A 69699-nucleotide genomic window follows, 5' to 3' on the forward strand; every position below is an offset into this window, starting at 1 on the left:
ACTATATCCAAAATTGAACCAACAAAATGTTCGTTACAGGACAGAAAACAAATCGGATGTACCATCAAGAGCGATCCCAAAATTCGGGCTTAAAGTTATGGTAGCGGGTGGATTTTGTGCACGTTGCGTGACCCCTCTACATATCATACCAAAAGGCCAATCAGTCAATGCAAAGCATTATATGGAAAAAATATTACCTATCTATTTCGATAGCATGGGGAACAAGGAAATATTTCCGAATGAAAGAAAAATAGTTTTCATGCAGGATGGTGCTATAGCCCATACAGCAAAAGCGAGTTTGAGTCTCATCAAGACGCAAGTTTCAACGGTCTGGAGCAAGGGGGTGTGGGCCGCTAACGGCCCAGATTTGAATCCCCTGAAGAACCAGTGGTCCATACTTAAGGAAAATGTATACAAAGAGCCACAACCCCGGACGAGGGAAGAGCTAGTAAAAAAAAGTTCAAGATGTATGGAATTCGATTTCCAGAGGCACATTGGAAAAATTAGCACAGAGCCTTAAACAAAGAGTTGAGGGCATGGTTAAAGTAAATGGTAACAAGACCAAATACTAAGGTAAATATGTCGAACATTTTTTGTAAGTATCACGGGTAGTTTTTTTTTATACTAGCCTTCACTTTTTTACAGGAAAAATGGGATCGGACTTTATTAACACCCTGTAATATTGACTCAAAATCTTAGCAATTCAGCAAAAGAGGTACCTACTTAAAACCATTTCTTAATTGTCTAAAAAACTATTTTATTTAAAAACTTTATTTAAAATTCCAGAAAATGGAGCGCATTCAAAAGGACTTCGAAGAAATGCAAAGAGCTCCCCCGGCCCTGTGCAACGCAGGTCCGAACAAAGGAAACATGCGGGACTGGACGGCAACAGTATTCGGTCCTCCGGCCAGCCCTTATCAGGGGGGAATGTTTAAGCTTAATATCAAATTTCCCGCTGACTATCCTCAAAAACCCCCAGACGTTACGTTTGTAACTAAAATATTCCACATGAACGTGGCTGAGGATGGATACATTTGCTTGGATATCTTGAATCCTAGTAAAAGTTGGAAAAGTAACATTTCCGTGAAATAAATTCTGCTTGCTATTTGCGCTCTTTTGTCAGCCCCAAATCCGGATGACCCCAACAACTGGGAAAAGGCTCAACTGTACCTAAATGATAGGATCAAGTACAGTCAAACTGCACAAGAGTGGACGGAAAGATATGCAAAATAGTTTATTAATAGATAATAAAAAACCTCATTAAAACGCTCAACGCTGTTTTGTATTTATTTTATGCATATATATTACATTGTTGTTGTTGTTGTTGTTGTTAAGCCTTTATTCACGTGTCAACAGAGATCAATTCATAACAAATTGGTTTACACACCATGACACAAGTAGCAATATATATTTTTTAAAGCATCTAATCTAACTAAAATAAAAAAATAAAATAAAAAGACGGGTAATATATATAATCAAGTGATCATAATCATAAAACAAAATACAATTCCATGTTAAAAAGTCCGCATTGTGGCCAATATACAAACAGATAGGATATGCTCATGTTCTTATCCTACTCCATATTGTTTAAAATTACTTATACATAACTCGTAGTTATGGTTGAAACAATTAATTGTGTGAACTATTTCATTGTATTGACTGCATAAAGGATTCAAAATTTTCACTAATTTGCGCATTACTTTGCCATAATTAACAAAATTATTATCATTGCTATTTGTTACGATTAATTTGCTCTTGAAAATGGGAACACAGTTAGGACACGACCAGGTTTTAGACACAAATACGTTGCAAAAAGATTTGTCAGTAAGTTTAAAATTGCAGTTATTTCTGTGAAAGAAATTTAAACAGTATACACATTGCAATACTCCACTATTCGCACAAGATTCGGCAAGGTCATCTTGAAAAAGTACTGTGTAGTTTGTTCCATTGTGTTTAAAAGGAGTTGAGACGTCGATGATTTCCTGTCCGCAGAGGTGACAGTCTGGTCCCAAAGCTTGGTCGTCGTCCCAGTATACGAAATTAAGTAGGTCGTAGATTTCGCTGTTTTCCTTATCTGCCATCCCGCCTGTCAGGACTATTGCGTTGGTTGAGGGATGCGCGAGTATTACGGCTTCATCGACGGTCATCAGTTTTGTCATATTGTGATAGGGCCCGACAAAAAACCATACAATAATCAGTGAAAAGGTGAACCATAAATGAACAGATATCTAGAATAAAGGATCAGATCTCGCCTTAAGAAGGCACTTTACGTGCAACAGAGCGGCCAGCCCGCAGACAACCGCACGGTCTCAAACTCCGACCGAGCACTTGGGGGCGTAGAGGACACTCCGTGTATAAGCGGGAATCCCCTCAGAAGAAGTACGGTGGAATAGAGTGAGCAGAATTTTGCATCTGGAACAGTCCACTTCAGCAGGAACGGGGGGAGGTCGGCAGTTGGAAAATCCAAAAGTTGCACAGAACGGTCAAACACGGTCGAGGTCAAAAAATTCATCTACCACTATCTTGTTGGGGTCAATAGGGAGAGGATGACACTAATTACAGCGTTGGGGGTGTCGAAAAAACCCCAAATTTTTTAAAACAAAAAATAATAGAGAGAGAGCAGAAGAGAATGTGTTGCTCTCAAGTTCTGTGTGTGTGTTACATTATTTTTAATACTTCAGTAAACAGTAAACAGTAAACAGAAAACAATTAGGCCAAATCCAAGAATTAAATTGTTTTAGCCCGATCCAGGCCTTACATGGACGCGTTTTGTCTGTCTGCATGACGGAGTGACGTACGATGCCTCTCCTCTCGTAAAACTTATTCTATGGACTTGAAATTTGGAATAAAATTTGCATACAGGTAAAACATGAAAAATTAGGAAGAAAGTTCAAATTTTCAGAAATTAACTCCTGAAAAAGCTATAATTTTGCACAGACGTCACTCATGGGATCTAATGAAAGTATGTGAAGTTATCTAAATGTGCGCAAAATGGAGTGCTTATCTTAGTTTGCACCTCATTGACTACATTGAATACATACAGAACATCACAAATATGTAATTGATAACCCAAGCTCGCATGATTACTTCGTCCTTCATTTTAAAATTAATTATGAGCCAACATTTGTTGACAGCTCATAGACTTTGAGACCATTGCAGTACCGCTTTGCATAGCCCAAACCAGGATTATTACCACCAATTTGCCACTTATATAGTAGGGGTTGAAAACTTGAAACCCATTTTATGGGAATGTATGTGTAGTCAATAGTTGTTCCTCTGTCCGTCTGTATAATGAAAGTCTGAGTTTTGAGATGCGGTTTTCACCAACTTTTTTAACGTTAAAACCTCCTAGGTCACAAAATAGGTAATGACCTGTTAGACGACAAAAGCACATAGCAGGTTTGCATTGTTGGTCGTACCCGTCAAGGTCAAAAAGGTCACTTAAGGGTCATATGCATATGTATGTCGATTTATTAGGATATTTACTCCTGGATTCAATAGTAACCTCCATTTTGACCTCAAAGGTCACAAGAGGTGAGCGATCAATCAATACGCCCCACATAAAGGTGCATTTATGCTTCACGTCATCGTTACGTCCTCCTCCAAATCCGATTTTTTGATTGGTTAAAATTTATAATTGTCGTAGTGATAATTAGGTTCAGCCAATCAAAAAATCGGATTTGAAGGAGGACGTGACGATGACGTGAAGCATAAACACCACTTAACACCTATTCCGTGGGTTTCACGGTGAAACTTTCACCCCGTTGCAACGCGTTGTAGCATGCGTTTTCGGGTTTCATTTCTTCTGCAAACCAACTTGAAACCAATACCTGAAATAACGAAAAATGCGCAAGGTCAGATTTATTCCACGACGCCCATACCACAGCCCTGAACAGCTGCAACAAATTTGCAATTCAAGTATGCTCAGTAAATTTATTTGATGATACCATGGCTCACGTTGTTTGATGGACACATACATTCGTTATCAACTTTTTACTATCTGTGCATACCTTCATGTTTAATACGACCACATAGGGAACGTCCATATATTACGTCATAAAAAAGGTTGGTGGGTGGTTTTGGGTCGCCTGTCATATTCTTGTTAAGCTTAGCAGGAACAGAATAGGAAGGCGGTGGGTGGATTATCTTAAAATCTTAAAATCCCTGACGTAATACATGGACGTTCCCATAGATCGAATGCTCTTAACAAATATTTGCAACACACCGTTATATCATCACTGTATTCACCTTAACTTGAGAACGCACAATTCTTATTATTTATCGGTTTATTAGTGTTTATTGAAAAAATGGCATTTGACAGCCGCCTTTCAATTTTATTTTCCTTATTTCAGGGAAATAAGGTTTTCCGGGATGTTCTTGAAAGCAGAAGATCGACCACTTTTGAATATATTGTTGATTTAATAAAAATTGTTGAAGTTTTTGATCAGGGCTCCAATCAAATTGGAAAGTTGAAAGAGTTTGATCGTTTGAAAAAATTTTTGCTTGAGGGGGTTAGCGAAGGTGCAAGAAATTTTGGTAAGCATTGATAAAGAGGGTGCAAATTTAAGTCTTGAATAATTTAATTAGAATAAATAATTGAGATTTAATAAGAAACGACGATTTTTTAAATACGAATTTCAGATAAAGCAGTCTTCGTAAAGGAACTTCTTTCCAAGGTTTTGTACATGCCTGCTTGCATCCAATATTGCGAAAACTCCAGAATTCCCTTTGCGTATATCCATCACGTAAAATTAAATCCAGACCCCTTTAACATTCAATGCTAATGATTTCACACTGAGCGGGATCGAATCAATGCTGACCACGGTGTTTGGACAGGCTGTGACCGCAAGCCGTTTCAGACATGGAAATGTCTTCATCGCCAATGCAAATTCCGCCTCGTTCATCTCCACCCTGGAAAGATTTAATTTAATCATGGAATGAAATCGGAAAGTTTAATTTTATCCAGCTGTAAAAACTCGAGGTTTACACAGGAACTAAAAGCCGACACGCTCGACCAAGGAAGCACGCAGTACTTGAGCTTTATCGTGGTCAGTGTTTTCGCGAAATTTGGCAAGGTTTGATAAACGTGGAGAGCCCCGCGTCGTCCTGCGAGGCAAAGAAATACTTGGGCGTCTTCAAGTGATGGTTGATTGGTAGAATTTGGGGGTAGTTTCCAGGTTGATAAGGGGTCGCCCTTTTTCTTCGGTTGGTTCAACTTTGTGGTGGACGTGGTGGAGTTAAGTTGAACATTTTTAGGCTTCACCGGATTAACGTCGATGGGCTTGGTCTGAATTTTTCCAGTAAAGCAGGGGAGTAAATGCTCGTTCCGACATTGGCGGAGAAGTATGAGGAATATTTCCATCTCTATGTGCACCCTCTTGTCCAAAAGGGCAAGGTAGAGTGTACGCATTTTAGCGACGGGGTCACGTTCTTGTACCTGCAAGTGAGAAACTGCAAGTAAGAAGTGTGGTCAATACTTATCTTAAAAAAATGGAAATTTTAAATTTTATCTTTTACCAAATTTTCATAGTGAAGGTGGTCGCGGAGTATGCCATTTTCTACGAGTAGGTTAAAAAACCATTGGAAATTTTTTGTAGATTGAGACAAATAATCGATTTTCTTGAGGATTTGTTGTTTTAAAAAATCCATTTCGTTAAATCAGATTTAAAGTGGATGTTTTTAATTGTAATATGTCATCTTTATGCAGGAATATGTATGTATACTTTATTAAAGTAAGTGAAATTGTTTATGGTTAAGTTAATATTGGTTGCAATATTTCACTCGGGTAATAATCACTATTGATAAGATAACTAACAAAGGGGGCGCAAACCATGTTCAACCCAGATTATTTTTTGTCTATCGCTGTTTGAAAGAGAAATCCTTGAGAAACAACATTTAAGTAGTTCGACATTTGCTCAGATGCGCAAAATTCAGAATGTTAGCCTAACACTGTTAGGGACGCTGCAAGGCAGAGGTGCAATCGCGAGGTACAGATTCCATTTGAAACCCCATCGTCTTCGCAAACTTGCGGTGCCCGTAACGCGCTGAATTTTGCGCATCTGCACACGTGTCGCAGTAAATGTTTTTTCTAAATGGTTTTTCTTTCAAAAGAAGATAGTTAAAAAATAATCTGGGTTGAACATGGTTGAGCCCCCTTTGTAAGATAATAATTGACAAGTTTTGATATGCAGATACTTCCTACCGATAAAGGTTACTTGGCAAATAAAAACATAAATGGACAGTTTCGCATAGTTTGATAAATTCTTTGCAATCCTTGTCACCGGAAGTTCTCATTTTCTCCATTTCCCTTGAATTATACCCATTTTGCAAAAGTTTCTCCAATTTTGGCCACGGCTTCACGGACGAAGCTGTTCCGTTTCTTCGCATTTTCACCCAACAATGTTTCCCGGAAGAAGCGTTTAATTGATCCGCATTCCATTTTACATATGTCACGAAATCGCAGCTATCCGTATTACGCTCATCCCATCTGGCGCATATTATCGCGTACAGCTGCAGATGTACGGATTTTCCATCTGAAATGTAGCATTGCTGTTATTAAAGATGCAAAATTACTCTGAAAGTTTGTATTAAGGCGTAAAACCCCTTTATGGGAATGATTTGTCCGTCCGTCTGTCTGTTCGTTAATGGACCTTACTGTTCAGCAAATATAAATAACTCGTCTCAATTCCTTAAAAAATTCTGAGAGGTTATTTGGTTGTAAAATGTTAAGAAGAAATAATTTGCCAGGAAACCTTTCAGATTATTTTGAATTGTTAATATTGGCTGAACAGTAGGCCACACAAAATAAACGTGACCGTTTTGATGACAAAGACGTTGAGGTGGTTTCGCTCCTTTGTTATCCCGTTTGAACATCCCGTTTGAACATATTTAATATAAACACGCTAAATTTACCTTGATGAACCAATGCTAGATTAATAGCGATGCTAGGAACAATACAGCTCGGACCAATAATTTTGCCAGCTGGTTTTGATATTTGTATAATCAATTGAGGATTAGGAACTCCTACAATTCGCAAATTCTGACAAATCATTGATTCATGGAAAAGCTTATCCAAGGTCGCAACCCCATTAAAGGAAGATGATGAGGTCGCTGTCTGGACTATAAACAAGTGATGAATAAACGCTCCGCTGGTCACGTACTGGATAAATGGAACAGTTGCAAATACTTCCGCGAAAAGGAGAGACAATGTCTTATCCACGCCTGAAATTTGCGGATACACTCTCAATAATTGTGTGAAATGATTCTTACTGCCAGAAATTCTAACGCTTCAGTAATAATGTATCACCGCAGGGTAACATATATACTGAGGCTAAATCCTGGTCAGCCCCCAATGTCATAGCTCCGGTAATAAAAATATTACTTGCACCGGAAGCAATTTGTGAGGTGTTACCGAGCGGTAGAATTGCATAATGGCCGGTAACAATCGTATCACAAAATTATTGAGAGTGATGTAAAAATGATACATGTGAAATAGTGTATTCAGTTAATACCGATATTGTTTTCGCGAAATTTTGCACACTTTTCCCTCATCGCGGTCATTAAATTTGGCACAGCCCGCTTAGAACATAAGAAGGGAGGTGACCTCAGTTGATCCACAACTTCTTCCAACAATCGAGCACATGTTCGCGTTCTTGAATCTGCATACCGTGTTTGGACATAAACATCATCGTTGATCCGTGTATTCGAAAATATAGCAAAAAGTAGGGATTCTAGGGCAAAATTTGAACCATTTCCGGTTTTAAATCCCTTATTTTCACCGATCCCTAAACAAAGATAAGACAAAGATTTAAAATTATTAAGTAGTGTGAGCTGCTTATTGCGATCGTTTTGTCCGTCTGTAAGCAGGATGTTATATTTGTTTGCAATGGTTTATTTTAGAGTAAATGTATTTATGTAGAACTCACCAAAATCGTTTAAATGAGCACATTTGTAATCATTTCTCGCCTCTGGGAATTTATTTTAAAATTCTGGACTACATCTTTACAACAGGTCATTGTCAATTTAAAAAAATATACACTCCAAATTTCGACACTTTTTGAAGGAGATCTCAAGTTTAAGAAGGTTCAGAAGGTTATTGGGGGTATTATTGGATGAAGACCTTAAGTTCAATAATCAATGTGATAAGGTAATAAAAAGTTGTAACAGCTCTCTTTGGTCACTTGGTCCCCTAAAAAATGTCGTGGAACGCAAGAATAAGGTACTATTAATACATGCACTGGTATTCTCTAGTCTGTTATACGCATCTCCTGTATGGCTATTTGGTAAGAATAATTTAAAGTGTGTAAATAAGGTAATCAGAAAATGTGCAAGATATGTATGCAATAAAGGGAAATATGACCCTATATCCGATGACTTATCAGTCGACTTGGAATGGTTAGTAGCGGAAAATATGGTGCAGGCTGAGTTGTGTAAATGTGTGTCTAAAATGCTAAATGGCTGCTGTCCCAAATATTTTGCCAATTATGTACCAATAAGCACCGTTATATATAGAAATACTCGAAATAATACTTACTATAAGCCAGATATTTTAATTAGTAATAATATTGCCAAAAAGTCCTTTAAATATAGGGCAGCAATGTCATGGTCTAATCTACCATTAAATTTAAAAAATGAGCATGGAAAGATGAGTCTAATTATGTTTAAAAAAGAGGTGAAGAAGTACTTTTTAAATGTCCAGAATACAAAAAGAGTTATAGAATTATTCGAGTTATTCGATTCGGATGAGTATCAAGATTTTCTATGACGTAATCATCATTTGGTATATGTATGTACAAGCAAAATGAAAATTGTGTAATGTATGACTTTCTTTTTTATCCTTGAGGTGTAAAGTCCCATGCAGTGGGGTGCCTCATTGAAATAAATCAAATCAAATCAAATCAGAACAATTGGGACTCAAAAACCTAACGGCCATTCTATTGAGAAATCGATTTACTAAAAACTTGTCAAGAATTTTAAAATAAATTCCCATAGCTGAAAATTGGTTACAAATGTGTTGATTTTAACGATTTTGGTGATAAGTCATCAACTCGTTAAGCATCATATTTCATCATACGTTCAACTTGCGACATTCTATCGGGTTGAAGTCGGCGTAAATCTCCAATCTCGTCCATGCTGTTGTTCAAATCGTATGTGAATATGGTAATGGTAATGAAATGTGTCACATTTTCCATCATCTTGGTAGTTTGCACTGTCGTGATAACGTTACTAAATTAAGATTCAATTTTATGAAAATAATAATAGGAACCTGTGGGAACGCCCAAATATTACGTAATCAGAATCATCAGGTGGATGGTCTAAGAATGAGCATTTTTCTGATCATGTAAATTAGTGACGTAATATACTGACGTTCCCTGTACGCCTGTGTACCTCCTATTGATGTAAAGCCGCGTTCCACACCACGGAGAAAATTTGTAAGAAATTGTGCGGCCAAACTGTTACTCGATAGGAATGTTGATCTGGTTTGAATTTGAGATTGGGGAGAAGCGTGTGGCCGAATATTGGGTGGATTTCTAACATTCGGTCCAGGTTGCGCGATAGTTTGTCTCGGTTTAACAATGCTTGATGATCGGGGGGGAAGGATGACGGGATTTCTGTTTACAATTGTATTTGATGTCCCGGGAGGCCGTAGAAGTTGTTGAGTATTTGAAGAAACCTACGATAAAATGTTGTAAAGAACAGTGTTTCGTTTTTTGCACTGAAAAGCAAGAAACGCAAGGTGCAAGAAATTGTTAGAAAAATGCGCCATCTAGCCACGCACCGTAAAGCGGCGGGAAGGAGTTTCTTGCACTTTACGTTAATTCCAGGTCAAAATAGCTGCAAGAAACCACTTTCTTCCCGTTATTTCTTACAAGTGGTTACTTGCACCCGAAGCACTGGTAAATAGTTGTAAATATGTGTTTAATTTAAGCAGAGGGGAGCGCGTGCACGAATATTATTATATTTAAGCGGATTTCTAACATTCAGTTGTGGTTGCGGCATAGTTTGTGGCGTGTTAACAACGCCTCGTTGCAAAGGTTGCGGTGGAACGACCCTGGGATCTCGGTTCGGTCCTGGTTGCGCGATAGCTTGTCTCGGTTTAACAATACTTGATGATCGCGGGGGAACGGTGACGGGATTTCTGTTCACAATTGTATTTGGTGTCCCGTCATGCGTGGGGGGCCGTGGAAGTTGTTGAGTATTTGAAGAAACCTACGACAAAATGGCATAAACAATTGTACGTATAAAATTTTAACATAGGACTAGTTGACTCATCTCTTAAAATCGTCAAAATCAGCACATTCTTAATTATTTCTCCGCTCTGAGAATTTATTTTAAAACTGAACGACTAATTTGTAGGGAAGGTAGTTGGCAAGTTAAAAAAACAAAGGTGCACTCCAGACGTTGACAATTTTTGACGGAGGAGATCTCAAGTTTAAAAGCCTTCATAAAATTTCAACTCGTCGAGACTAGCTCAGAAAAACTCACCGCCATTCTATTAATTACTTACTGACTGCAAATGTGTCATCCAGAATTTTAAAATAAATTCCCAGAACCGAGAATAGATTAAAAATATGGTGATTTTGGCTACTTATGAGTCATCAAGCCCTAATTGAAGGACTTTTTTTTGCAACTAACGTTAGGATTAATAAACCCGTATTCTTTTCCGTCCTGAGAATTGGCATAGATGCAAAAGTGAATATCCGGTAAGAGGCGGGTTACCAGCATTTTCCGACTTTTTGAGTCGTTACCAGTTATTGCAAACAGCGTCGGATCATCGGCATTCATTCTATTGATGGCATCAACCTCTTGTTCCATATCGTTTAGAAAAACTACCTACATAAATTTATTTCCAGGATCTTAATTAGCATAAATTTGGACATGATAATAATTGGGGCCAAAATACTTTGTAAAATTTTGAGCTCCTTTTTCCAAGCGTTTGAATTCAATTTTCAGGGCAGTTACACTCGCAAAAAAGAAGAGACTCCACTTGGAGGGGACAGCAGTCATTCGGAAATATAGGTTTTGTGAAGAAATTAACTTTTTATCGGGGTCACGATTTAAAAAAATAAAGTATTTTGACAGCGATAAAACCCCACAGTTAGTGCAGCATTACTTAGCCCGAGTCAGGTCGTTATTAATAATTGAGTTGGGAATAATGCGACCGCTACAACGTTTTTATTTTCAACAGATTTTGCCTATTCTAATTTCCTAATTTAGCGTATTCTACGTGTGTACAAAATTTCAAGTCGGTTGGACAAGTTTTACCAGCGTAATCAATAGACAGACATATAACCTGACGGGTACATAAGATCTGACCCTGCCAAAAGTTAATTTTTTGAAAAAACCTGTATGTTCATATGAACTCACTTAAATTCTCGTCTTTTTGTGGGTGAAATAGCCCTGGAAATCCAAACCCTTTTAAGAAGAACAGAGGTCAAAACAAAAGTCAACGCAGGCCGATTTGACAGCCCACGCCAATTTTTTCAGTGGCGTCGCCGATGCGGCACGGCGCCACAATGTTGTAGGAATGGTAAATCCAAACATATCGCCGTCGCGCCACGTAAAATGCTACTAGCGGCGCGGCGGCATTGGCCTCTGGCTTAAAATACTATATATTTTGACAAAATGTTCTGGGTACAGACAATAAAAACTTTACGCACTTCCGGCTGCCCACCAGGTGCCATCGAGTCAAAATACACCCATTCTTTTTTAGACCGGATAAAACAAGTGTAGTGACAGTATCGAAGGGTAATCACGGCTTGAAGGTGGAAATCCTGGTGCTTGTGGCCCCCACTTCCAATGGGGACACGTAGGCTGAGAGGTGGAATTATGCCCCGGTATCCAATCAGTTTTCCATTAGCTCGTGGCATTTTTACCAAAAATAACGAAACCGGAACGCTCTCAATGGTTAAGGATTGAGCTCTTAAGCTAATTTCTAAAAGGGACTGCAGTTTTCCAACAGGTGGCGAGAGCGATGGTGGTTGGCCCAGTATAAGTTGGTGGTAGTAGTTAGAACTTCCTCCAAGATAGTGGATAAATGGGGGGAGGTTCATCCCCTTCTTGCAAAGTGTGGTAACAAATTCTTCAACGTCTTCAAAAATAAAATAAAATTCAGAAAGATGTCAAAGAGGATAAAATCAAAAATTGTCATCAAATGAGAAAGTTGAAAATGAGTGTACATATCTGCCCTCTGCTAATAGCTCACCTACCCATCATTTCTCCAATCATTTTAGAGTTTACAGAATATAAAACTCGTCTCAAATTTTGTATGAGTTCGGATCCTGCTCGAGTCGTGTTTCGAAGGTTGGCAACAATCACGCTTAAACTGGTTATGGTAGCACTAACAATTGTGGGCTCAATGTCTTGATTTACTTGGTAGATATGAAAAGTTCGGTGGTGGGTGGACCCTCCATAAAACAAGGCCATCAATGTGGTGTCCAAGTAGCACGAGTTATCTCGTCCCTGAATCCCTTTACCATAGCCATACCCTGAAAAGTGACCAATACTTTAAACCAGGGTTTCCAGTGTAGGTAATCATAATGACGGCAACAAACTGGTTGTTTGAAGCTATTTTGACCTACAAGAAAGGCAAGGTGCAAGAAACTACACCCCGCCGATGTTCATACGACGCATATTTCATGCACTTTCTCCCAGTTTATTGCACCTTGCATTTCTTGCATTTCTTGATTTGCAGTGCAAGAAATATAGCAAACCCGCAGGAAATAAATGAAACTATGAAACACCGCGTTTTGTCTCCATCACCGTCGTTTTTAAAACGGTGCCACGAATTATGAATCACACCTTAGAATTTTTTTACTCACTTTCTATTGGAGATCCCATTACGAAAACGGCACAAATATATTAAGCTTGAAAATTAAAAAAGTTATTGATAGCAGGATCAAACCATTCATGGGAAATAAATGAGCTCTGGCGTGTCATATCATCACAATAAAACAGATGATGATCTCATTTAGCTAGTCTTATCACAGAATGCGCAGAATATTATCACAATTAATGTGAAGAGTTGAGCACAACTTCATTGGACTTTATGTAGCTAGATAGATTCGCAAACATTTTGGTCGGTCATAATGGTTCAGTTGGAATTTTGAGCAAACAAGCTTGTTTCTAAAAAGAATAAATAAACCGAACATAAAAAAGTGGCATTAATTGAAATTTCCTTTAAAATGACACCACATATGACAATTACGCATTTTTGACCTTTGACCTCATCCTCACGGACATATGTCCAACATATGAACCACAATTTTGATTTTTACATTAGCAATCTAAAATTTTCATCATTTTCTCAAAATAATTTTGTGATATAGTCAAAAACTGATGCGCAAAGTATGTATCACATGTCTTTCAGCTCCTAACCAAACAACAATATTTTCGATTTTTGCATATGAGAACAATTCAGGGGTCAAGCATGTTTTTTTAGCTAATCTAGTGTACAAATATGTTTTATTGAATCTGTGCATTCAAAACTTCTGTAGTTTTTTCTTCCCACAGCCGTAAATTCTTCCCCTCTAATAAAACTCATCCATCAAAAATGGAAGCACTAGTGGCGAGTTATAAATATGTACTTAATTATTACTTTATTTATAATCATGAAGTTGCTTGATAATTTTCTCTAACTATTGACATTTTAAAATTCAATTTTAAAATTAACATCATTTTAAAATTCTCAAAAACATTTTAAAAACTTTTTTTGTAAAAGAAAAGTATATGTGCTATTGTAATCTGGATGATTATAAAAATAATGTGCAAACATAAATATATATTACTGCATAAATGTGCTAAAAATCTATCTATCTAGTGTTGTTACAGAGCCTCTGTATATAGTTTCAGAAGTTTGATAATTTCAGCTTGGCTATCTCACTTTTTGAATGGAACCCCACTTTGTGGTCGCTGTGGACGTCTCATATCCTTGCATCTGAAATTATCGTAAAATCATTTGTAAAATAGTACTCATTGACATTTTAAGTTAATTAAGTGCAATGTTTGGAGACACTTAATTGCACAGTATAGGGACTCACTGAAGGAATGTTTATCACGCTCTGGGGAGATAAATTTTCTCGGTTGCGATTGCTGTTCTGAGGGGGAGTTTATAGAATTGTGCGGCCTAATTATGAGAGGAAACATTTCGTCTGACCCTTCTAACTTAGGATTAGTTAGTAGTTCGTGACGAGCTTCACAACGTTCTAAACATTTTTTAAAGTGGTCCCACATATATTGAACATCGGTAGGAAATGTTGGAATGTCAAATATGTCAAACACCCAGGATTTGCCAGTTTTTAAAGTTATGGTGCAGCAGGACTCTGACTTGAAAATTTTACCTGCTCCTGTATTACAAATTACAAAATGTTAATATTTATATAGAAAATTTACAAATTATAATTAAAAACGAACGCATTCTAGTTACAGCGTACCTTGATAAAAACAAGCTTGGAAGTCATTGATGGGATCATTCTCCATGAGATAGCATTTGGCAAGTGGGGTATAATATATCATTTTTGGGGTTCTTTTTTTTACAAGTTCCACAAATTTGTAAGCATAGGAATATTTTTTCCAGTATTTTTGAGGTATATTGGTATAACTATACATCGTATCAGCTCCAGCGGTAGGTAGTGGGGGTGGGTTATCCGAGACCTTAACACCCCGTCCCTTCTTTGGGTGGTATATAATTATCTGTAGACCCATAAATTTGCATCATTAGCCATTCATACTCTTTACTCATCATCAATTAATAGTAAAAGCTGGGAAGTAGATAAGAGATCTCGTACCCGCATCCCGTCAGAAGAAATCTTCATTACTTCCCAGACTCGTTCTTGCCCTTCGATTTGTCTTGTGAATTCAAGACAGACGTCACTCGTTTCAAGAATGTTACAAACCACATTTTTTGCTTTTTGTCTAATCGGTCGCAGACGTATCGCACATACAGGAGCTACTGGAATTTTTTTAGTATTGTCATCGAAAATACTACCACAAAGACCACCTAATTTATTTTTTTCAACATTCGATGATCCGATTTTCTCTGAAGCAGGAGGAGCACAAGCAACATCTTCAGTCTTACTACTTCTACGATTGTCTTTATACTTTGGTGTTGTGGAACAGCAACTACTTTTTGCAGTTGTTAGACAGATCTCGCTATGAGGGCAGGTTTGCTGTGTTTGTCGCCATGCGTAGATGCAATTATTTCCCTGACATATTCCAGAATGTTGGAGGTGACAGTATTGAACTGGAGCACATTGGAAAGAGCAAGACGTTTCTGCAGGTAGAAATCTATTTGGCGTTGAATGTGTACAAGATCCTTCACAGAATTCCTCTCCTCCTCCAAGCTGGCGATTTACGGGTGGTAGTGGGTGCGAGTGCGTTTCCTGGTTTAGACAGAGATGTCCACTTCTGGAACAACCATCGGATCCAATATGAGAGGCGCAAGTTGGGTATACATACCCTCTCGAGTTAATATTAATTGGCGACGTGTATGACGCAGTAGTAAGTCCACTGTCATATAACATTGAGCGTCCGTTGACAGAATTTTTGGCCTGAAACTTCAAGATGAACGAGTGATCCAAAATATTTTTGAGATTAATCCGATCTATTGGATTTTTTTGCAGGAGGGCTCTTATCAAATCTTTCGCTTCAAGTGAAACAAATGCTGGAAACTTGATATCGGACATGACCACCCTCGTCAGGGTAGATTTGAGTCCATTTTCAGTTTCAAAGGGAGGCTTCCCAACGAGACAGGTGTACAGCAGGATTCCAAGTCCCCAGACATCTGTCGAGAGACCGTGAGGTTCATGGGTGGCAACTTCTGGCGACATATAGTTTGGAGTCCCACATATAGTCATTTGCTTTTGATCGGCTCGCTCCAATTGGATAGCTAATCCGAAATCTGATATTTTCTGTGCATACAAAAATAATGACATTGAAATAGTAACAATGGAGGTCACCCAGCGTATGCTCTCCAATTTTAACCAAGTTAATGTCAATCGATCACAAGTTTAATTAATTTGAAATTTGAAAAAGTATGATCTCCCAATGGGCACGTTTCCAGAGATGTTTGCATCCGAAGAGGATAAAATTAGCAGTAAGTTTGGAAAGTGTAAAATTTGTCAACTTTAGGGCCCGTTTTCTCTAAATTGAATGCAAATCTCTCTGCAAAACCTGTGCATTGGGAGATCATATCTTTTGAAGATGTCATATTAACTAAATTTGCGATCGATTGACACTAATTTGGTAAAAATCGGAGAGCCTACGCTGAGAGACCTCCATTGTAAGCACATAACCAAATAACCACTCATTTTCTTCGATTTAAAAATAAAAATATCCAACTTACAATATTCATATCTTTGGTAAGTAAAATATTGGCAAGCGTAATATCCCGGTGTATAATTCGATGCGAGTGGAGATACAGCAATCCTTCGACAAGTTGTTTCATAATCGTATAAGCTGAAATATAAATTAAATTCGTCACTACAAGAATGACAATTGAAAGCAAGGTACCAATATCAACAAACCTTCCTGCTCTGACATAATCCGACTGTGATTCCTAAGATATCTTTGAAAGTCTCCATTAAAACAATATTCCAGTACCAGGTAGACATAAGATTCGTCTTCAAAAAAGGTGAATAGTTTGAGAATTGAGGAGTGTTTAAGTCGAGAGTGAATCGTGACCTCTTGATTTACACGACCGGCCATTTTAGCTGTCTTGATTCGCACTCGGTCAATCTAATAAAAACGTAATTAATTATTAATTTCCATAAAATTGTTACTCTTATTACTATCTTGATGGCAACTTCCACACCGGATTTCCTGCATATTGCTCTGTAAACAACTGCAAACCCCCCTCGACCCAATTCCTCGTAAACATGGTATTGCTATATCAAAAAAAATGTTATCAATTCATTCAGGTGTTTGAATTGAATCCTTAATTATTAATTACCACTTATTTATTTACACATACATTGATCGAGTTTCCAAACGTTTCCATTTTAATTATTTCTTTGAAGAAATAATTTAGAACTGAACAGTTCTAAATAGATGATTAAGATTATTCAAGACGATCCCATAATTTTCGAAACGTCCAGCCAGGTCCCCGTGTTCATTTTATTTAGTAGCAGCTGTAAAAATATTGATACACTATAGCAAAAAATTGTCACTATCCATGTCCCATGTGCAACCAAACACATAACTAAACACAAAATTAGTGTATTCTAGAAATTCTTGTTAAATTTTGAAATATATTTAAAAACTGGAAATATTATTATTTTCTTGACCTGACGAGAGAAACCGGAGTCAACAAAATTTTTTAAACAAAAAATTGCGCTTTATTAGACTCTCGGAAACATAAATGAAAAATCACGCATATTCAGCGAAATGGCGTCCAAATCCCACTTTTGTGATCTCTGCAAGTTGCTCCAGAAGATCAACGCAAGCCTGCAGAGCGACGAGTGATGATAAATAAAAAAATAAATGTGTCTCAGAAAATTTTTTATATTTTTTAAAACTTTTTTATTTATTGTTCGTATTCACTCGTCATCATCATCATCATCAAAGTTCATTCACAAGCAGGATGCACGCTAAATAAGTAAGAAATGAATGATGCCTTCTTTATAAACCTCTTTCAGTCTGAAGAAAAAAAGTATAATAACAAAGTTTGCAATACAAAACGTTCCCTACTTTTGTACTTATTTACAAATATAGAGTTTATAAGTCTAACATAAAAATACAGAAAAATCAAGTAGTTTAAAAAAGGTGAAGAGAGCGCATCATTAACAGAAAGAGAGACGCATGTAAGGGCAAGAGTTGCAAAAACTCGTGCAAAAAATATGCAAATATGGCAAACTGGCTTCTCTCATAATTAAGCAGAATTTCCTTCAAACATTTAATTCCCTACTGTAATTAATTAAATCGAAATATTAAGCGCTCTCAAAAATGCGTCAATCTGGCCGTTCGACGCTGCCGCAGAATTCGCACTTAATCCAGACTGAAGATTTGACGAGGGCGATGGAAAATTAAGTTCGCGGACTTCTTGTCGCTGAATTTCTGCCGTTTGATGCGCCCCAGGTCGCAAATGGGGTGGAATAAATTGCAAATTGCTTGTTTGAGTTTGTTGCTGCTGTTCTTGCTGTTGATAAGCATGTCGCGCTAGGAATTGGTTAATTTGGGAGGGATCTTGTGGTTGAGGATGAGGAGAATTGACCGATCTGCCCTGTGGGGGCTCGGACTGATGATAATATTGAATTTGAGGTTGTCCAAATTGCTGAATCTGTGTGTAAGCTCCGGCTCCCGTGGGGGTGGAGAAGGTCGGGGCGGACGTGTAAGTAACCGGCGACGGGGATGGAGACGGGTTGACGGAATAAGCACGAAGCTTCTGGGTCAGCTCGAACTCTTCGTTCGTGTGAGGATTGGCCTGCACTTGGACGGAAGTGTATTGTCCACTTTGTGGGTCGTAAACGAGTTCGGTGCGGTATCGATTACCACCAAAGGAGGAGGTTGGTGGTGGGATTTGTGATGATTGGGGGGATGTGGGGGGTGGGCTCGCGGTGGCTTGTTCTTGACGGAAGGCAGCGTTTCCGAAAACCTGACGTGCAGACAAGTATTTTATTGTTCGCACTCATTTCAATCAGATATTTAACCAAGAGTGGACAAAATATGGGTACTTTGTCAAAATGTGTACAGTATTTTGATCTCCGTTTTTCCTAGGGTTTGGATTTCCAGGGCTGTTAAACCCAAAAGAAGACGACAATCTGCGTGGAGAAGACAGCAGTCATTCGAAAATACAGGTTTCCTGAAGAGAATAAATTTTCATCGCTGTCAAAATACTTTATTTTCAAAAATCTTGAAAACAGTGTATTCAAACACTTTGACAGCGATGAGAAATTAATTTCTTCGTACAACCTGTTTTTGTATGATTGTTGTATTCTCTATGCAGATTCTTGTCTTTTTGTGGGTATAAGAGCCCGGAAACCCTCCTGGGAAGAACGGAGCTCAAAATCTTGTTCACATTTTGACAAAGTATTTTTCCCACCACATTTATAATTAAATTACCTGTCGCCCTGGTTGGCTCGGTTGGTGCACGACCTGTCTGAACGGTTGCTCATACAATGGCTGAGGTTGGTTTTGTGGTCGGGCAGGGATGGCGGCGAGGCGGTGAACTTCCTGGTCAAAGTTGAAGAGACCTCGGCCAAATCCGGGGGGCCTTCTGTTCGTGTCCTCCTCCAAGGACTGGCTCACGTCTTGGAAGACGGAGGGTCGGATGGACTGGAACGAAGGGAATGGTTTCTGTCGGACGAGGAGGGAAGGTTGGTCTTCATCCTCGGCTTGGTTCGTGGCGAAGGTTGGCGATGGGGCTGGGGTCGTGATGCGGACGCGTTGACGGAGGACGAGACCTTGCTGCTGTTGTGGAACCCGGACGCGTTGTCTACACAAATGTCAAGATGATTATTAAGAGGATTTAAATTGCCATTTGCATAGGACTCGGTTACTCATCGCCAAAATCAGCGATCATTTTTCGGCTCTGGGAATTTAATTTAAAATTCTGGAGGACCAATTTGTAGAGCAGGTAGGTGCCAATTAAAAAAATATATATACCCCCAGATTTTTACAGTTTTTGAAGGAGGGGATCTCATAAGTTTAAGAAACCTTCACAAAAATTTGAACTAGTCGAAACTGGCTTAAAAAATTCCAGCGTTCCATTAATCAACTCATTTTGTACAAATATGTCGTCCAGAATTTAAAATAAATTCCCAGAGCGGTAAAATGATTAAAAATGCGGTGATTTTGACGATTAGTCATCGAGTCCTACGTTAATTAGTAATCTTAATACTCACCGGACTGCTGGTCGCACAAAGTTGACCAACTGATCTTCCGGCAATTGTTCTTCTCTAACTTGTTGGAGGCCTTGTTGAATATTGTTCTCTGAGAGTTCGGAAGGTCGCACCCTTTGGCGGAGGATGGGTCGAGACGGAGCTAGCGCGTCCTCTTCCTCGTCCGCTTGTTCTTCTGGGTTTGGATTGTTGGGGTCGCACGGGTTTCCGGAAACGTATTCAAACTCTCGTCGCACTCCTTCGGGGTCAATGTAGCCATATTTTCCTCGCACGACGCAATCCACTCCGCGCGTCTCCTCCTTGAATGAACCATCCTCAGCCTCGTAGCCGAAAGTGAAGGAACCATCCTCGTTGATTTTCTAAGTAATTAAAAAAATATTTAACTTCCCGTTGTAAACGAAGAGACCAATGTTCCGTTTCTTTCGGGTTTGCTACATTTTTTGCATTGCAAATTTGCAAAGCAAGAAATGCGAGAAACTGCAAGAAATATGCGCCATCTAGCCACGCGCCGTATGAAAAAATAACGGCGGGGCGTCGTTTCTTTCACCTTGCATTTCTTGCAGGTCAAAATAGCTTTAAGAAACCACTTTCTTCCAGTTATTTCTTGAAATTGGTTACTTCCACCCGAAACACTAAATGTTTTATTCAATTTACCGAATAGTTTCTCGTCGTCCCCACTTTTTTTTCCTCATCGGCAGCCCCAGCAGTTCCACGGCTCGGCTTGTACCGTACATTTCCCAGGAGGGCGTCTCTATTCACCTGCGACGTTGGTTGGCGGTAGGCGAGTGGAACGGTGCGAATTGGTTCCACCACAGCAGGTTCGCGCTCTTCGTAAAATACCTGAAATAGATAATTACCCATCAATCAATTTTCATAATTTAACGCGACCCTCATTAACTAACAGTGACCCTGCATCTATGCAAATACAAATAATAATTGCCTGCATGCACCACTTATTAAAATTATGCAAAAATTTACACGCACATAAATACGCACCAAATTGCTCCAATTCTCCCAACAGAAAATTGCATTTCATCATCTTTATTAGGACGTGCAGAGGATATACAAATAAGCAAGTAATAAAAATTGGTCCAAAAATCAAACACGTGACGTGACTAAAAAATACCGTGCTTTTATAACATCAATAAATTTGTAATTACTGCATATTTTTACATAATTAATCACCAATTTTGCCAAGTTGATTGGCCCAAGTGTAAAATGAATGAAGAGTAAGTGATTATAAATATTTATTGCTGTCTAACTCTTAATGTTGGAGAGAGAGAGACTTGTTAATTATTCGAGTTTAACACAGGTACCAGAACCAACCACCAATTAGCAGCCGATCAGACTATCCAACAGAAGTATACGACGACACCAATTTTGTCGTCGATTTCTTTACTTTTTCCCTTATCACTCTCTTGGATTGTGCAAGAAAGAAACCGCTTTAGTCGCCAGGAGCAAGAATATCAATAATATGTAACGCAGTATAACAAGCTCTCCTCTTTTTTTGATCGAATGCACAACAATCAAAATCTATAAATGGGAAGGATTCCGTTCTGAATTGGAAATACTGCATGCATAATAAATAACAATATGTAATCGCTTCTGGTCTAATTCTGACCCATGCATGCATGCATAAAAAAAATGCTAAGGAACTCTCATCCATTGTCGACACGCTAAGATGAGAACACAACAACAATATTATTCTGTGTACCACTTGTGGTGTGGTCTTTCATTCAGGAGACGATGAAAAGTGGTCATCTCATCACTGCAAATCTTCTAAACACAAGTGGTTGGTTGATATTTTTAATACATATTTTTGGCACAATCACACCCTAATTTTCTCTCAGAAAAGAATGAGCCACCCTTTTAAGGCGTAGGTTATCGTCAGTGAACAGACCAGCCAACAAAGGAAATGACAAGTGGATAGATAGGCAAATCTTGAATGAATGAGTTATTTATGATGATCCGGCAAAGGCTAGTATTTCAAAAACCATTGGACTACTACACACTGTATGTACAACCTTGATCTATATGAATACGTATTTTGATGCATATTTGTGTACACGCAAATACATATTATGCAATATTTCATAATCAAAATTATCCCCTGCATTGAATTGAATAAGAATTATTATAAATGGGAGACCTGCCCTTAAATACTTGAAATAAAATCCAGAGTAAAAATAACTCTGATTAAGATTCTCGCATGACGTGAAGGTGAGCAGGCAGTCATTGACTATTCTGAATACGAATTAAAATTAGTTTCTTCGAAGAATAATGATCTTAATGATTGATTGATTATCGTGATATTTCTATTTTTCTTAATGGAGAATCAAAAGAATTTATTTATTACGAATCTCTCCTGATCTAGATCGATCAATGATCAAATATAATGATAATTCGAGGTGGTACACTAATCAAAGTTTTTCAAGCATTGTTTCCGTCCGATTGTACCTGTGACCAAAATATGTATGGAAGGAAATATTTGCATGTGTTTCTCATTAAATTGTTGATAATTCGAGGTGGTACACTAATCAAAATTTATATACTTCAGCCATTGTTTCCGAAAATATTTGCATATCCAAAATATGGAAATATTCTCATATAAACATTTACATATTTATGTATTCCTCGTTAAACTGTTACCCATTTATTATACTGCCCCCAAAGCAAACTAGATCTATCTAATTAGCATTCAAATCATGCCATTTACTGGTGCGGTCACAATATTACATTTACATGATGTTAGATATTCCTCGCTCTTCTGCATCCATCTCTCCCTTGATACATATTTATTTACACACGTGACGAAATCGCCAAACTATCGCCAATCACTTTCATCATTGTTTTCGTTTCCTTTCCTCCTCCTCCCTCGACGAAAAGAAGGCATCCCAAGAATACAAAAGATGCGATACACCAAACTAATTGGACTTGTGGGAGCACATTTTCGATATATTGGTCAACCTATCTGAGCCTGAACTGCATCGCTAATTGCATCCACCGATGAACGACGACGAGCAGTAATGAATGATGACCAAGAAGCAATTCTAATATAAAAACGAGATCTAATCTGATCAACGCACATAAAATGACCCGTCTCTTGTCTTGTCTTGTGTGCAGACAATGTTGTTACGCAGACGTCACATTTGCTTATTAACATGCCAATAAAATAGGCCAAGCCGACAGACGAGAAGAATTGATATGCATATGTACATACGTAACCAAGAATTTTAATAAAACAGAAGCAAAATTGTTCTAAAAATTATTAAGGAGTGACTTTTTTCTTTTTGGCTGGCGGAACAAGATTTTTTATTTATTGGATTAATCGCCATCAATATTATTACGCTCGATTAATTGGTTTGCTTAAAAATTTACATCCTGTAGTGAGCAATGTAGAATGACGGAAAATGTATGTAAAATGCACAATTTTCTTGTTTGTTTATTTATTCATGACACTTTTTATGGGCCAATAATTACCTATAAGATGAGATAAGTTAATTAAGTAATGGCGAAAATGTGTGCAAAAATTAGCACTTTTTTACACATTTTAAAGATCAGAATCGGTAGGAGAAACTAAAAAATTTCTAATTCTGGATTCATTTAAGATGCGCCAGACATTAGCACGATTTATGTAGTTAAAAAAGGCAATAAACTCATTAACTCGGGAAGAATAGGAGTCCACAAAATGGTTCTAATTTCCAAATTATATCATTAAAATTACTAGTTCTCCTTTGTTTTGTTTTGCAGGGGTTAAATTTGAATATTAATGATGGAAGCATGACTGCTTAAAAAAGTCAGTGTTTTGTTTCCCTTTCCTTTGATTATGCAAAAGTAACAAAATAATGAAATTTTGACTCTGGTGTGAAATTGTTTGTATAATTTGAAGTGCAATAAAAATTAAAACATGGAACAAATTAGGTGAGAAAAAAGGAACACGACAAAATTCTGATTCAGCTGAAATTACTCACTTACGTGCTTTTAAATATTATTGTCGTAAAATTATTTATTTAACGCCATAAAATGAAAATTATTACGCATTTAGTCCACAAAAGTGGTAATTACATATTACCTCAAATTTTAAAAAAACAAAACGGTACAAATGATCCTACACATTAAGAAATTTGTCTCATTGACATGCTGGTCATGTAAATTATGTAAAATGTTGGCACTAAAATCTGGTAATCGATTAATCGATTTTGACGACGTTTAAAAAAGAGTAATAAAAATGTGGTAATCGATTGATTTTGACGACGTTTGAAGAATAAAAATTTTACAGGAATTTTTTTTACAAGAAATTCCAATAGGTGAAATGGTTAGGTTATAGAATGTTTTTTTTTAATTTGAATTTCTTATTCAGAAATGTCTTTATTTTATTTAATGCACCAACCAAAATGTCAACTTTCCTGTCGTCAAAAACGTTTCGTATTTTTTTACGAGCAAGCTAAGGTATCACTTTATTTTTAATTTTATAGGACTTGACAAATTAGCAAAGGAAAGGTCATCCATAAAAAAAATTTAAGTTGGTCACTTAATATTTAACGTTATAAATATTATGCAATAATATTTTATTGTATTATTTTGTGGATCTCTTCATCTTCTAAAAAGAAAAATGACATTGACACTCGTCGTCTATAACAGAAGATGACTTGAATTGGCTGACATCTGCCCTGATTTTTTTTCTTGTCTCTTACAATAAAAGTGATTGATTATCTCATCCATGTCGAGTTAATGGTGAGGTGAATACGTTAAAAATTTATTTTAAACTTTTAATGCTCTTTCTTCAGCCAGAGATTATTTTTTCCTTGAGTCGAGAACAATATACGACCCTAAATTTATTATCTATTTTACTTTTACGTACGTGGGATGGGATAAGAAAATTGAAATTTGTTTTTGAACCTTGCGTGGGAAATAAATATGTAAACTTCAAATAAATTTTTGGCTGCATAAAAAAACTACTTTAGTTATTTGACCTGTTAACTAAATAATAACTATTTCAATTTAATTATTGTTATCTTCTCTGCGCAATTAGCGAGAGTGGGTAGCGTCTCCTCCCATTTTTTTTACTTGAAGGATATTGAGCTTGAAATTAAATAAAAAGTGAGTGAGATGAGAGATAACTAACTAACTTCTAAATTAAAGTCAAGTCAGTGGCATTCTGATTTTTTAAGCTGCTTATCATACTACACACACACTTTTTACTTATTAAAATTGCACAATCCATGCAGCGCGGAAAGTGTGCCCCTCCTCGCGCTGACATAACGAAAATTGATTTATTCACTGGTTAACAAATAAATAGAGCCAAAATCTACTTTTTGAAATGACAGATCTGAATTAGATTCAGTATTCAGTTGTTAAAATTGTGTAGTTAGTTGACTTCTTGTCGTCGTCCTTATTCGCTGCACAATTCAACTTCAAATCAATTATGTAACTTTGTAAACTGCATGGGATGTAAAACTCGTGGAGGATTTTATTTTATTTGGGTGACCAGACCAGACCACGAACAATGCTCACGGCGTTTTAATTACATGTAAAGCCCTCCAATGAAGTGAGACTACTTGCATCTCAATATCAATTTTATGAAAGCTGAGTCTGTCCAATTTGCAATATTATATAGTTTTTTAAGCTGTGTATTTAGGAGGAGATAGTAATACCCACGCCAAAGAACAGAGCTGTATATGCAGATATTCACCTGGTGGTAATACCTGACTGAATGGGAATGAGATACCTTCCTGTACATTGATTGAAGAGAGCAGATTCTACTTTTGGTTACGTAATGGATGGTGAGGAAAGGCCGAGATAAAATAAAATCTCAGTTTTCCTCAGGCTTAGACAAGATTCGGAATGTGATTTTGGAGATAAAATTGAGATGGTGGTCAGTCAATCGATGATGGGATAGGAAATTGAAGGGAAATAATTAGGTTCCTTGCATATTAAATTTCCTTCCTTTTTGGTCGATGTAAAATATTGCATAGTTTTTTTTACGGGGTATGTTCGGTAATTATCAAGTCTTTTTCTTAACAATTAATAAAATTTCAAAATTTACGACGTCCCTATTTTTTACGGGTACGGTTTACGGCAAAAATTACTCAATTTCTCTACAAAATTTATACCTTACTTGTTGCTTTCATTTTTAGTCTATGCAAAATATTGCTTGATTTTTTATACGGCTACGCTTTCGGTAATTGTCAATTTTTTTCGAAATTTACGACATCGCTATTTTTTACTGGTATGCGGCAATAATTACTAAATTTTTAAATAAAATTTCCAAAATTTCTACGGCTTACTTGTTGCTGTTGTTGCTGTTGGGCTTGTGGTTGCACTACTCGCTGGACCTGTCTCTCGAGTGGGATGGCATTCTGGCTCGTTCTCTGTCTCAAATGTTGCGTTTGTGGCTGAATCTGTGGCGCAGCTGGGGAGGAGGAAGATGACGTCGAAGATGTCGACGTTGTCGACGTGACCACCGTCGTCGTTGCCGTTTCCGCCGTGGGCTTAGGATTTTTTACGCGAACGCGACGAAGCCGTGGCCCAGCTCGGACGACGTTGCCTTGATCATCCACAATGACTGGACGTCGGACACGGTACTTCTTTAATACGCGTTTCGGCGTCGTCGAGTCTTCAGATTCTTGAGCGAACGATAATCCTACGACAAGCGTGAGGAGGAGGACCGTCGAGACCTGAAAGTTTTTAGGGGGTTTTCAACCATATTTTAATTTCTGAAGATTTTTTATACCGAATTTCTGAATCACAAATCTAAAATTCCGTATAAAAAAGCTAAGCTAATTTATTTTCTTACTCTTGATAATCTCATTTTTCCACTTTTTCCCTAATTTCCAGTCGTTACTGACTCTTATTTCCACACTTTTTGTTCAACTTTTTTTCCACTCTTTTGTATTCACTTTTTGTCACACCAATTCACAAAAGTTTGTTCAGATCGTTCCAATTATCCTGCTTCTTGGTTTTTGACATTTGGCGTGCCTCGAGTCTCTTCTCCCACGGACGGAGAACAAATGAAGTAGAGAGTGAAGCCCTGTGGTATTTTATCGCACCTTTTGCTCCTATTTCAAAGACGTCGTAATATCCATCGTGGCGTGCATGCAGAGTATTTAAGAGGAGTCATTCCAATCCAATCCACTAAGAAATATAGAGCAGACATCGACATCAGAAAGTACATAATAATAATAAATAGCAGAGCCAATGGTTAGTTGGTTGGGTGAGATAGTTAGAAGCTGACTTGGTCATGTTTTCATACGATATTACGTGCATAGTTGCTTGATGGATGATGGCATCGTAAGAACTTTTCCTACGACGACGACTACGAAACTTGGGGCGCAATAATTGTATACTTCACAAAAGGTTTACTTTACACACGAGTAAGTAAGTTATTATTCTTGAAGTTAACGTGAACGCAAAGGTATTTATGAGTATGTATGTGTGTATGTTATTGAAATGGTGGGGATGGTGGTGGTGTTACAGTTCTCATGTTTTATGGAAGGATAAGATGCATATTTTGATAATGCGGATTCAATCGTATCAAGAACTTTAATCGAGAGGGGATGGTTTGAGATGTCACTAATTAATGAGAGATACACGGTTTAAATTAAAATGAGACTTGTTTTCTCGCCATGACCGTGAGTAAGGTAAATACGTCTTTTAATCTTAATTATTAATAATATTTACTTGGCAGTTGGTATTTATTAATTTTTTTATCCCACATTTTTTTCAATTAATAAACTTTGATGAGCAGGTGGAAAATTTAATTATAATTTGCCCACAAACTATAATTTTAATATTTACGCGCTTATTTACAAACACAATTTTTTATATTTAACTGTACTTTTTGCACTAAATATTGGCTAATTAAACAAACTAACAGATTTACAGAGTAAAAATTGAAATTTTTTGAAATTTTCCTAATTTTATCTTACTTTCTGGATCATCAATCTAATTTCAATAAAATTTACACCTGAAAAGACAGATTTATGACATCATTCTCCTCTTTTATTTCATTCATTCATCCATTTTCGCCCTCACAGAATTTTGGCTTACTTTTGCCACTCCTTAATTTAATTTTCTTCTCACAACTTGCACTTCCTTCCGTCACTGCAAAATGCAACGAATGTTGACCGCTCTTCTTACATATTTCGCACACACATAATTTTTTATATTCCTTCATCACATTCATCTTTGATTTTAAATTAAATCGAGTAAACGACTGCATTCCATTCCATCCAATTTTCAAATCAGTGCATTTAAGCGCAACAAAAAAAACGAGTTTGCCGTCAAGTTGAGCTGAGCAGTGCAGTACAAAATTGTGACAAAGTAGCGGATGAGAGTGAGTGAGATGACCAAAAGTGAAGTCATAAGGCATCAAATACATAATGACACTCGAGACAAGTAAAACATTTATGTTTTATGACTGCAAGACAAGAGAGGAAAAGGAAATCAGATCGACTATTAACCAACCTACCAACCAACTCTCCAAATAAATAAATAAATGCACATGCACACTCGTAATTTATTGAGTTTACTGCACGCAGACGGGGGGACACAAATTTGTCATCCCTCCCTCCACGGTAGGATGACTCTATTAAGTAAATAATAACAAGTAATTGGTTGGGACAAATGACACAAGGAATTGAAGGAGTAAGTTATTACAGAGGTGCACACACGCTGAGCCAGATTACATGTACATAAGTATTTATTTATTGGTCTCAATTGATTATTGCGACAAAGTTATGTATCAAATAAATAAATAAATATATCGAAATAGGACAGGAATTTGAATGTAATGTGATACTTTTTTTGGTTAACTGGAGCAAATGCTGGCAGACATTTAAATAAATAAATAAATATTTGTACCAGTTAATTAAATGTTGGCAAAATAAGCAATTGAAATTAAAAGTGACAAGCTTATATATTGTTACTGATGACTTCATTTTTTTATGACCGACTTTATTGTAATTGAGCACTGATTTTTTTAGAATTTCAACGACATACATAATTTACATATTTAGATAATCTTATAAATTTCATGATTACGCCAAAAAATTAAAGCGTTTCCGGTAATATAAGTAAGTAATATGCCCTGAAGAAAGAATAAAATTCGAAAAACACGTGTCTTCATAAAACCACACGGTAACTTTTTTTTTTAAACGCTGCGATGAACCAGACCACCTAATCAAAAGTAAAATAATAATAATGACGACTTTTCTTTCCCTAGATTTTTCGAGATTGCTTAAAGTTAGCAATATCCTTGTTTCCGGAATTTAATCTGCTGCACAAAAACAAGGAGAACTTCATTATGGCATTTATTTACTAGTTGCAAGAGGGTGAGGTAAGGTGAGCTAAGGTTTTAGTTCAAATGTTAACACAACAAGTAGCGAAATGTGTGGTATGTGTAGCACAAAAGTTAAGTGTCGTTCTCATGCTGAACATTTAACTACTGCTTCTTTGTGTAAGTAAAGTTAAGTAAAATGCATTCAATTTTTTGCACAAATTAACCGCATTCTGCGCTCATTTGCGAAAAGACAATAAGTAAATGTATCGCGCAGTGGTAAAAGGAATGCCATCAACGAGAATTAAAGAGACAAGTAAATCATTTTTATGGCTAAAATGCGTCTAATGAGCGCATTAAGATTAACATGCTAGAATTTTTTATATGAATTAGTCCAGTAAATATGTAATAATAATTGCAATTGAATTTTACATGGCTTGGTATCTTATCTGTGTAGTTTAGTAAATACATAATTTTAATTGAATTTTAAATATTTCATGAAATACTTAATTCTGACCATTTTGTTTGTAAGATAATGGGAAGAAATGTATACCAAAAATATCTTTTAACAATCGATCTCCTTCCTGGATTAATTACTTGCGCAGATCAAAATTTCTGATAAAAAAATTGATGGGCACGTACGTAAACGAATTAAAGTTCAGGATGCGAGAAAAGTGAATCTGTCTCCATCACTCACGTTCATTTGATTCAATTCAAAACTTTTTTTGCCAAGTTACGATTAATCGTATCCTGCAACATTTTATCATAGTTCGTATGTAACAGAATCCTAAATAATATCCTGTTGCATCTCAGCCAAAATAGGAAGGTGAAGTGCTACTACCTTACATATTAACTACTACTCTGATACTTTTAGTAGACAAGATTATATAACAGTCGTGACTTGACTGACGTGTAAATACATCGATCTCATTCTATGCATACCTCTAAAACATACCTCTTAAACATTGTCCCTGTCAATATCTTCCATGCGACCATCACCCACCACCACAACCACACAATTTGCAACCTTTACCCTGGACTCAATTGTTGCAAAAATTGAAAATACTTGTTTCAGCGGACAAGGCGTGTGACTTGATGAGTACATAATTCTCTTATAATAATAATACTAATAGTTGCAGTCAGTCAGGTACATATGGGTTTAGTTAGTCAGTTGAAGATCATCAGCATTCCCAGTCGTGAACGCCTTGTTCCCTTGTTTTGCCCTTATTGCCATTATTTAAGCGAAGAAAGCGTGCCTGATCGTTTCGTCTTCATTATGAGAATATCGATGACAGTCTCACCCACCACCTCCCAAACTGCTTAAGAATTATCGACACTGACTAACTCACCATTTTTTACAGTGTCACTACCTGACACTGACTAAAACCAGTGAATAACGATGCACTCTATTTTCTATTAAAATTCCAGGCCGGCTTCACAGTGTTTCGTTTTGTCACATTTCTTGCACTTCAAAGCAAGAAATGCAAGCTGCAAGAAACTGCAAGAAACATGACCCATCTAGCCACGCGCCCTATAAACTATTTATAGCAGCAGAGCATAATTTATTGCGCCTTGGATTTCTTGCAGATCAAAATAGCTGCAAGAAACCGCTTTCTTGCAGCTATTTCATGCACGTGGTTATTTCCACCCGAAACACTGCATCAAGACTTTTTACCCAACAATTGACCAAGTCCATAAGAGAAAAATAATATTAAGTAGCTGCATTTATGTATCAAATGTAAAACAAGGTCCAGGGCCAAACCACTAGAAGAAAATAATACGCCCGACCTTGATTTGATTTTAATTCTGGCATAATTACACGCTCGATAATTTTGATTCTTGATCTTGGATGGATGGGTGTAAATTACACCCATCCATCGCAATTGTTCATTGTATGCAACTTGTTGATTGTGCACCAGATTTTCACATCAATTTTGAATCATTATCATCAACTAAGAGTAGTAATATTCAAACCAAAACAAGTTCAACTCTCAAGCCAGCCAGCAATCAGATTTTCTAACATTCAATTCGTGGTATCCAATGCGCGTCCGTAAATCACGATCCGCTTGCCTTTTTATCCTCCTTCTGTTCGATGTTGGCTTTGAATTCGATTGTGATTGGGATGAGATGGCCTTTAAATTTAATATACCGTGAGTTAGTGGCTGTTGGAAATTCGCAACCTTTTTCATGTACGAATATGGTTCATAATAATTCTTTTCGATGTACATATCTCGCTCTCACAAGGTTTCAAATAAGTAAATCCACCTTTAAAACCACACCCTTGTTATTTACAACTGCACACAATTCGTACCAACCCAAAAATAAAAATCATGCTAAATAAATAAATATTTATGTGCGAAATGAAATGAATTCGCTCAAATTTATTTGCTGATTGAACACAGTTTTATTATCAACGTTTTTTATGCAATCTTATCAATTTATTTAGACTGCCCACGGTGGATGAAGCGTAATAAATTCTTACAGTGAAAGTGTCGGCATTGCATTGTTGAAGAAAAGCAGGAACAAAAGAGTAGAATAAAATTTCCCGATTTTTTTCTAATAAGAAATAAATAAAGATGTTTAATCGCAAATTTATTTGCAAATTATTTTTCTTTGTAAATCACTTTATTAGTCGAATTTCGCACTGGACCAATTCATATAAAAGATTGTAATACAATTTTCCGATTTTTTTCCTTTTATTAGGAAATAAACATGTTTAATAAATTTGCACATTTTTTTGCGAATCACTTTATTAGTCAAATTTCAATATAAGTCGCACTTGACCAATTGATATCATTGATTTATTAACGACTTCACTCACATATTTCACACCGTCTGACTTCACAATACCCTTTTCCATACATACACACGAATTAATTCAGGTAAACGCGACAATTGCAGGCATTAATTGATCAATAGTTTGCCTATGAATGAGCCCGTATATGTAACAATGTATTCAAGTTATTAAGAAATCTAGGCACAAAATTATAGTGGAGGGAGGCCCTAATGTAATTCCGGTTATGACATTTAGCTCCTAATTTTCAATAGAATCTGTCTGCATGCAAAAAATAAGCTGTATCATTTAGCAAAATTAGCACCTTGTCATCGAAATATGTATGGAAATGGAGCAGAATATATAGGATCAAAGTCAAGTGCTACGTATAATAAAGTGTGCAAAATTAAGGGATTGACGGGATGATGAGGATCGTAAATAAATTCAAAGTTACAATTATTTCTTACTGCAACCAACCAACAAAATTGACTGTGCTCTCGACGAAGGGGTCGTGTCATCGTCATTTGCGTGGCGTGGTGTGCAAAATATTTTGCATACAACGACGACCACGACTCGTAATAATTGTATATCTACGTAATTGTAATTATCTTCCTCAATTGCACCAATTCAAGCCAAGCGGCAGTCAGCAGCAGCAGGAGTGCAGGTAATAAGTGTAATAATGTCCCCTTACTTACTTACATACATTTATTGGTTGGTTGGTTGGCAGGAATTTGCGTGTGAACTGTCATTAAGTTGTGCAACTTGACTTAATTTTCCTACATTTAATGCGATACATATTTATTTACAACAAGTAGCAAAAAAGTGCACTAAATTAATAACGGCATACAATTAACACGCCCAATAAAATAGTAAAAAATGCCCAGTAAAGTGGTAAAAACCAATAATAGTAACTGTTGCCCAGATAAATAGTTTTATGAACCCAATATTAAAGTAAAAAGGTCCAATAATGTCTTAATACATAAAAACGATACAAAATGGAGAATTACAAACATAAATCAAAAATTTATTTCCTCCACCTTATTCGATGATATATTTTAACATAGTAATTAATGCCTTCTTGGCTTAGGAAGGGCGTCCAGGGCCGCGACGAGTTCCAATTGGAATCGTTTCAGCTTCTGGACTTGGACAGAGGTGGACTTGGACAGAGGTGGCCTTTTTTAGTTTTCCAGCTTTACCCTCAGCTTTCATTTGACCCAGTGGGTCCGCTTTCAAGGTTAGCAGGTCAATTTTCCCGTGCAAGCTCGGATTGATCACTTTTTTGGGCAAAATATCAGCGATGTTGGAGGGCTCACATTAGTTGATTCATTACGGATTCTTTCATTATTAGATACAATAATTATCCGGGGTTATAATAACAACACTTTTTCACCTCTGCCCCTTTGGTTATCATACCACATGAATAATTAAGTTTGGAAAGTGTGTTCTTGGCACCTTCCAACTCTGGGGGCACTGGAGGGGGCATTTGTGAAGCTATCGCCTTACAATTTTAGAGATATCTTTTTGAGAGTATTATCTTGCTTGTCTATCAAAATCAGCTCGAAATTTGAATTTGCACCTGAGATATTCAAGCGCGAAGTCGTGAAAACCATGTCTGATCGCCTTTTGTAAAAGCAGATGTCTGCAATGCGAGGGACAAATATGGTTCTTCATGAAATAATTTTCAGTTAGGTAATCCTGGTATTCGCTCCTTCGACCAAATTTCCATTTGATTTGCCATGTATTGAAATAATTGGCCAACTGGTTTCTGCAGGTACCTTGTCGTTTTATCCATGAATTTATGGATTCAAGCCCATTGTTTGTACTTGGAAATCCCATACAGTATCCCTCATACCATTCATCCAGCTGTATAGAAGAACGTCTCCCTCAAAATATTTGATTTATGTTTGTAATTCTCCATTTTGTATCGTTTTTATGTGTTACGACATTATTGGACCTTTTTACTTTAATATTGGGTCCATAAAACTTTTTATCTGTGCAACAGTTACTATTATTGATTTTTACCACTTTACTGGGTATTTTTTACTATTTTACTGGGCCGAATAATAATATTCCATTAATAACAATGGATGATGATGAATCTGTGACAATCATAATAATTTTTGGGATTGAAAATCCTGTTACAAATGCATATTTTATTTATTTATGTCGCAGTAAGTAAATATTTGCATAATTGTGACCTTACTCCACCCAAACTACTACACGTTTAAACACCTCTTCAACCCGGAATTAAGACAAAAGCGTCGTCACCTTCTTGAGTACAAAGTCATGATATTAATCAATGCCGTGGTCGTGGTGACTTCATTAAAATCTCAATTTTCTCACGGATTGTCAATTCAATGTGGCTGCATGCATGACTTTGTTGTGCCGTATGATGGGATGATGAGGCAAGATATTTCCATTTCATTGACACATTCCTACCAACATACATCGCATTGTTACGATTTCTTTAATTTACATTGTTGCCTTTACGGCAAGAAATCGCAATCGTAATTTAATCCAGAGGACATTTATTTATTTGAATCAATTCGATTATTATTGCACAGCTATCCAATCACATACTGAATTATTGATTGATTCCGAGATATTGCTGATTATTTGGATTTCGCATTGTGCGCGAAAAACCATTTACCTCTTCGGAATAATGCAACATTGTTTTATTTATTGATGAAAATCTGCTCAGTATTCAATTACGATTAGGATTACACACGTTCATCGAGTCACCTCAGATGCAGAGAGCAGAAGCGAGAGAGCGATGTCCCAAGACGAGGAAATCTTCTGACTGACCACGCCCTGACAAAGGAATAAAATAAAATAAATGAATTGGTCACACAAGAACCAGACCAACTGCTGCTCTGTCTTTATGGCTTCGATCGAAGGCATCTGTCTCAAATATCTAGTGAGCGAGCACACTCCCGGAATTGGCAATTGTTCCAAATTTAGCTCACTAATAAAGACAAATGAATGGATTCTCTCATTTTCTTTGCACAGACGAAAAAGGAACGCGTCAGTGCAGTACAGATCTCGTTTCGGAAATGCCTGAGTGCATTCAATCACTAAATAAATAAATAAATATGTAGATGGATAATAAAATAACCTACTTCCTAAATGAGAAATGGTACGTGCAGCTGCATATGCAAAATTATGGATTGGAAAAGGAATTAAATTGCACACTATTGCGACACAAAAGTCATCAAGATCATCATGCGTCTAGTTTCTTATCAGTCGGTCCGCGCCGCAAAATGAGAGATAAACTGTAGACAAGAGGGGACGACGACGACGAAAAATGTCGCAATTGCGACTAAAACTTACATGTATGTACATATGTAGAAAGCAGTGGCTGCGGAAGCTTGAGGGGACAGAGGGGCAATGTCCCCACGGTTATTTGATGTCCCCATCATCTCCCCATCTTATATAAACCCCTCCCTCCCCTATCCTACAATGGTAATGTCCCCGCATATGTCCCCACAGCTTCCGCGGTCACTGTGCGTAAGTAGTGCAATATTCTACGCGACATGCCAAACAATGCGAAAAATATAATAATCCCTCAATTGTGGATGGATGTCGATACTCACAAAGCGTCACTTTTGTCAAAGTCAGCATCGTATCGTTCTCTGGGCCAATGGCGCATCTGTGTAACGATATTGCTTTGCTTCTGGTCATCAAGGGTCAAATATCAAGACGCGGATTGCATAACGCCATAACGAGATCACATTATTGTTCCCCTGCTATTATAGCGTATCGCGTTTTATCATCAAATATTAATTGGTTTGGTGGTGGGTTGAATCACCGTAACGTAATATGTAATATGTACATATTTCGACTGGCTATGGGGTGCGAGGAGGGATAATGACACCTAAAACAATGGCATGAAAGAGCAAAAAATGCTCAAGGGGGATTTTCTTGTCTTGTTATGACACGATATTTCTGCTCGACCTTCATTGTTGAAATGTGTGACATGACGTGTTGCGGTTTTTCATGGTGGGGTAGCATCACGTATTGCGAAATGCGCAAAGCAAAGATTTCAAAACTGAAAAGTCTAGCGAAATTGGGATTAGAAATTAACAATGGCTGTTAAGACAGGTAGAGATATTTGTAAACTGATATGTTTACGTTTAATGGTACAATTAATAAAAACAATGCAAGGTTATTAACATATTTAGCAGGACAATAATAAAATAACGATACGTAAGTACAATTTGTAGGATCTCGAATCCGAATTTAATATAAATTAATTCTAAGAATTTTAGTTATTGGTGCAGATTTTAATTTTGTTCTACGAGCAGTTATTTGTCTAATGATTAAGGTTAAATGGCGTAAATTGCTATACTTATCATCAAATTTTTATGTCCTGATGAGCTTCTGTTTACTTTTATTGAGCATAATACATACATAAATCAAGCGTATCAAAACTAGAGCATTTTTATTTTTTAAAATTCATGTATACGATATCGAATCTGAATTTACATAATTTTAATTAATTCGTATTTAAAAAATAGCTAAAAACATAAACTCTAATGACTTTAATTATTGATTCATATTGTAATTATGCCCTGATCAAAGCAGTTATTTGTTTAATGATGCATTTAACAAGTTTAAATGGTTTAAATTGCCATACTTATGATTAACTTTTTATCTGCTGATGAGCTTCTGTTTAATAACTAGGACATTTTTGTACTTATCTAACATTCCATTATTTGGCATTCTACGTCCACGACACATTTGCGAATTATTAAATTGAGATGCATCCACATCCACATTACTTAACCCTCTGATCGTTTTTTTGCCCCTGATGAAAACAAAATTAAAATTCGAACCCATCAAGTAAATGGCGTCGCACATGCAAATCTGCAGTTATCCTGATTCTTGCCAAAGAACGTTCATTGAAATTCTTCACCAAGAAGCACTAATTAAAGAGGGGACGATGACATACAACGTTTAGTAAAAAGTTGGGGTTGGGTCATGTCTTTCTTACCTCTGAATAAATATTTCTAAGCATAAGAATTACAACAAAATAAATATTTCTAACTAATAAACCATAAGAATTATAAGAACGTTCGTCCTCCCCAGCCATTTCCACACCCTTCCCCCAAGCCCTACCTTTACATACATGAGACTTGACTTTGCAAATAAATGGTAGTCAGCGAAATATTTTGCTTAATGCAATCCATATCGCGAATTTGTAGCATATTTGGTCACCTCATTTCTCTAACGTTACAAATTAGCAGTAAGTAAGTAACAAATCACACGGAATAATTAATGAGAACATATTTATTATTATTTATTTATTCATTTATTTATACGGGGTCGACGCAGGATGTGAAGAATTCACACCATGTCCTCAAATCGGAGGCGAGAATTTGATGCAATAAAATAATATGTAATACTTAACACTGCTTGTCGTGGGATTTTTGGCTAATTTTTCATAATTTTTTGCATCTCGTAATAACACTAAACAATGCGCGAGCTACTAAATACAGAGCTAATTATTATTCGCCCTTGTTTTATCTTTTCAGATTTTTTGTGGTGATGGTTGGTGAATGGGTTAAATTGGAGACGAGCCCAATTGACTAAAAATAATGCGGCATTCTTCTCCTCGTTATTATTATCTGATGAGATGAACAATGTGGGGTGGCTTATTTAGTGAGATGATAATATGTACATAATAAAAATAGGTTTTTTTGTGGGTGGCGTACATCGTGTGGCGTTAAAAGTCTGCCGTCCATCTGTGGAGATTTTAGATTGTGTCGTTTTTTTTCTTGCAAAATGCTGGCGACAAAGTCAAGGTTGGTTTAATGAAGGTACTTCTATTGACAGAATTGGGAATTAAATTAACGCCATTCTTCTTTTTACGTGCTCTACATTACAAGACATAAAAACTTTGCGAATGTACTTACTTATTTTGCAAATTCTTACTTACTTATTAGCTGTGACATGTGTCAAACATTCAGTGAACTTGTGATTTACAACTGGCATTTGTTTATTAGCACAAGTGTGATTTTTCATGGCAAATTATTTATCTGTATTGGCAGTGGCCCCACATTTCAAACCAAATAGATGAACACAATTGGATCTTGAATTTCAAGTTTTTTGTTTCCATTGAAAATTGACAAATGTCGAATTACGTGTATGAAAGAAAAGTAAATTGTTGGGTACCATACCATTTTTTGATGCGGTTGAGAGATGAGATGACTATTTTTTTGTGGATCTATTTATCTATTGGCATAAAACCCACTGCACAATGACAATAATAATAAAAATGATAAATTAGTGGTTGACGCATATTCATGAGGAGCACTCTGTTCTAAAAGTTGGAGAAATGATGACGAAAAATGTGTATCAATCGTAAGAAGATAATTTAATTGCGGTGAATGCGTAATTTGGTAATTTTATTGCGTCCCATACATTTACATAGTTATCTAGCTGAGTAAAGTGATGATGATTAGAGGGCGGATATGTATTTATGAAAAAGCATTCAAATATTTACGACAAAACGCCAAAATACGTACGAAATTTGTACAAAAAACAAAAATATGAATTTTTGCAAAATTTGTATTTTTGAATAGGATTTTTTGTGGTCCGATTTCTTTGACCAAAAAAATTTCTTCTCATATCGTTGAAATGTCTGTATTTTTTTAAGATGTACCAAAAATTACGTATTGTTCAAATCATAGTGGAAAATTTCCACTGGAAATATGTATGTCTGAAAACCTAGAAATACTTACGCGTAGAAATATTTACAAAATACAAATATGCATGTATTTAAAAAAAACATTTATGTCTGAAAACCAGAAATATGTACGCAATGTTAAAATATTTGGAAATTTTTGTGATCTATAAGAGTTAGGGGAAGCACCTACAAAGTTTGACCGTTGGCCGTCATCAAATGAACAAATTTAAAATAAATGCATAGCCGACCTGTGATCATGATGGAAGAAACAAATGAATGGTTGCCTTTGCAGGGAGACTGGTTGTCAATTATGCCATAATATACATTACAGGAGGACCAGATAACTTGCCAACTTGTGCTGCTGGCTATTAAGCAATTACAAATGTAAAGAAATGGTAATTGCCTTTTAAAATTGGATCACTTTTTTCTCCAATAAGTTTTGAGAGTCCCATTGTTTGATTACACAACAAATAACGGATTGTTTGAATTTTGAGTTTGAATGATGTCAATGAGATTATTCACGTGAAGTGATTTTAAGATAATCGGGTAATAGGCAGCTAATCTAGTGGGATCTATGTATGGGTTGGACTGGAAGAAAATTTCAAGTCATAATTTCTGCATAATTTCTGTACACTGATTTATTTATTTAAGTCTTTCGTTATGGACGATATCCAAAACATTTTTGGATCACGCTGTGCACTCCAAAAGTGTCCAAAACTGACCAAAATAATTATGGACGTCTAAAATATCTAATAGCTTCCTACATTGGAGAATGGGGCCAAATGTAACAATATTACACAAATACGTTAATAGATTATCTAAATGTTCAGTAATGAAGAACTGGTAAAATTTTGCTCCATTTTCTACTTTGGATATTTTTGGACGACCAAAATCCTGTCCAAACTGGTGAAAATCGGTTGTGGAGAGTGGTTATAAAACCAAAGACCTTGACATTGAACTGACAGTGTGCTAGCTCATTCATAAACAAGACTCAATTTAAATCAATATTGGCTATTTTTTACCAGACAATATTCAAATTAAATATGTAATCCCAATTAAAGGGAGAGAGAGAGAACGGAAAAAACCGCAAATAAAAGTATTATAAGTAAATGGTAGAAAAAATTAAGTTATTATCTTAACTATTACTATCTTAGGCTATCATTAAGTTCAAATCAAGTTTAAAATTTGAGGAATCAAGTAATTTTAGACAACTTAGTAAGAAACTCATCAAGAACGGCGTAATTTGTGGTATTGGTGTTTTTTATCATAAAATTGTAATACGTTCCGTTAATTTGTACTAATCTAATGATTGGAAAGTCGAACTCTACTTTAGTTAATTGCATTCCTTGGGTCCAGATTTTACGCGAGTCGTGAAAGTTTTCACTATTAAGGCTCAGGTAACTTACAATATATAAGGAATTACTACTTTCCTGAAATTCTAAATATTGTAGTGGTAGTGAGAAAGAACCCGGACATGGTGAGTCCTTTGACGTCCATGTAGCTGCTTTAAGGGCAAAAAATGTCCACTTTCCCTTCTCGTTCTTATTCAATTGCACCTGACGGGTAGTAAGGCGATCTCCCAAAATATTGTGTAAATCTGGGTCTTTCTTGTTGATTTTTGCAGGTTGTTTCCGTTTTCCAGTGGATTCCTATAATTAAAAAATAAAGAAATTTAAATTTAAGAAAATTTCTCAAAAATTCTTCATGAATATTATAATCAACTAATTTGACTAACTACATATTCTGTGAGGATTGTATGGGTTAAAAAGCTACCTCAAATTGTAATTCAGGGACGAGATCAACATCGTTTTTCATAATTTTTGAGATTTGGGGAATTATCGTTAATCAGTTAATTAGTTTTAAAAAACAATTTCACTTTTACAATTATTAAGATTTAAATTCCTTGACACTAAGATTAAACTGAAGAAATAAGGATAGTAAGTAACTCACGCTATGCGTATGTAATATAATGCGTATGCGAATGCAACCCTTAAACTTTCTCTTCTATTATTAGAAAGTCCCGTATTCAACAATCCCTTAGTAGTTCAAAATATGACCGCTTCCAACAATAAAAATCCTTTGTTACGAATGACACGTCGATTTAATGCATTCACACAAATCCGTACCTCATTGAATTGAATTTGTACCGATCATTGCTCAAACCAGATAGTTGTAGAAATTTTATACAACTTACTGCTTCATTTGCTAGGTTGTACAGTTCATCCTCAAGATCTACATCATTCAGATTGGGAATACTGTTGAGTACATTCCTGAACGTTGGGCTACAAATATAAAAATTTGGGCATGTTACATAAGCATCACACTTTTCATAACAAAATTCCTGGCTTCAAAATAAAATGTGACTGGACATAATAATGTTAAAAATGACAAATAGTATAAAAATTTCACCTTTTGCATAAAGCGCAAGGCGCCGTTCCATGGGGGCAAGCCTTGTGAGAATTTGCTGGATTTTGCACGGATTTTGAAGAGTTAGCGGCTTGGTACATTTCTAGCAAATTATTTAACTTACTAATAACATAAATTTTAATGTAAAATTTTAATGAATTTTCTAGTGTGTCACTCACTTCTCTAAGGAATTTTTTCGGAGAAAGTACACTAAGAGACTCCGTGGATGATGACCAAACTGATCAGGATCGTGCCGTACAAAGGACCTTTTGGGACTTGGGGGGCGTCACTCCAGAAAAAAAGATGCACTCTAATTCATGACCAAAGTGGATTAGTTCCTCCCCTTTCAGGATTCTGTAGGTCCAGCCGGTCTAAAAAGTGACAAATGTTAAGGGTGTCAGTATTTTCAACAATTTCCAAAAGGGAATATGTACAACGAAAAAATTGCTAACCATAAAAATCTTCGCAAAATTTGTGTTTCAGAATTTATTTAATGCTCTAGATTTTGAATTGATTTGGGCAAAAACAGTTCGTCTCACATAATTGGAATATTTGCAAAATACAAAATGAATCTTAGAAAAACATTATCTAGAATATTTGTATTTTTCGAAGAATAACGGAAATAATTAGAATCTGTCTGAAAACCACAAATCAGTGAGACCTACAGGCCAAGTTCTTCTGTTAGCAGAAGTAGCAAGGGAAGCACTTTAAATAAGGTTCTACCACCCCATCTCAAGAAATTTTTATACTTCTAAGAAATCAATTTCTGGAAGGTAAAAATAATATACTGGAAAGTAGCATAGCAGAGTCAGAATAATAAAGTTAAGTTAATTCGGACCAGAAAGTGCCCTTAATTCCAGGCAACAAATCTTACTACGATGCTATACTTACATACACATGTAATAAAATTACCTTTCTTTAAAACACAATGTCAAAGTGGTCTATGCATGATGATTATTTGGACACAAAATCATGAAAGGGCATCATCCTAATGCAATTTGTTACGAAGAATATTCATCGTCCGTGTTAAGAGAGGTGACGTGGTGACACATTTCAATTCAGTTGTAAGTACTGTAGAACCTGGTCTTAATTATGTAAAGTGTAATATGTAAATAATGGTCCCTTTTTTGAGAGAAAAGTGACACAATTTTCCAGGTACCAAAAAATAAGGTATGTACATACACCTCAATACCAGATCACCCATTCAACAAGCTAGTAAGTCGAGTAAGAAAGCAATTATTGATATCGCTGTTTTTTGTTACTATATTTATTTATTACTTCGGCTGCTCTAATATCGAACTGACCTCCTCATTTTAAACGTTTTTCATTACTACGAGCAAATTTATTGTACTTACTTATCAAACAAGATGAACAATTTAAGTTTTCTCCGTGTTTTTTGCAGTGTCATCCTAATTTTACGTGTCACACCGACCGCGTGTCACAGTTTATACTCGCCCAATAAAAACACAACCTTATCCTCTACAGATATTTCCGGCAATAGTTCCCACCTTGTAAGAGAGCTTCGCCAAGGAAAAAGTGAGGTTCGGAGCCAAATTCCTAATCCTTGGGAGGGGGCACGCGTCAAATCACTGCTTAACCCACCGTTCCGTGGTCTTTTGCCGTTCATTGAATCGGGCGGATGCAAGGTGAGGAACAAAAGTCGTGTCTCAGGTACTTTCTTGCAACTATTTTGACCCGCAAGAAATGCAAGGCGCAGGAAACTACATATGTCCCGTCGTTATATTTCATACGGCGCGTGACTGGATGACGCATATTTCTTGAACTTTTTCCCAGTTTTTTTTTGCACCTCGCAGTTCTCGGATTTCTTACTTTGTGCAAGAAATGTTAGACCCGAAAGAAACAAAATAGTTGCCACAATTTTAACAAATTATTGAAAATATTGTCCATCTGTAAATATTGTAAATTTTTAGAGCGGCTGGACCTACAGAATCCTGAAAGGGGAGGAACTAATCCACTTTGGTCATGAATTAGAGTGCATCTTTTTTTCTGGAGTGACGCCCTCCCAAGTCCCAAAAGGTCCTTTGTACGGCACGATCCTCTCCATCTTCAATATGGAACAGTTCAGCGGAATGATGAACTTGGCGTGGTGGGGGAAACTCGTGAATCAAGTGGATTGTCCCGCACCAGGTTTTTCCCAACCGAGACCCGTTTTTATCGGGTGGAACAATCTGCTGGGTCAGTTTATTGTCCCATTTATTGCGAGGATAGGTCCCTTAGAAGAGAACCTAGCACCAGGTAAGTACCCAATTTGTATATTTACACTCTTAACGTAGGACTCGATGCCAAAAATCGGCACATTTTTAATCATTTCTCGGCTCTGAAAATTTATTTTAAAATTCTGGACGACAAATTTGTAGAGCAGGTTGTTGCCAATTTTTTAAAAATGCACACTCCAGATTTTGACATTTATTGAAGGAGATTTCAAGTTTAACCCTTAGCCGAGGAGAAACGGTAACTATGTTTGGCGTTGCTGCGGGGCGTTTCGATGACCACAATTGTGATCATTCGGGAAGCCAAAAAAATAATTAAAATCTGACAAGTTCTAAATCCGGAAACATTTATTATATGAGTTGCTTAGATTCGGGACGATTTTATAAATGCTCAATTCGGGAGAACGGCAAAACACGTTAGGAGAAAATTAATTGTGGGACAACGCCAATAAATATGATATTTAAAATGTTGAGTATTAAAATTTAAGTGTAACATTTTAAAGCAAAGTTGCATGATAATTTTAGAGTTATGAACTATGACTATGGTGTAAAATTATGACTATGCAAACCTACTCATGACATTTGTAAAATTGAGCTTGAAAAATGAAATTGAAATTTCCTTAAAATTGAAACCTCCAGAAAATTGGGACTCATTGAAACTGTCTTAAAAAACTTACCCCCATTACATTAATCAATTGCTCAGAATTTTAAAATAAATTTCCAGAGGCGAGAAATGATTAAAAATATGTTGATTTTGGTGGAGAGTCATCATACTATTTTCCCAGGAGAATAATGTTCTAAATTTTTGTAGGGGAATTTTACGACGGAAAAATCAACCTCGTCCTCGACTACACCGTTTCCTTTCCCGAAGTTTGTTCAGATTTTGAATGGTTAAAGGAAAGTCAAGGATCAGATATTCCCGAAGAAAATATGTATCCGCTCAATAAAGTTGTCGACATCTTACGGCTTGTCGGGCGTCAAGCGGACGGGGGTGCGATCTATTTGGGAAAGTCGTACGTGCGAGATTCCTTCGACGCGTCGAGCACCGTGATCTACTTTTACTTTGTTAATTACGATATGGAGGTCAACCCCGAGTTTGAACCGGGACAGGAACTTCCTCCTCTCGTGAGTACATACATCAAATTTACGTAATTAGTAGACTTTACACGAAATTATGTATGCATATGCAAATTATCTGCAATAATTTTCCAGGTGCGAAGTTTCTCTTACACGATCCCCGGACTTAACCAAATGGTCATCTAATTATAGACATAATTCCAATAATTTACTATATTTATGTAGAAAGAAAATAGAAATGTAGAATTTCCTGTAAAGTTTTTAACTGAATGAAACTGAAACCTTAAAAAATTGCTAAAAACAACATTCGCACCGTATTTATTGAGCAAAACTAGTAATAAGGTCTCTGTCTATTTTGTCGTAACATGTAGGAAACAATTACCCGTAAAATAACGTAAAATTTACACAAAAATATGCAATTAAAGCTCGTCATCATCTCATTTTGTTCGTCATCTACTTGCCATAATTTGAATTGACGCCGTTAAAGAACGGGGACGTGAGATAGTGTTGGAACGTGGTTTGATGATAATTTTGTTGTTGGAGGGGCTGATACGGTTTCTGAAAATTGGGGAATCCTCGCAAATTATTGTTGTAATTGTAGTACTCGCTACTTCCGTGATGGTGGTCGTGGCTGTGGTCGTGGTCATCGGACGAATCGTCTTCACGACTCTTGTCGAATAATTGGTGCTCTTGATGAATCAAGGGAACGGTTTCGAGGGTCCCATCATAACCAGCGACTGATCCAGGGTGAGAAATTGGGGTGACGTAACCACCATTCCCGCCCTGCTGGAAACCGCTACTTGTCGAGGGGGGATTTCTCGCCGGGGAAGTTGAAAAGGCACCACCATTGCCCCCTTTTTGGAAACTGTTACTTGTCAAGGGAGGATTTCTCACCGAAGATTGTTCAAAGCTAACCCCGGGTGCCGGACTGCTCGGGAAACTCTGCGCTCCTGAAGGAAACTGTTGTGGCCGTGGTCGTGGTCGTTGCGATTCGTCTTCCTCAAACCTAATCGAGTTTTGTGGCTGCTGCAGAACGGCTTGACCTGGTCCCGTGTGCGTGATGGTGACCTGGGCCATGGCCGCGTTCGGGATCCCGCTCGTGTACTCCTCCAACGTTTCGACAACTCTGGGCCGATCCCACCACGACCTTGGCGCATTGTATGGCAACCTGTCGAACGGATAACCCATCGGACGAGCATCGGGATACGTGTCGTTCAGCCGTCCGCAATAAATTGGCGCGGGTTTGCACTCGCCGCTCGCTCGGCGCGGATTATTTCTGGGCGCGACGTAGTCCTCGTCACCATTCGTGAGCATGACGAACAGGTCGAAGGGCAAGCCTCGCTCGGTTCCTTTGGGGAGAAGGAGATGGTGGGGCCACCCACAGCCGCAGTAGGTCCGAGGACGCTCCTTTATCCGGTCCTGCTTCGTTTGATTGAGTTGAGAGTAACTTTGAGGGATTTCGATGGTGAGGGCGGAGTCGGTGGAGCGTCGTGTGATGCGGTTTGGTCCGGGTTGCACTGAAAAAAGTAGGGAAAAATTAGTGATTTTTAGCTGTAATTTTAACGCTAATTTTAATTACGCACATTGAACCGTGAAGAGGTCCAACATGAAGAAAATCTTTCTTTGTTGGATCATATTGTATCGGCGCCCGTTCTCATCGAATCTTGGCGCCATGAAAATTCGGACGGTTGCTCGGCCAGAGGAGGATTGTGGGTTACGGTTCTGCAGGTGAAAATGATTTTTAAAAAAATAGGAAATTTCCCCAGCTATTTGTAAAAAAGCTTGCGTTTATTTTCACGTACCGCATAAATCCTGTAGGTGAAGGGATTATGGTCCAAATGAGTGATGCAGGCGCTGACAGCCCCTTGGACGCCGGACCTGTTAAAATCTAACCCTCTCGACAACTCGAATGTCCTCTGGTTAAAGAAGGTTGTGAGTTGGTTGGAAATTCCGACGTCGGGAACCACTTCAAGACTGGAAATTTCAATCCCGTCCCATTTCAGGGGTAACTCACCCTGTAAAAAAATTTTATTTTTCACATAAAAAATTAGATATGGTCAAATTCTTATACATACAAGCTTAATTATTTTTCCTTACATTTTCCAATTGATAAGGTGGCAAGAGTTGCTTGTGCAGATCGAACGTTTCGTCCATGGAGGTGTGGTACGTATAAAAAACGGGGTCTCTCATCGAGGTCGCCACCTTTAAATCAAACAACAATTAAATATCGTGTAAAGGAAGAAATTAAACGGTCCAGGGGAGGGACGGTACCTCGATCATGACGCCGGGCGGAAGTCCTGTCCGATTTTGTGGATCTTCAACCAACCCGAGAAGCACGTGGCCTTCATTGTGAAACCTGGATAAATATTGGCTCACTTATTTATTTCATATTTTTTTCCTATCCACATTTTTACCCAAAATTTCCGTAGTATTCTCCATTTGGGGTGAATACCGTGGCTTCAACGATATCTCCGAGAATGTCAATTCCAGTCCGGCTATCGAGTGGCATGCTGCCTCCATTTCTCTAAATAAAAGGATGAGACATTTTCACTCCGTAAATTTCCTAAAATTTTGATTTTACGTCTTTTTCGTACCAAAACCAATCCGCGATTTCGGATCGAATCCTCCACCCGTCTCACGTGTAGGACCCTGTCAGCCACGCTAATGTTTGGGGGAACTCCGGTAATATTGATGAAAACGGTGTCTCTAATGGGACGATTGGCTCGTCGTGGGGTCCAAGATGATCCAGAATTCGTGTCGTCCAAGTGAGGGTGATACGCGTCCGGGACGGGAGCATTAATGTCCATATTTAACGGGACAACGCGTCCCAATCCGTTCGAGAGTCGTTCAGCATGGTAGCTAAATATGCATGTGAAGGATTTGCATGTTTAATTATTTTTCAAAATTTTGCATTTATTTAGAATACCATGTCAAAATTCATGGATAGTGTTGCAAAATATTTGTTTGCAAAATTTTTAAGCGTCTGATAAAAATGAACGAAGCGAAATGAAATGAAATCAATTTCCCAACAGAAAGCTAACTTTTCAAATTTTCTGTGAATGCAAATTTACTCCCACGTTTGGATCCCCAAGGGTCGAGAAATATGTTGTCGACCAGTTAACTTTGGTGACCATTTATTTTGGCGGCGACAAGTTCGGAACCCTTAATTCTTTAATTAATTAAGTATTTAGAATGATTAAAATACCGTGCAATGTGGTTGTGATGGGAGAAGTAGAAGAGCTCCCCTTGTCGATCAGCCTTCCTTGTGACCCCGGTAAAAGGGTAGATCAGATGCCAATTGAGATGGAAAGAGTTAACCTGCACGTCTTCCCTAAAATACCTACGCACAACGAATAAAGCCATTATTTAGTGTCAAATTTATGTACGGCAGTGGCCGCAGAAGGACAGAGGGACAATGTCCCCACGGTTTTTCGATGTCCCCATCATCTCCCCACGTTATATAAACCCCTCCCTCCCCTATCCTACAATGTTAATGTCCCCAGATGTCCCCACGGCTTCCGCGGCCACTGACGTACGGAAATCTGTGTGGTCACGTACCAGAGACGATTTTCCACGCCGTTATCCCTCCCAACGCTTCCATCGACCACGGTGCATCGCTATAAATACCACAAGTAATGGGATTATGTACAAAATTTCGCAATTTCCTGTGCGTAAGTCATGCTCATGAATCATTTTTATGATGTGTTACTCACTCTGCCACTGGCAGCCTGACTTCCTTGACGTCTCGCGGCTTGAAGGGACTCTCGACTGATGAAAATGTGGGGCATGACCTCGACCATGGGGGGAACTTGAAGGTCGAACAGACCAACGTCAGACAAGTGTGCGCCTAACATTCCTCGAATCCAAACCTGTCATGTAAAACAAATTATGAGAATTTTGTTGGGATGTTGAATCATCCATCGTATGAAAAAATTTTTACGTTTGGATTCATTCCGGGAAGATCTCTCATACGTCCGGCCAAGCAAACGGTTTGTTCGGGATTATTTGGTCCTACGGATTTTTTAAAGGTTTGAAAGTTTGGAAGTATAGGAATAAGAAATTTTGAGATTATAAGAATAGGAATTTTAAAATTGTGTGTACAAGAAATTTTGGAATTATATGAATAAAGGATTTTGTAGAATAATAAATTTTGGAATTATGCGAATACGAAATTTTGAAGATCAAAAAAGTTTGAAATTAGATGAATAAAAAATTTTGAAAATATATAAATGAACACTAAATTTTGAAATTTATACCCGTAAGAATCGTCTTAACCATCCCAACTGCCATTCTATGTTCAGGATTGAGTCCATAGTACAGCGCCCGCTTGGGACAGGCTCTCTCAACATCTCCAATATCCGGTACCGTGCACCCACTAAATCTCGGATCCGTATTCAGATCCTTATTCCAGTCGAATATTTCACGAAACTGTGCCTGCAAACTGGCATTTATTGCCCCTCCTCCGCCACCATTATTCGGAAAATTCACGGCACCTCCGCCCGCCGAAGCGGATGCAGATGACGACGATGACGAAGACGATGGAAACTGACGACCTCCAAAAGTACCACGACCGCCATCCTGGAAAAATCTTCCTTGCGGTGGTGCTTGGGGTTGCTGGGGTCCGAATTGTCGACCAATTGGTTGAAGAGGTCCAAATTGTTGACCCACTGGTTCCTGAGGTCCGAATTGTCGAGGCACTCCACCAAACCCCGTCGAATAGAAATATTGCTGGCAAAAAATCCCGGAAACTAGTCCGGCAAGGCTGACTAATCCGACCCAACTTTTTGCCCCCATCTTGGTCGTCGTCACACACTTGACACTTGACTATAATTAGAGCGTCACTCACTATCAGATTAGCATTTATCTACGTAAGTAAAGGATCCTCTCTCTCTCCTCTGAATTGTTGTGTAATACCGCATAACACAACAATTTTACTACTTTGTTTGCCTTTCAGCCTTATCTGACCTCACTCACTTATCACCACTCACTCACTCCCTCTCTATACGCACATATACGTACAGCCGGTCACTATGAACGGCATCCCTCTCGGCAAGAGAATGAGCCAGAAAGAAGAAGAAGAAGAAACGGCGTAAATTTAATTGTGGCCGATATGCAGTCAGATATTTAATGATAGATAAAGAGGAGAAGATGCAAAAAATGAGCGTGCACTTTTAGCCTGTGGTGGTCATCTCACTTACTGAGAAGAGCTTGTATCTAGTAGGTAATTGTTATGGGGCTTTACCTCACAACAACATGTGCAGAATTCTTCCTTTTCCTTAGAAAACGAGATTGAGTCGCTCATCATGTCATGAATAATGATCTCTGAGAATTTGGCTATGTGTTGAAGGCATGTCTTACGTATGTGACGACTTGTATTCTTGAGCTCTGTTATTAACTAGCGCCAGCCACTTTATGTTATCGTTTTGTCCGTCCGTCCGTCCGCCTATCCGTCTGTGGACATCATATCTCCAGAACGCCTCAACATATAATCAAACGCCGTTTTCGCAATTAAGCTTATAATTTTTGAGCCTCGGTCGAGTTCGGAAATTGGGCCCTACCGTCAAGGTCAAGATGACCTTGGCGTGAGGTCAAGGACAAATTAGACCTTAATTTTCATATGCGGTGTCATTTTAAAACGAATTTCACCACGAAATCAACACCATCAATATTTTTGACCTCCGACCAACCCATGACCGTGACGATGAGGTCAAAGGTAAAAAATACATAATTGTCACACAACCATTCATTATAGTGTCATTTTAAAAGAAATTTCAATCGCTTTGCTACTCTTTTATCTTCGCTTGACACGTTTTATTTATTATTGCACTATTTTTTGCAAAGGTCGCCAAAAAAATGGTCCATAAAAATGACGGCTCAATTCCTACCTTTGCTAATTAATTGACTCCAGATAAGTCTAAAGCCAAACTACTCCATCACCATAAAGACGACGACGAAGGAAATGAATGACATTTCTAGCGCATACCGGTTCCCTTTACACGTTGGTCACGTTGGTCAAGCTGTTTACCTTACATACATTTTTACTTTTGCCTTGCTCACTTATACCTCCTTCCAGATAAGGCGAGGCCGCCCATCAAATGGGTGTGTGGTAAGGTCTAAAAATGCAAATTAAAAGTAGTGCAAACTTGTTTTACTATTTATCACAAATTAATTGGTCCACTGTTCACGCTATTTTTTTTACAGAGATAAGAACAACATAAGGAAGACAAAGGATTGTTATTTAATCGCATAGTTAAGGCGCCACTTACGTAAATTTATATATTTAATCGTGTCTACTTTTGCTGGAAGTACATAAAAATCTGGAGAAATTTGTTACATTTTTTGATGACAATGTTAAATACGTCATAAATACTTATGTAATTGTATTGTCATTAGTGGAGCAATTTTCATAAGAAATTCTGCACCTGCATAAGTATTTACCTAATCGCGTCAGTAGTCAAAATCTGGAGAAATGTGTTACATTTTTCGACGACAATGTTAACTCCTTACACATTTATTTAGTAATTCTATTGTCATTAGTGGAACAATTTTCACAAGAAATTCTGCGCGTATTTAGGATTAGTCCAGTAGGGAGGGAGTGGCTCAAGCGTGAAAGGTAGATGAAGGTGGTACTCTTTTTGCTGAAATTAATATTCGCTGAATTCTGAGCTATGTACAAGTAAATGGATTTCGCCTTACAATGGGTGTAAGCAGATTACAATAATCTGTAATACAGAAATATTTATGGACTTGTAATACCAGCATCAGTGCATTTATGTAGAAAATGAGCCAGTCGGACGAGTATGTGAGTAGAAACATGACGCATTTTTGCCTCAATTTCACCATGACCGTATTGTCTTGTTTTTGTCCCGGATTTATTTAGTATTCCTGACTGATTATTACAAGCTTATTACAAGATTTTGTGGGTGGGAAATACCACTTCTTCTTCTACTAGGTAGATATTTCTTCTCGTGAACTATTAACTACTTCACCATAAGTCATCCCATAATGTGATTCACGTGTAAGAATGCATGTACCTCACAAAATGAAATCACAGACCGGAAACTTTAAATGATGTGACCTTTCACCCCCAAAAAAAGATGTCATTATGTACTTGAGACGGCAGACAACCTCGTCATTATGAGGCTCCCTTTGTCACCCAAAGTTTCCAATTTCTTTCTAATGTTCCATACATAATTTTGTCAAAAAAACTTGAATCAAAAGTTTTCAATTTCTTTCTTTCTTTCTTTAATTTTCAATAGATAATTTTGCCAAAAAAACTTGAATCAAACATATATTTCCTCGTTTCTAATTAGGAAAATGTAAGAAAAAACTGAATTAAAAAATAGAAACTGTTTCAGAATTTTCATCCATTTCGACTACATACATACATACTTGCAAAACTAAGCAAGATGTGGATAGAAATGAAGCACGCCTACGACGAGATTAAGTGAAAAAGTGGTTGGACAGCTTAATAAGCAGCTCAAATATTGGACTCACTTTCAATTTCAATTTTTACAACGGTATTCACATTAAGACAAAACAAATCCGTGGGGGGATGGCAAATATTATGTAATCCAAGCCACCCATCATAACTAACTTCAGTCATGAGATGTAGATATGCATGCCTGCATTATGTAACGCGATCGAATCGACCAAGGAGATGTTATTATTGGGCTATGCATTTCTTATTATTGGGCTAAATACACGTTTGCCTATTGACAAGACTAAAGTCACCCACTTTTTATGAGTCATTAATAAATAAGGCTCAAGAAAAGATAGCACATTTCTCTAAGCCAGATACGATATCAACTAGAACTCGTTCTCGTTCTGCAATGTATTCAGATTCACATATGCGGATTATAAAATGAATTCTGATGCAACTACGAAATGCCTACTTTTATCTATGTATGTGCATACACGTGCAATTAAAGATACATCAAAAGCAACTGACACACACACACACCGAGCCAAATCTAGAATTGAATCTGTTTCGTAAATATTTATGTTATCGAGTGCAAATTTATGGAGCAAGTAATAGATAGTAAATAGTAATAAATAACTATCTATTTTACCATTATGCATGCACTTGCACCTGCATCTGAGTATCTGACAGTGACACACAATTTTCATGTTTACATTGCAATTAATTATGGTAAGTAAAATGTAGTTGCACTACATTTAAAAGTGTGTGTGGGTCAGTAGTGAATTGCATTCGTAATTAATCAACACTTACATATTTGTCTTTAATAATTTACTATAAAAGTAAAAGTTCTCTTGGTAAGAATGGCCAAATATTAAATTGTACACTTAATTAATGAACTATTTTTCTAGAGGAAATTTAACCCGAATAATTGACCGAGTATGAGCCCGTGTTGAGGTCAATATTTCTGGCAGGGTGGCCTTGAAAGTGTTGCGCCGAGGATAAGACGGGAGCTTGGGGTTGGGCTTGGTAATAGTTGGGTTGTTGGGGTTGGTACTGTTGGGGCTGGTATTGGGGTTGCTGGGGTTGTTGGTATTGTTGGGGTTGGGGTTGCTGATATTGTTGGGGCTGGGGCTGTTGGTATTGTTGAGGTTGTTGGTATTGTTGGACGGCTTGTTGGTACTGTTGTCCAGCGTTTTGTTGTACGACGCGTCTGCCCGTCTTGACTCGGACTCGTCGAAGTCCAGGTTGTTGCTGTTGTTGGGGTTGGATCTGATTGGCCTCGTAACCGTGTTGGTACGGGTAAGTGTACAATTCAGGGTCGTAGGAACCATCTTGAGGTCCATCTTCTCTATGGGGGGCTACTTCGGGGGCATTAATGTCCGTCCCGGTCGGGTAAAAGCCGGATTTTGATGCGCCATACTCAATTTCTCGGAGAGTACCGGCATCATCGTAGTAGCCATATTTTCCCTGAACTTGGCCTTTGTTATCCTTCGTTTCGATTTTGTAGGAACCGTCAGCATTTTCATAGCCGTAGGTGTAAGATCCGTCCTCATTTACTCTGTACAAAAAACAGACAATTTTGCATGAAAAATATGCCAATATTTTTGCAAATGTACTTAAGTTTTAAGGACAAATATGCCAATATTTTTGCACATTTTTAGTCCTAGTCAGGGCTTATGTACCCGTCATAGTCGTCTGTCTGTTTATCGCTAGTAAAACTTATCCAATCGATTTGCAAATTTTGCACACACATAAAACATGCAAAACTAGGAATCAAGATAACCTCATAAGATGAGCAAAATTTGGCAAGAAATAAAAAGCTGTCGTGGTCGTATAATACCCACCTCAATTATTAATAACCCCCTGACTCGGGCTAAATAAGTGGGTTTTGTATGCATGTACTTACTTATTGATCGACTTAAGAATCGGGACCGGTGTAGTGGTCGTTCTGTCGTCTCGGTCACGTTGTACTTGCGCCAAGCTAACCCCCACGAGGGCAATTACTACGATAAAAACCTTCATTATTAATATTTTAATCTGGAAACTACTACACGACTGACTGAAACTGAATCACAAACAAGAATGCGTGCGCCAACGAGTGACGAGCGAGGTAGCAGGGCGACGAAGAAAAATTTTATGCCTCTCGTTAAGGGGAGACTGACTCTTGCCAAAGTGAGTGGATAACCTCGAGTCCCTTTATATATAGGCGTTGTCTCAATGTCTTCTTTGTCCATCAGGATCAATCCCAATATCAACAGGTGGCAAAAAATTGGACATCCTCGTCGTCGTCGTCGAAGAATTTCTCACGTACTTATTCACATCTCCAATTGCAGCTAAAATCGCATCACACAGCTCAAAATAAATGCGTACGTAACGTGTGAGGGTATGTGATGTGTAGAAATCAAAATATGTAAGGTGTACTTTTATATTGACGTTATTTATTGAGCGCATTACATCAGAGATCACACCAATCGTGATCAGATCGCATTTGGTTGGCCGATTGATTGAAATGACTCACTCGTTTTTGGCGAAATCTTAAATAATAAAGAGGGACAAACATGCGTGAGTTTGCAGAAATTGTGTGTCAAATCGATCTTCTTTCATGTTCTGGAGCATTTTCTTTGACGAATTGTCTCATTCTTCGCTTGAATTGGGTTATTTGGTGACGAAATCAATGGGGATAAAAACCAATCTAGAAATGCATGTTATTCTAAACTGATACATAATTATGTCGTAAACTGTAATGTCATGATCTTCCTCGTCAAAATATGTATGTCCACTAAAAGGAGGGAGGAGTTGGGGTGAGGAGGAGCTGGACAAAGATACGTTGATGATGAAAAATATTAATAGCTTATGTCCATACATATGTAGCTCATCTTATTAAAAGAGATCTTGACGAAGGATGGGAGTTGATGGCCCTCAGAATGCCTGGAAATTTGCATAATGCATACACACGCGAAATAATAATGGAGGAAGGAAATTGATTTCGTATGGAAATGTTACCGTAGAAGGAGAACCATTCATTTTGTGATCTGCATTAATTTTTAATCATTATGTGGATCAGTTATTGGTAGTGGTGGTCTGGTCACAATATTTCTTGTAGTGCGGTTTGTGACTGATAGACCACACCAGAAACCGCATTGGTTAAGATAACCTTGATTCGTGATAATTACCAGGTATCACATTCCTATGGAATAATTATGCCAAAAATTTGGCAAATTTTGCACGTCCGTGTTCCATAAGATGGTGATCATCTACCAATCTGCAGTAATTTTCTCTGGGTAAAAATCGCACTTAAAATTTTATTTTCCGGCGTTAAAGAATGCAAAATTATTCAAATTTTACTTTAAATAATTTATTGAATATTGATTACTGATTATCGATGGATTTGGATGCATGCATGTAGGTGGGAAATGTGGTGGATGAGTGAATAAAACGCGATTTAAATGCAAATGATGCTAATGGTTCCTGAGTCAACAAAGGCAGCGAATCATTAAAGTCGTCGCTGTATGAAAATGTAATCAAGTTCGAGGTGGATAAAATTGCTATCAATACGATAATCAATTTCTATTTACATTATTACACTTCTTGTGACCATTGATGAGGAGTCAATTAATTAATAATTGTGACGACGGTGGTGTGGTCCTTGAGAAGAAGTGGATTCTTTCGTCGTATATTTAATTGCGAATTTCGTGCGAATTTTTCATCAGAATTTCTTGGAACTAAAAATGATTATGTATTAAATATTTTTAGTGTCATTTAATATAGTACATAATCAGAGGGCGGATATGTATCTATGAAAAATCGCTGAAATGTGTATTTAATAGTAAGGAAAAACGCCAAAATATTTCTTAAATATATATGAAAAAAGCATAAACGTAAAATTTGTATTTTTGAATTTAATGGTCTGGATTTTTTGTGTTCGAATTTCTTTAAGCAAAAAATTTCTTGTCACATCATTGAAATATTTAGAAAATATATGTATTTTTGAAAAACTTATCTAAAAAAAAGTATTTTCAAAAAACATTTATGTCTGAAAACCAGAAATATGTATGCAACGTACACATATTTTTAAATTTTAGTGGTCTATTGGAGTTAAGGACCGCATCTTAAAGTTTGACGATCGGCCACCTAATGAAAAAGTTGAAAAAAATAAATACACATCCGCCCTTTGCACATAATACGTATGTAAATAAGTAGAGTTAATTTCTATGTATATATTTTGGTTTATTCAGTCAATCTGCATTTCAAAAATGGACAACTTTTCAAAATAATTGCAGGCATTTTAATACTATTAATTAACTAACTAACAATTGAATATAGGTACGTACAGTCGGACTATTTTACACACATGCATATTTAATCGTATCATTAATTAACTAACTATAATTAATTAATTACCTAACTACTCCTACTACTCAGTTCTGTACATGTACATGAGATGATCAATCAATTGACATGCCGTATATGTTACACACTACTTTGCAGAAAATGGGTTCAGAAAATATACACGAAAATATTACACAAACTTATTTACAGAATTTACATACATCAAGAAAATACTCTCCGAATTTTAATTATTAGTTCATCTTCGTCTCCTCAAAGCCAAAAATTTCATAAGCGCTTCATGCACAAGTCTCGGACTGATTGTGCCATCGGCCGTGTATCTAACACCACGCAGGAAGGCGTTCTGATTGTTGAGCACGCCATACTCTCCGACCACAAAGCCGTCCGGGGTCCGCTCCTCGACGCGGTACCGGCGAACATTGCTGCCCTCCAAGACATACCCAAACTTTGCCCCCTTGTGCTCACTTTCACCGGAAGGAGAATCACTATCACCGGGTAAACTAGTACTAGAAGAGGAGGAGGAAGAAGTAGAAGAATTGGAAAAACTAGTGGTTGGGGTTGGGGTGTTATTATGGCTACTGCTACGACTAACACTAGAGTCACTCGGGTCCCTTAAACTGGTCAAGTTTAGATTTTTAAAGGTGTGGTGGTAGCTAAAGTTGAAGGTTTTAAACTGGTCGAGACTAATGGGACGGGGGGAGACGGGAGGCAGCCCGAGGTGGTGGTCGAACGAGCCATCGATCGAATCCTGATCGGGATCTTCTTCCCCAAGAATGACGAAACTCCCGCCGGATGGTTGTTCTTCTTCGGCGTCGGCTGCTTCCGCATCGCGCGGATAATCCTCGTCGCGTGGAGGAGGAGGAATCGGAATTCGGCGACGTTTCGGTGAGTATTTTGAGGAGGAGGTGAAACTTCGCGTGGTTCGGGAGGTCGTCGTGGTTGGTGGACGTGGAGGAGGAGGAGGATGACCCCAGTTCTGTTCGGGAAGTCCCCACACTTTGGCAGGTTCACCCCATACTTTGGCTGGTTCTCCCCAAACTTGGGCCGGCTGGCCCCATACTTTCTCAGGCTCGCCCCATATTTGTGGTTGCCAAGGTTTGGGGGTGGTAGTGGTCGTCGTGGTGGTTGTGGTTGTGGTCGTAGTGCTGGGTTCTTGGGGGTACTGGATCAACGGTAAGGCACGAGGATCATCTTGATCATGGGAATCGTCATCCGTGGTGGAAGTGGACGAGGAGACGGACACGAGGACTTGTTCCGGTTTGGGATTTCTGAAGCGTTGACGTTGTCGCTGTCGTCGCCGTGTGGTACGAAAACTGACACCGGGCTCGGTCGTGGTGGTACTGGTGGAGGTTGACGTGGTGGTGAAGAAATTGCCTCGGAAATTTGACGACGACGATGATGGCGAATTTTGAAACTTGGGGCTCGACGAAATTGGATATTGTCGGGAAGACGTAGACGTCGATACGGCCACGACTTTTTCCGCTATTCTGCCATCGTCTTCTTGCCGCTGCTGGGGTAGTGGTCGTGGTGATGGAGTCCATTTAATTCTGTCCCTCACTCCTAATGATGACGATGATGACGTTGACGACGACGTGGACACGACCGAACTAAGCGAGTCGTCATCCTCCTCCTTGGGGGCAGGGTGGTTCCCTCCAAAATGCGCAATTCCTCCACTGGTCTGCCCTTTTCCAAAGGTGGTGGTTTGAAATGGGGATGGCGACGCCGTGTTGGCTTCTCCGTTGGGGTAGAAAAACTGGAATCGCTCGACATTATGGGACGCATCGCTGACGGGGCCGCCGTGACCACCAGCAGGACTTTGGGAGAAAGCTTTATAAAAAGCCGAAAAAATATCTTCAACGTCCTTCTTCACTTCGGGAGAAGGAGGCGAAGACAACTTTGGCGTCGTGGTGCTGGCTTCCGTCGTCGTCGTGGTCGTAGTTGGTCGTTTGGTCGATACTGGTTGTGGTACTGGAAACTCATAATCCGTAAAAGTAGCATCTGCATAATCTGGGCTATTATTTTCTTGTGACGAGCTGCTACTGCTGCTGCTACTGCTCGTCACGATGACACGGACAATCATTGTTCTCGGAGTGTCCTCATCGCGTGGCTGGTGTCGTTGAGAATCGAAAAATCCTGCCTCCACGATATCGCCATCCTCGGATTTCGTGGGTCGCCCGTCGACTACGCCGTGTGGGCCGGCCAAGGTCGTCACCAAAATGAGGAGCAGGAATTTTCCAGTCTGCAAAATAAAGGAAAAAGAAGATCGCAATTATTAATCATTCTGTCAAAAAAGGAAAAACGCCACATAAAGTGTTGAAAATTGGTCATTTAAATAAATTAGTTGTACAATTAATCACCATTTTCTTTTCAATTTTAAGGTCTCTCTCGCAATAAATCACGGTTTGGTTGAAAACTGCCAATAATTTAATGACTCGTGCAGACAGAGCCGGTTCTCATGACCATTCTTCTCCTAAATCCAGTCCACAAACCAAACCACATGCCCCAAAAGAAAGATGCAAAACCATCCATCACAAACGAATGCCAATAAAATGAAGCGTCGTCGTTCCATACACGACAAATGAAGAATTTGCGATTTATTTGTACTAATACCACGCGAGAGACAAAGGGTGGTGTTTGAGGTGAAAAATAGCAAACGTGGTGAATAGATCCGCCTGCTTGGCATGCTGTGAATTGTGAATGTTTGCTGTTTTTTTGCTCGTGTGCACAATTATATGTACGAATTTCTACCAATTCTTTATATGCATGGTGGAGAGAGATCCACCCAAAATTCCCAATTGTTCTTGTAAATAAATTCGCATTTTGCTCAATTTAACCCGGCCGACCTTGGATCCAAGTGAATTGTTGACTTGACAGATTACTTGGATCAAAAAGATGATGAGAGAAGGATGATGATGACGAGGAATGTATAGACGATTCAACTTTTGCAAAGTTTAATCCTTTACAGTGGCCGCGGAAGCGTGGGGACAGAGGGACAATGTCCCCACGATTATTTCATGTCCCGATCATCTGCCCATGTTATACAAACCCCTCCATTCCCTATCCTACAATGTTAATGTCCCCAGATGTCCCCACAGCTTCCGCGGCCACTGGTCCTTTATTGACTGGATTTCATTATTTCTCGAGTCTCAATTTATCGAAGATCGAAAGGAAGTTTATCTCTGCACCACCAGTTAAACTGGTCCTCACCTCTTCGGTAACAGCTTTTTGTGTAAGAAAGAGGTGATGATCTTCACTTATACAATTAAGTAAGTGATGATGCCGATATTGGTAGGATCATAAATTGAATTAATTAGCATCATGTTCTTCAGGCGACATTTTTACATATTTCTACCTCGTCAACAACAAGATTAAGTAATTGCAGAGACTTGGCAAGAATTAAGTTTTCGCATGGCAAGAGCAGAATATATTTTGCATGCATACCCTTTGAACTAATATTAATCAGAGGGTGGATATGCATTTATTTTCGACTTTTTCATTTGATAACAGTTCAACTTTGTCGATGTGTCTCGTAACTCTAATAGGTCGCAAAAATTTCAAAAAAATTATATTTTATTACATATTTCTAGGTTCTCCGACATGTAAATATTTATAAATATTTCCACTATTATTTGAAAAATACGTAAATCTTTTACATATTTTTTTCAAAAATGAATATATGCTTCATAAATACATCTCCGCCCTCCAGTAATAATGGCAAATACATGTAAATATTCTAGAAAGCTAAAAGCTTCAAGTATACATTTTCATTTTCAACATTTCTGCATAATTACTAAAACAAATTAATATCATTTCAAGGAAGGTGTGAATCTAAAATACGTCAACTATCTAAACTGACAACACTTAATTTTTTCTACTAAAATTCGTTCTGCAACAATTATAAAATCCATCCATTCATACACCCGACCCACCCACGGAGCTCAACATAATAAATAAATATGCATATGGTGGAAAATATTTTACACTCTATTTTTTCCCACTTGTTGACACAGCTTGATTGCTTGGGCCAGGCCAGGCCAGAAAATGCAGCTTATAGCAATTAATCAGTACTACTTAATGAATGAGATGCATACATAACTGCATAAAAATTCTTACACAGTGAGGCAAACAATATAAATAATACGAAAAGAAGTGCACTTTTCCCGTTTGACGACGACAACGACGACGCGACCTTGGCTGGCATTGAATTGAATCTTAACTTATTAATCTTATCTGCGGGGATGATCGCCTCTCTTATTAATCATTGTGCACAGGTGACATGATGACATTGCAATTTTAATGGAAGTCAACACTACCACTGTGATACAGACGTATGTAAAATGTAAATACGTATAAAATTCCTTGTAATGTGGATGCAAGTCAGTGTACATATTTTAGCAGAGTTATTAGTCCTTAATGACTCCTTTGGAGTAAGAAGAACCTGCTAATTATGATATGAATGATGAACAAATAACACAAATTGGTGATCAATGAGGCGATATCGGCGCCACGAATGGTATTGACGACATGTAGTTCAAGAAGAAGAAGAAGAAGAAGAAGAAGTGAAATAAATGTGTCACGTTCCATTTATCGTGGATACGTTTTTGTGCATAAATTTCGTCAAAATTACAATTAAATGCTGAGAATTGACACATGAATTGGCAGGAAATCGAGATAAATCAATCAATTATTATACATACATTCGTTTCCCCAAGTTGTGTAAGTATTTAAATTGTTGGTAAAATATGTGTAGCTTAGACTTATGTGCAATTAACACCTTAAATTAAAAGTAATAAATATTTGTATCCTTTAAAAAATCTAATGTGGGTCAAACTCTAGCTAGAAATAAATACATGAAAAAAAATTTCGAGAAATATTTGAATTTTTTTTCTAAAATTGTAAATTTCCAGGAAATCGAGATGAGTCATTTATTACACATTTCTTAAACTTGCGTATTTAAATTGTTGGAAAATTACACCTGTCTCTTTTACAGCCAATAAATATTTTTATTTTTAAAATTTAATGTGGATCGAACTCTAGCAAAACAAAGCATATTTCCTAAAATATTGGAAAATTCAGTCAGAACATTTTTTCCTACAATTTTAAATTTCCAATATCATAAATTGACCAATGAATCAACACTTGATTAAAACTTCATCCCAATTTTTTTCAAACTTTCCACAATTTTCAAATTCTAAATCATATCAATGTTCCAACCTCATTGTCAGTTGCCAATATTTTACGTCACGCTTCACAAATTGATTCACCACCACCTCCACGTAGAACAGTTAGTTAATTATTTATTAGCAGTTAATTAATCACGCTATATTACTTATTCATTGATTTATTTGCTCACTGCACAAAAAGTGTGAACAATACAGACTAAGCTGCTGCTATGCTATGCTACGTCCCGTACATACATATTTCCTTGAGATGGTCTTAAAAGTGATCACGGCGTGGTAAACAATACCGTTTAATTATTCATCATCATCCTCATCAGTGGAGAAACCGTTTGACAGGTTGACTTCCCTTCCCACAAAATGATTTCTAATAACTAATAACACTGCAATGTGTACCCATTCACGGACAAATTCTTACCATTATTGCTCGTGGTGTAATGTCAAGGTGAGTTCTTAACATGAATAATGGATATTGCGCAAAATTAATAAGAAATAATTGCAATTTTCCATCTCAGAATTTAAAATCCAATCCAATCATTCCATAGATCTTATCATGGATAAGATGGTATCAAAATCAATAAATATTTTAGCAATCAATAACTGTGGGAGCCAAATCTGCACCCTTGGAAAGTGAAGAATAAATGCGGAAAGTGGAGTAAAACCATTACGACGAGTGGAGTATCAGATGGCGGATATCGATCAATCCATTCTTCAGTCTGTTGTAAAAGGCTTAAATTTGATACAATTATGACCAGAAGGTGAAACACGTCCTGTTTAAACACCTTCCAATCCACACCACGCCACGTTGCAAATATTGTGCAAAATGTTACCATTTCTTTTATCATCATGTGATGACTTATCAGAATGAAATCTATCCAAGAAGAAATTCCCTTCAAAGGTCACTTGCCGCCTAATTGTGTCTAATTCTATTTACTTTGCTTTGCTTTGCTACCTGTCACTGTCTCCTGCACCCATCGGATTATTTTGCCACGTATTGTAACGTAAATAGTGGATGGATGGATGGAATGATTAATGAGTTCATCCATTCAGTCCGGCCAGAAAATTCAATGCTGGCTGAGACAATTAGGAACAATCAAATACCAAAAAATTTGATTGATTGCCTCTTTTGTGTTTACATGAATCTATCCGCTATTCAGAGTTTCCAGCTTGACATGGATGCAAAAATCAGACCCAAATCAAATCAAATCATGGCAAATATATGTATCTGACAAAATCAAATCTAGATAAAGGACCAGACCACGACACGTGAGTCAGTAGACAGAACAAATAATGCAGATTTTTGATTGAAAATAATAATAGTAGAAAGAATAATGATATGTATTTGTGGATACAAAGGTGGATGAAAAATTCAGGAAGAAATATTTATAAGTTGGGTGGGGTAGTCAGTCACTGAATTGTAGACGCAGACGTGTGACATTATCGACAACTAGATAAATATTATTGGCGTCCTTAAGTCCTAATTTTGGTGGAATGTGAGCTAAATATTTTGTGCGAAAACAAAAAAAAAATATACCGGAAATAAGTACTTATAATGGAGGTCTCCCAACGTATGTGCACAGATTTTGACAAAATTAGTGTCAATCGATCACAAATTTATTTCATTAATATGCAATTTGCAGTAGACCCGAAGACGAGAAAATGCACAGTATGTAAGTTTGGAAAATGAAAAATTTGTCGACTTTTAGGGTCCGTTTTCTCCTCTTTAGATGCAAATATCTCTGCCAAACCTGCACATTAAGAGATCGTGTTGTTTTCAAATTTCATATTAATTAAATTTGTGATCGATTGGCACTAGACTGCTCAAAATATGAGAGTATACGCTGGGAGACCTCCATTGTCAAGCTGAAATTAATCAGAACGGGAAAAATGGGACGTCATAAACTCACTTGCAAATCGTCGCAATTATTTATTTACATGAAAACTGAAGGTTTTCCCATTAGCATAAATTTCCTCTATTTTTTCCCCCAACTTTTTGCCCTCCTGGACATGTATCGTTTGAATAATAATTATGTTATTAATTTTCTCGATGATTCTGAATTATAGGTCAAATAATTAAGTGGACGCCGCCGTAAGGGTAAAAATGATTAAGATATCGATTCGATTATCGATAAGGGTTTATAAAGATGGTGCATGAGCATGAGCATCCATCGTTAATAAATAGCTGGAGAGAAGAAAAAAACACAAGCTCAGCCCTGTACAAACACATCATCGTTCTTATCTCATTTCGCGATCGCCATCCATTTTCGCTATTGATTCGCTTCTAACTCTCAATTGTTATGTTATTGTTACGCGTAAAAGTTTGCATATGCATAAATTATTATTTCGCTCCCTGCCTACCATCGAATCGATCTCTCGTGATTTATGACTGTAACGAGTAAACTGTGCATGCAGCAAACGCCCACCTCATCACAATTAAATCCCAAATTCCATTGTATTCATGCCAAAAAGACAAATGCTCTGGACAAATTATTACAAGGAGCAAACAGATAAAAAGAGGGGAAAAAATCTTTGCAAAATTACAAGTCAAGTGTTCTACTGTAAGAAATATTTTAACCAAATCCGGTAGTAGTGAGTGAGCAGACTGGCAAAAAATGCGATATATGGAACGATCTATCAAGTCTGTAATTATGGAGATATTTGGAGCACAGGAATTATTGCGACTTACCAAATTGAGACGATTTGGGGTGTGGAATCGCTTCTTTTTCGTGTCCATTTTTGGTGGGGGTGTGCAAATATCGATAAAAATGTTGGCTAAAAGTTTTCCACCCAAATTCAGAGATTTTCACGGCTATGTAAGTTACTGATCTAAATCCACGTATGCCACGCTTGAGCAGTACTGCACATCCTGAAGAAGAAGACACGAGTAGTCTCACGTTGTCGTCTCCCAAAATTCATGACGCTTTGTGTCAGCCAGCGTGACGCAACAAAGTAACAATGTTTTTATTTATGTATGTCCAGTAGGAAAAAAATCCGGATGTTTCTCCGCTTCTAATTTTAACGACGTCAATACTGGGAATAAATCAATCAATAAATGCGATCACTGCGTTCTCTGAGTCACTGATTCAAGTACCACCACCACTCCTCACCCGCGGCGTCCAGGAGGTACTGAATCAATGGGGGCCTTGTCTTTTATTCCCAATTATCACCCCTCCCGCTGACTCCAAGAAGAATTAGAAAAATCTAAATACGTACGTAATTTTATGAGACCTGACTTGTGTGAGGAAAGGTCAGTCAGTGACGTGACGTGGTTGGACTTCGAATGGACCACTGCAACAGATTGGTCCAAGAACTTGAACTTGGTCTTTAGTCATACATTCGTCCAACTCTGCATACATACTTCGATACTATTGAGTAATGGCTGAGGTATGGCTTAACATGGATTGAATGATACTTTAGTCTCGCATTCTTTACGTTCTTTCAAACTTTTACTTTGCACATGTTGCATAGTTAGAAGTTAGAACCCAACCATCGCACATACCTGGACGGTGATGCTATGTATGTACTTTAGTTTTAGTTTGCTTACTTACTTAACTTCAGTCAGTCAGGTAAGTAACGCAGGTAGATGGAAGAGAGTAAGGAATACATAGATAAATATGTGATGGATATAGACGTTGCTAACCACCCATCATCATTTGATACGCGATGATGCGATCCTACTCTTCTTCTTCTCCTGCTTGATTATGGGATTGGATTTTTGTCTACAAATTATTTACCTGCTTTTTCTTCTTCCCAGCTCTCGTTTTCCTTAATGTGTTGTATCCCGTGTTCAATATGCAATTACCTGTGTGGATATGTGGTGTGGTGTTATGTGGAATGTGGTGATGATGAGACGACGGGAATAAAAATTATACCGAAGGAATTTCACCCACAGTAATAAAGTAAGCATGTCATTACGTAGGAACACACGGTACATATTTTTTACAGGTACGTGCATATGTACCTCCTCACCTTTACGGGAAATGTGTTAAAACTTCAATATTTGTTCGAGCCGGGGAAAAGATCCGGTTCAAAGAAGTAAGTAATAAGTTTGCACTTCGTTTGGAATTTCCGCATATTTTTAGCAACATAATCGTCACGTGGGGACTTGTTGGGGGTGAAAAGGCTGTAAAATTGTGTATGATTTTGCACTTTGTACACAATTTCCGCATATTTTTAGCAACATAATTGTCAACTTTAGTGTGAAAACGGGATAAAATTGTGTCTAATTTTGCTTACACAGTTGCATTTCTGTGTATCTAGTACCTACACACGATTACACAAATACATACGTACATGCAGCCCGTGTTGGTTGATTGTTGCGCATAAAATGCGGTGGTCTTCTGTGTGGCTGGTGATCTGTTCCGTCTGTGGTTTTGTATGACATTCCATTCTCACCAAAGTATTTCCATTCATTCATTCGTTTTCATTCGTTCGTTATCCTTCACGAAAATGGTGTGATTGTTTGCACACTAAATTCCTCGGGAGAAAAAGGTTTAAAAGCTTCTCCTCTGCTGAATAAACCGTTTCAAATTTGGTGGAGAATCTCACTAAAATTTTATAACTGCTAATTTTCCAATTCGCTCCAGACGAGAATGAATGGGAAGAAGAACAAGGACGCGCATTCCTGAGGACGTCGTACATATTTATTTGGTTGGTTTTCTTGATGGCACCGTCCTCAACGGATGCATTCTTCAATTCTTCATATTACACCCAGGAGAGAGAGAGACGACACTTTACTTTAATACCGGGCCGACAAAAGTGTGGTATGCGCCAACAATGGGAAACTATGTAGACGAGAGAGACGCCAATGGATGGAAAGGAGGAAAGAAAGAAAGGTTCTCAACAGAGCTGATTCTTCTTTTGCCAGGTTAATAATACGTGTTATAGATAAGTACAAGCCGACAAGAACAGCGATAAAACAGAGGAGAGGAAAGTTGATAAAAAAATTGGCTCAAATCCTATAAAAATCTGGATTTTATTACGGAATGCAGGAGAAATTCTTTACTTTAATGGCAACTTGGTAAAAAGTGGGAACGAATTTGTTCGAAATGAAAGAAACTTTTAAAATTTGCATGATATTTATGTGCTGGCCAAAAGACTCATCTAATCTGTACCGCATTATGCGAAATACATTTTTGCAAACTTTTTCAAATTGGTGTTGAATTATATCAGAACGTGTAATTAAAAACCTATCAGTACAGCTTTGCTTAGCCCGAACCAGGTTTAGTAAACCCATGTTTCTCAGTAGTTTTCTATAAAATTACGTGCTACTATTTTACACTAATTTTTGCATTAACTTGCATCAATCTTTCGTACTACTAGGCTCCAAATTCTAAAAATATTTACTATCCATTGCTCTTGACTACTTTCGAGTGGGGGTCGCCTCTACAGCCCATACACCATATGGTTAATTTGTGTTCATATTTAACTTCGTATTATTTCATGAGAAAGCAGTAAGGATCTCTGGTCCAAATTTCAGCTTTCTATGTTAATTTCTAAAAATCGATATGGGTCACCCCATAGGGTCGCTCTAGATTAAAATTATACCAATTTCATATCATATTCTTGCATTAAGACCCATAAGCAACCTCTCCACCAAATTTCAGCTTGATATGACGATTTTGAAAAATCAGTATGGGTCACCCCCTAGGGTCCCTCAAGATGAAAATTTTTCCAACTTTAACTCATTTTTATCTATTAGGAGTCATTAGCAACCTCTGTGCCAAATTTCAGCTTTCTACGACAATTTTGAAATTTTGGTGCATAATACCCCACCCACTCCGATGACCCCCACCGGTCCAAAACTTTTCTGATCGAACCCATCTTCGAACTCGGTCGTTGCATTGCCCAGATACATGTCTGTACCAAATTTGGTCCAAATCGGTCAACTCGTTCGAGAGTTATCGAAAGACAGACGGACGGACAGACGGACGGACATGACGATTACATAAGCCCTGGTTCGGGCTAATAATTCAATTTTCTGTATCCGTTGATTAATAGATACACGAAGGAAACACGGGAGAAATTCCTTACTTTAAGGGCAAAATTATTGCAAATAGATTGCTTAAAATTTGCAAACTTTTACTATTTGCATGATATCCATAAGTGTCGACAGCGAATCTGTAGCGTAATTTGCGAATTAAAATTTTCATTTTTTTCTAAATCGGTGTTGAATATATCAAAACATTTTATTAATAATTCAAGTTTTTTAAGTATTCGTTAATAAGAAGGAAACACGGGAGAAATTCATCACATTAACGGCAACTCTATAATTATTTAAAAAAAATAGCATGAATTTGTAAAGTTGCGGAGACATGAGTAGGACAGTGTTAAATCTCATTTTAGTTTAGCATAGAGTAAGAATTTGAGCTTCGTTTCAGAATGAGAGTGCAAAGAGTTTTGGTGTGTGCGTGAGAGAGAGAAGGCATGGCCGTGTGTAATTATTCTAATCTCTTCTCAATTTAATAAATAGTTTAATTAATTTTCGTGATTAGTGGTCACTATTAAATGATAAGTCAGCCGATTCATGTTATATATTTGTTGGTGGAATTGGGACAATAAAATCAGTTTAAAGTGAGCTAGTCATCGAGTCTTGTGTCACTTCATATAACGACAGGATAAGCCAATTTTCCGAGACGGGTCCCAACGGGTAGTTGGATAAATCGCGGTCTCAACAGACAGATCTGTAGCACAATATGCAAAATGGAATTTTTGCAATTTTTCCAAATAGGTGTCGAATTATATCATAAGATTAAATCAATAATTCAATTTTCTTTAGAAATACATGAATAGCTACACAAAAAAGTGACGCCTCATTCTTGGACATCCGAAATGACCAGATACATGACTTATGTAATTCGAATGAATGATCCCACCTTGAGTTTGGCGTGGCACGAGCAAGCGAAGCACCCTTTGCACCAAAAGAACATGAGAACCTGGCTGTAAGTAAGTAACCGTCGGTGATTTGGATTAGCGTTGGAGCAGAGAGGGCCGTGTAATAAATGATGATGGGAACGGAATGTGCCAGGACATCCGCCTCGTGACTTTTCCCATGTGAAAATCCGTTTGAGGTCCAAGATTTTTGGGAATCTTTGCATTCCTCGCATTCCTCTTTTTTTATTTACCCACTCACCGCAAGCAATCCGTGTGTGTGTACGTAATAAAGGTGATAAAGGCATTTTCTTGTGTTGTATGGAATTTCATCGAATCGCTTCCAGCTCGTGTCCACCATTAATCACCTCCATCCTCGTTAACCCTTCGTCACCACCTTCTTCAAGGCAGCATAAGGTACTTATTGTGATCGTTTTGTCCGTCCGTAAGCAGGATATCTCCAAAACGCCTCAAGATAATCAAATGGCGTTTTCGCCAATGGCAATGAATGGCAATGAGTAATTATTTAAAATGCGAAGGAGTTACACATAAATTTAAATCACATTTATTAAGTAGCGCAAGCTACTTTATGTGATCGTTTTGTCCGTCCGTCTGTGGACAGCGTATTTCCGGAACGCCTCAACATGATAAAACGCCATTTTCGCCACTGTGCCTCAAATTTTCAGTTTCGGTCGAGTCCAATGTCAATCGTTTCATGCGGACCACACCCCAAAGCGCCAGGGGGTCTGATCCAAAATTAAATTTAACCTTAATTTATTTCTATATGCAGTGTCATTTTATAGGAAATTTCACCACGAATCAACGCCGCCAATATTTTTGACCTCGGAGCAGCCCATGGCCGTTTGCCCTCCCTTCCGCCAGTTTATTATATGCGTTGTGGAGTTTATTTTCACAGCGAGCACATTCCACCCAAACACTTTAAAGTTTAAAGGGATCATCCCAAAAATGTGGCATAATCACGATCTTCCGTCACTCATCGAAATATATGTGGGAAACCACATCAAGGAAAAAATTATCGAGAAATGTATGTGCATAGTGTGACCATAACAAGGTAGCGTAATTATGGGGATGATGATTCGTGGTTTCGTTTGGTTGCTGAATATTGGTTAATCCAATGAAATATTGGGCAATCGAGGTGATTTATGTACATACATATTTACATAAATATGTCGAAGAGTTGGTGGGTACGGGTTGTTTTTTTTGTATAATTTGCTAAAATGCTCTCTTTATGTCGATTCGACATTGTCGAATGACCGTTAGGAAATTAAATAATATCCTGCTTGTGTATAACACTGTTAAAAATCTGGTAGACTGTAACTCGATTGGTAGTAGTTTGTTTCAGAGTGGTAAGGTTTTTACTACCACAGCCTTGTTAAACGGTAATGCCCGTTATTAACGTTCCGGTAGAGTTGCATATATATGCACTCCGGTTAGTAATGAATGGTACAATGCTCGTGTTCTAAGAATGTATGTCGTGGGTTAGATTTGTGCAAATGTGCAAACGCGTTTGCCGGGAACGGGGGAAAGGACTTTTTCGGAAAATTTGAAAATTTCCTGAAATTTTCGAGTATTTT

General features: G+C 37.6%; 8 protein-coding genes and 1 long non-coding RNA gene across 12 annotated transcripts; 2 read left to right on the plus strand and 7 right to left on the minus strand.

Annotated features, from left to right (window-relative positions):
• The first annotated feature begins 3684 nt into the window (after positions 1-3684).
• On the plus strand, positions 3685-6245 carry LOC118436441. The gene is made up of 2 exons (XR_004835451.1): positions 3685-4536; positions 4642-6245. It is a non-coding gene; the product is annotated as an uncharacterized LOC118436441 (long non-coding RNA).
• LOC110853403 lies at positions 4550-12938 on the minus strand. Of its 3 annotated transcripts, none has more exons than XM_022101665.2 (12): positions 12822-12938; positions 12210-12488; positions 11661-12091; positions 10636-10833; positions 9979-10209; positions 9388-9673; positions 9074-9208; positions 7512-7784; positions 6913-7221; positions 5518-6533; positions 4988-5437; positions 4550-4911 (listed from the first exon to the last, which is right to left on the minus strand). In XM_022101665.2, exons 1-10 carry the CDS (start codon positions 12838-12840, stop codon positions 6199-6201), a joined length of 2496 nt encoding a protein of 831 aa, XP_021957357.2. In that variant the 5' UTR covers positions 12841-12938; the 3' UTR covers positions 4550-4911; positions 4988-5437; positions 5518-6198. The 3 variants fall into 3 exon arrangements, with proteins under 3 accessions (XP_021957357.2, XP_035710449.1, XP_035710450.1); XM_035854556.1 differs by having other exon boundaries at positions 4988-5451; XM_035854557.1 differs by lacking the exons at positions 4550-4911; positions 4988-5437 and having other exon boundaries at positions 6339-6533; positions 7161-7221.
• Positions 12939-13620: 682 nt separating this feature from the next.
• LOC118436427 (serine/threonine-protein kinase PLK4-like) lies at positions 13621-17092 on the minus strand. Its single transcript, XM_035854534.1, has 7 exons — positions 16970-17092; positions 16524-16883; positions 16343-16455; positions 14787-15908; positions 14433-14691; positions 14040-14345; positions 13621-13936 (listed from the first exon to the last, which is right to left on the minus strand). Exons 2-7 carry the CDS (start codon positions 16702-16704, stop codon positions 13923-13925), a joined length of 1995 nt encoding a protein of 664 aa, XP_035710427.1. The 5' UTR covers positions 16705-16883; positions 16970-17092; the 3' UTR covers positions 13621-13922.
• Positions 17093-17500: 408 nt separating this feature from the next.
• On the minus strand, positions 17501-26863 carry LOC110853425 (mediator of RNA polymerase II transcription subunit 15). The gene is made up of 6 exons (XM_022101686.2): positions 26632-26863; positions 26123-26512; positions 20490-20675; positions 19839-20194; positions 19057-19429; positions 17501-18589 (listed from the first exon to the last, which is right to left on the minus strand). Exons 1-6 carry the CDS (start codon positions 26644-26646, stop codon positions 17912-17914), a joined length of 1998 nt encoding a protein of 665 aa, XP_021957378.1. The 5' UTR covers positions 26647-26863; the 3' UTR covers positions 17501-17911.
• Positions 26864-39193: 12330 nt separating this feature from the next.
• Positions 39194-41719, minus strand: LOC110853357. Its single transcript, XM_022101621.2, has 5 exons — positions 41432-41719; positions 41159-41350; positions 40983-41082; positions 40768-40855; positions 39194-40222 (listed from the first exon to the last, which is right to left on the minus strand). The coding sequence occupies exons 3-5, from the start codon at positions 41078-41080 to the stop codon at positions 39767-39769; spliced, it is 642 nt and encodes a 213-aa protein (XP_021957313.1). The 5' UTR covers positions 41081-41082; positions 41159-41350; positions 41432-41719; the 3' UTR covers positions 39194-39766.
• Positions 41720-42184: 465 nt separating this feature from the next.
• LOC110853024 lies at positions 42185-44582 on the plus strand. Its single transcript, XM_022101240.2, has 4 exons — positions 42185-42625; positions 42911-43235; positions 44022-44335; positions 44423-44582. The coding sequence occupies exons 1-4, from the start codon at positions 42347-42349 to the stop codon at positions 44471-44473; spliced, it is 969 nt and encodes a 322-aa protein (XP_021956932.1). The 5' UTR covers positions 42185-42346; the 3' UTR covers positions 44474-44582.
• Positions 44581-49476, minus strand: LOC110853023 (hemocyanin AA6 chain). Its single transcript, XM_022101239.2, has 12 exons — positions 48544-49476; positions 48228-48298; positions 48001-48156; positions 47846-47904; positions 47493-47627; positions 46882-47146; positions 46702-46811; positions 46559-46643; positions 46385-46489; positions 46090-46302; positions 45871-46009; positions 44581-45804 (listed from the first exon to the last, which is right to left on the minus strand). Exons 1-12 carry the CDS (start codon positions 49079-49081, stop codon positions 44741-44743), a joined length of 2940 nt encoding a protein of 979 aa, XP_021956931.1. The 5' UTR covers positions 49082-49476; the 3' UTR covers positions 44581-44740.
• Positions 49477-52502: 3026 nt separating this feature from the next.
• On the minus strand, positions 52503-53892 carry LOC110853047 (regulator of nonsense transcripts 1). Its single transcript, XM_022101272.2, has 2 exons — positions 53617-53892; positions 52503-53268 (listed from the first exon to the last, which is right to left on the minus strand). Exons 1-2 carry the CDS (start codon positions 53730-53732, stop codon positions 52626-52628), a joined length of 759 nt encoding a protein of 252 aa, XP_021956964.1. The 5' UTR covers positions 53733-53892; the 3' UTR covers positions 52503-52625.
• Positions 53893-55916: 2024 nt separating this feature from the next.
• Positions 55917-64525, minus strand: LOC110853149 (flocculation protein FLO11). 2 transcript variants are annotated; one of them, XM_022101392.2, is made up of 2 exons: positions 63921-64525; positions 55917-58296 (listed from the first exon to the last, which is right to left on the minus strand). In XM_022101392.2, the coding sequence occupies exons 1-2, from the start codon at positions 63966-63968 to the stop codon at positions 56296-56298; spliced, it is 2049 nt and encodes a 682-aa protein (XP_021957084.1). In that variant the 5' UTR covers positions 63969-64525; the 3' UTR covers positions 55917-56295. The 2 variants fall into 2 exon arrangements, with proteins under 2 accessions (XP_021957084.1, XP_035710289.1); XM_035854396.1 differs by lacking the exon at positions 63921-64525 and adding an exon at positions 58415-58827.
• Between the last annotated feature and the right edge of the window lie 5174 nt (positions 64526-69699).

This window comes from Folsomia candida, unplaced genomic scaffold (genome assembly GCF_002217175.1).
Source record: "Folsomia candida strain VU population unplaced genomic scaffold, ASM221717v1 Fcan01_Sc008, whole genome shotgun sequence".
Taxonomy (NCBI): domain Eukaryota; kingdom Metazoa; phylum Arthropoda; class Collembola; order Entomobryomorpha; family Isotomidae; genus Folsomia; species Folsomia candida.

What these genes read in the sequence shown, in the direction of transcription:
- LOC110853403 (XM_022101665.2), bottom strand. An exon ending in AATGATTGGAGAAATGATGG is followed by an intron (nt 12,092 to 12,209) that starts GTAGGTGAGCTA and finishes TTATTTTTGAAG; the next exon opens with ACGTTGAAGAATTTGTTACC. An exon ending in TGCCGCAACCACAACTGAAT is followed by an intron (nt 9,674 to 9,978) that starts GTTAGAAATCCG and finishes ATTTTATCGTAG; the next exon opens with GTTTCTTCAAATACTCAACA.
- LOC118436427 (XM_035854534.1), bottom strand. Translation starts at nt 16,704, where the DNA reads ATGGCCGGTCGTGTAAATCAAGAGGTCACGATTCACTCTCGACTTAAA. An exon ending in GATTATGTCAGAGCAGGAAG is followed by an intron (nt 16,456 to 16,523) that starts GTTTGTTGATAT and finishes TTTATATTTCAG; the next exon opens with CTTATACGATTATGAAACAA. An exon ending in TTACCAAAGATATGAATATT is followed by an intron (nt 15,909 to 16,342) that starts GTAAGTTGGATA and finishes TTGTATGCACAG; the next exon opens with AAAATATCAGATTTCGGATT.
- LOC110853425 (XM_022101686.2), bottom strand. An exon ending in GGACGACGAGAAACTATTCG is followed by an intron (nt 20,195 to 20,489) that starts GTAAATTGAATA and finishes TTAATTACTTAG; the next exon opens with AAAATCAACGAGGATGGTTC. An exon ending in TTTGTGCGACCAGCAGTCCG is followed by an intron (nt 19,430 to 19,838) that starts GTGAGTATTAAG and finishes ACATTTGTGTAG; the next exon opens with ACAACGCGTCCGGGTTCCAC.
- LOC110853357 (XM_022101621.2), bottom strand. Translation starts at nt 41,080, where the DNA reads ATGTACCAAGCCGCTAACTCTTCAAAATCCGTGCAAAATCCAGCAAAT. An exon ending in CCTTGCGCTTTATGCAAAAG is followed by an intron (nt 40,856 to 40,982) that starts GTGAAATTTTTA and finishes TTATATTTGTAG; the next exon opens with CCCAACGTTCAGGAATGTAC. An exon ending in ACAACCTAGCAAATGAAGCA is followed by an intron (nt 40,223 to 40,767) that starts GTAAGTTGTATA and finishes TTTTAATTATAG; the next exon opens with GAATCCACTGGAAAACGGAA.
- LOC110853024 (XM_022101240.2), top strand. Translation starts at nt 42,347, where the DNA reads ATGAACAATTTAAGTTTTCTCCGTGTTTTTTGCAGTGTCATCCTAATT. An exon ending in TTGAATCGGGCGGATGCAAG is followed by an intron (nt 42,626 to 42,910) that starts GTGAGGAACAAA and finishes GTAAATTTTTAG; the next exon opens with AGCGGCTGGACCTACAGAAT. An exon ending in GACAGGAACTTCCTCCTCTC is followed by an intron (nt 44,336 to 44,422) that starts GTGAGTACATAC and finishes ATAATTTTCCAG; the next exon opens with GTGCGAAGTTTCTCTTACAC.
- LOC110853023 (XM_022101239.2), bottom strand. Translation starts at nt 49,081, where the DNA reads ATGGGGGCAAAAAGTTGGGTCGGATTAGTCAGCCTTGCCGGACTAGTT. An exon ending in GTCAGGCTGCCAGTGGCAGA is followed by an intron (nt 47,905 to 48,000) that starts GTGAGTAACACA and finishes TGGTATTTATAG; the next exon opens with CGATGCACCGTGGTCGATGG. An exon ending in GAATACTACGGAAATTTTGG is followed by an intron (nt 46,644 to 46,701) that starts GTAAAAATGTGG and finishes ATATTTATCCAG; the next exon opens with GTTTCACAATGAAGGCCACG.
- LOC110853047 (XM_022101272.2), bottom strand. Translation starts at nt 53,732, where the DNA reads ATGAAGGTTTTTATCGTAGTAATTGCCCTCGTGGGGGTTAGCTTGGCG. An exon ending in ATTCTTAAGTCGATCAATAA is followed by an intron (nt 53,269 to 53,616) that starts GTAAGTACATGC and finishes TTTTTTGTACAG; the next exon opens with AGTAAATGAGGACGGATCTT.
- LOC110853149 (XM_022101392.2), bottom strand. Translation starts at nt 63,968, where the DNA reads ATGGACACGAAAAAGAAGCGATTCCACACCCCAAATCGTCTCAATTTG. An exon ending in CCCCAAATCGTCTCAATTTG is followed by an intron (nt 58,297 to 63,920) that starts GTAAGTCGCAAT and finishes TTTATTTTGCAG; the next exon opens with ACTGGAAAATTCCTGCTCCT.